This window comes from Rutilus rutilus, assembly GCF_951802725.1.
Source record: "Rutilus rutilus genome assembly, chromosome: 10".
NCBI lineage: Eukaryota > Metazoa > Chordata > Actinopteri > Cypriniformes > Leuciscidae > Rutilus > Rutilus rutilus.
In genome coordinates this window covers 39,163,348-39,235,436 of record NC_140215.1, presented here as the reverse complement: position 1 = coordinate 39,235,436, position 72,089 = coordinate 39,163,348, and positions in this window count along the sequence as shown.

The following is a 72,089-nucleotide window of genomic DNA, read 5'->3' as shown; positions in this document are numbered from 1 at the left end:
AGATGGTACATAACTTCTCTTATCCATTGACTAAATGTAGGTGGCAAAGGGTCTTTCCATTTAATCAGTATCAATCTTCTAGCCAGAAGAGAACAGAAGGCCAATATTTTAATTTTACTTTTAGTAAAACTTGTATTTTCATGGGCCACACCAAACAATGCAATAAATGGGGATGGCTCTACTACCTCTCCAAATAGCCCAGAGAAGGTCTCGAAGATATTAGTCCAGAACATGTAAAGTTTTGGACATGTCCAAAACATATGCAGTAGTGTTGCGGGAGCCTGCCTGCATCTATCACATGTGGAATCTATGTTAGCTATAATCTTAGAAAGTCTGACTTTAGACCAATGCAAACGGTGCACAATTTTAAACTGTATTACAGCATGTCTTAGGCAAATGGATGATGTAAAGATTCCCTGTATTATTTTGTGCCAGACTTCCTCTGAGATTAGTTCATCCAAATCTTCCTCCCATTTATTTTTGAGTGAATTTAAAGGTGTTGAATCATAAATGCTGAGTAATTCATAGATCCTACTTATAGCCTGTTTTTGGACTGATTTACATTCAAAAATTGAGTCCAATAAAGAAATTGAAGGGCATGATGGGAAATAATCAGAATTCAATGCTACAAAATTTCGAAGTTGCAAATACCTATAGAAATGTGACTTGGGAATGTTAAATTTCTGTGCCAACTGTTCAAATGATGCAAAATTGCCATCAATATAAAGTTCAGACATTGAGACCACACCCTTTCTTGCCCAAACCTCGAAAGCATCGTCCATCATTGATGGAGCAAACATGAAATTTTTAACAATTGGTGCAGCCTGTGATAAATCTTTAAGGGAAAATGATCGCCTAAACTGATTCCAAATTTTAACTGAATGTATAACAACTGGATTAGAAGTTAAGCTAGAGATTGGCTGTGTGAATGGTATTTTAGAACATAATAAAGCTGTTAAAGACGTAGACCCAACTGAGGCCCCCTCCAGAGTCGTCCAGGCAAGGACAGTGATGTCATTCCTTAACCAGAACAGCAGAGCCCTTATGTTGGCTGCCCAATAATAATACATGAAATTTGGAAGTGCCATCCCTCCTTTTGTACGAGGTCTCTGCAATATACTTCTTTTAATTCTTGGTATTTTTTTGTTCCAAATAAAAGTCGATATCTGATTATTTAATTTGGAGAAGAAAGATTTTGTTAAAAAAAACGGGAGGCATTGAAAGATATATAAAAACTTGGGCAGTACATTCATCTTTACTGTATTAATTCTTCCACCCAATGAGAGAGGGAGGTGATCCCATCGCTCAAAATCTTGTTTTAGATTAGTTAAGAGAGGTGGGTAGTTGGCCCCATACAAGTCTTTATACTTGTGCGTAACCCAAACCCCAAGATACTTCAGTTTTTTAAGGCTAATTTTGAAGGGAACTGAGCGTAAAGATAATAGGCTGACCCCATCACCAACAGGCATTAGTTCACTTTTCTGGATATTAACTTTATAGCCAGATATTTTGCCGAATTCTGTAAGTAGAGTCAACAATTTGGGAAGACTTGACAGGGGTTGTGACAGGTATAATAACATATCATCCGCATAAAGCGAAACCTTATGTTCCAATCCTGCCCGCTGGATACCCTTGATATCAGCCCTTTGTCTCAAAGCTAAAGCAAGTGGTTCCATTGCGACTGCAAATAGAAGTGGGGACAAAGGGCATCCCTGTCTCGTGCCGCGTTGAAGCTCAAAATAAGCAGATAGATTATTATTAGTGCGCACAGCAGCCAATGGAGACGTGTATAAAAGTTTGATCCATGATATGAGCTTACGACCAAATCCAAACCTCTCCAGTGTGTTGAAAAGATAACCCCACTCCACCCGGTCAAACGCCTTTTCCGCATCCAGTGAAAGCACTACCTCTGGTGTACCGGGCGGAGAGGGGCCATAAAGAATGTTCAGAAGTCGTCTAATGTTAAAGAACGAATGACGATCCTTAATAAAACCTGTTTGGTCAGGTGATATGACGAAGGGAAGCGCTCCCTCTAAACGTCGTGCAAGGACCTTAGCGAGCACTTTAGCGTCAGTGTTTAGAAGGGAGATTGGACGAAATGAGCTGCACTCAAGAGGGTTTTTGTCTTTTTTGAGAATTAATGAAATAGTTGCCTGACGCATGGTTGGTGGTAGGATTTTTGATGAAAGCGACTCTTTAAAAACCGATAACAATAAAGGGGAAAGCTGTTCTGAGAATTTTTTTAAGAAATCTGTTGGAAAACCATCCGGTCCCGGTGATTTGCCACTCTGCATAGATCTAATTGCTAATGTTATCTCTTCCACCGTGAGATCTTCTTCCAATTCAGCAGCCCTCACTGGATCTATAGAGGGAATATGTATATTTTCAAAAAAAACTTCCGGTGAATGAGGGTCGACACATAAATCGGATGTATACAGTGACTGGTAAAAAATTTTGAAACAGGAATTAATTTTTAAGCTATCAGTATTTTTTAAGCCTTGCTCATCATTAATTACAGGAATGGACTGATTGGCAATCCGTTGCCTCAGCTGATGTGCAAGTATTCGCCCAGCCTTGTCCCCATGTTCATAACCCACGTACCGCGACTTAGAAATGAGACACTCAGCCTGCCTCGTTGACAGGAGATCAAATTCAGTTTGCAATAGTATACGCTTTTTCATTGTATCTGCAGAGGGCAGATGACTATATAGCCTATCTAATTGCAGTATTTCATCCGCCAACTCCTTAAGGCGTGCAGTGTTGTTTTTATTCTTATTTGCACAATATGAAATTATCTGGCCCCGTAAATATGCCTTAAGTGACTCCCATATAGTTGAAGAGGACATCCCTGGCGTTCGATTGATCTCAAGGAATGATGTAATCTCAGTGGAAATTAATTTAGTGAAAGTTTCTTCTGCTAGAAGCAGAGAATTGAATCTCCAGGGACGGTAGCTGGACTGTGTATTAGGGATACGCATTTTCATAACTAGGGGACCGTGATCAGATATAACTATAGCTTCGTAATCACACTTGGTAATGAGAGGAAGAAGTCTTTTATCCAGAAAAAAATTATCTATACGGGAATAGGTCTTATGGACAGAGGAAAAGAAAGAATATTCTCTGGAAGTAGGGTTGCGAAACCGCCAAACATCAGCTATGCCATATGATTTAAGAAAAAGTTTAATTGAACGTGCTGATTTGGACAGGGGAGCTTTTTTGAGCGAACTACGGTCTAAGACAGGGGAGAGTGTACAATTTGTGTCACCACCAAGAATAAGGTGGTGTGATGTCATATTTGGTAACTGAGAAAAAAGATTGGAAAAAAACGCTGGGTTATCCCAGTTTGGTGCGTAAATATTGACCAGGATGACTGGAAAAGAATAAAGCTGCCCCACCACAATTACATATCGCCCCAAAGAATCAGCCTCTACATTAGTCACAGTAAATGGCACATTTTTCTTGATGAGTATGGCAGCACCTCTAGCTTTTGAATGAAAATTAGAGTGATATATCTGTCCTTCCCAACTCCCTCTAAGTCTGAAATGATCCGTTGTACGTAGGTGGGTCTCCTGAAGGAATGCGATATCTACATCAAGTTGCTTTAAATGTGCAAATACTTTTTTACGTTTCACTGGATGATTAAGAGATTTAACGTTCCAACTCACCAAGTTGACTGAACAGCCATTAAACCCTTTGGAAATATTGATGACAGCCATGTTAAGGGGAAATAGTTATATATATATGAAAACTGTAGAAGCTTCGTGACAGCAAATGAAAATTAATATGGACATCTGACAGAATAAGTCTGGTAGGTAAACAAAACTGGTAAACGAATCAGTGGTATTAACATAAAGAGCAGAGTTATTCAAATAAATATTATCCTGTCAAATTGTCCTTGGAATGCATAAGTCTCTTACTCATGACTGAGTAGCACAATCCTACTCTCATGGGTGGAACTAAAAATAATGAAAACGAACAAGTTCTTAATACTCCAATGGGGTAGGATTTAAGTTAGGACAACGCATAAATGGGTAGAAGATAGTCTCTGCATTATTTTCAAGCCTCTGTGGGGATAATGTTCTTCTTGACATACCTCATAGCTTCTTCTGCATCTGTGAATTCTTTTTCTTTACCGTTATGCGAAATACGTAGACGGGCTGGGAATAAGATGCCAAACCGGACGCCCTGACGAGTACGCAGTAATTTCCGAACCTCCGTGAACGCAGCCCTGGCCTTGGCGACGCTTGCAGTATAGTCCGGAAAGATGGCAATTGACTCTCCGTTGAATTTCAGCGGGGCTTGAGTGCGCGCACGGCTCAACACCTCAACACAATCTTGGTAGTAGTGAAGTTTAGCCACGATGGCGCGTGGTTTTCCATCCGATCTTCTAGGAGCCAAACTTCTATGCGAACGGTCCACAAGTACGTCCTTTTCCAGTTGTAGCGTTTCTCTCAGCAGCCTCGAAACCGACACAGTGGAGCTTGATCCATCCGTCTCAGCTACCCCCAGTATCCTGATATTGCACCTTCTCATCCTTCCCTCCATGTCTTCGCATTTTCCTCTTAGCACGGTCATCTCTGCTTTCAAGTCAGTTACCACAGACTGTAAAGTTGTCACCTCGTCAGACCACGTTGATAGCCCGCCTTCCACCTCTCTTATCGTAGCCTTCATTTGGTCTATCTCTGAGTGAATCGCCGCCGTATTATTTATTATTTCCTTTTTAACTGCTTGCAATTCGTTTTTAAGGAAATTGAAATCATCGGAAAGCGCACTTTTCAGTTCAGATTTGATCACTGCTGAGATGTCCGCTTTTAACGAGCGAAGGATCTCTGATTTCAAGGCCACCGTGTCCATTTTCTCTGGGCTGTCCAGCGGGGTTGGGGTCGTTCGGGATCGCGTGATGGTAGAGCACGAAGTCGAGGCGGCGTTGGGCCTAGTGTTGGATGATGCGTCGTATTTATACTTGCGTAGCTTTTCCGCCATTGACCCGCACATCAACTATTTCCTCATTTCAGAACCAGAATCAGAGCAGATTTTATACAATGTTTTGTAATGTAAGGCGTTTATTTATTTTATAAAACAGGGATTCGGCGAGAGCCCGAGCTAGACACGTCTTACTCCATTGGCATACCTATAAAAACAAACTTGACGGGAAAATTTGCGCACCTGCACGCAAACTCTGACCCATGCGTACGAACGTTTTGGAAATGGAGCAGTTTGGCGACACCGATGGTGAGCTGGAGTATGTCTTTTTGGTCACTTTTAGACAGAAAATCTAAAGAAAATTAAACATATACAGAAAGATAATACAAATATAATTTCACTCACCAAGCCTGTCACTTGAAGCAAATATCCATCCCTTCTTAAATGTCCACGCCATCGAGCGCGCTGGGCCATTTAATGAAACTGACGCAAATAACAGTTTAAATAAATAAAATAATGATTTAAACTATGTTTTACTTCTGATATAAACATTTAGATTAAATATGCCATTCAAATTAATGGAGTTCAACACTTAAACATGAAATCATTACTGAAAAGTAAAAAAAAAAAAAAAATTATATTCAATCAATAAAAATATTTGTTGTGGATGCGATGTTTTTGAACACTTTTCCTGTGGCGTGCTGTTTTAATGTTTTAACCACAGAGATAATTGCTTATCATGATAGCCTACCAGATTGTCTGAGAAAATAGTTTTGTGCAAATAATGCCCAAGGCCTATCTGTTTCCATTAAAAATATAAATCAATTAAAAATACAATTCAGCCAGTGGAAAAGATTGAGAAAAACTTTCTCTGAAATGTATTTTACACTATTTGATATTGTATTCAAAAACAAGGCAAGGATAACTGCATGATTTTTATTAATGTAATGTGTCTTGTACCGTTAAACGTTATCACGTGGATGAATAATCATATGCAAATGATATGCAGATGAGGATCTGCATAGTAAAACTAGGCGTTGTAAGCTCCATATATGGTTATTTCGGGGTGGAGACGCATGTACGCACAATCTTCCGCTGACTGGGATTTATAAAGTGAATTCTGCGCAGGTTCTGGCGTACGAACGGTTTTATAAGTCTGAATATTTTTTTGCGTACGCCATTTTTGGCTTTCGGGCGCACGTACACTTTTAGTAAGGATCCTACGCACAGTTTTATAAATGAGACCCCAGGTGAATACAACAAAGCGTTTTAGCTCAGATATGTGACAGCTTTTCTTCAAGTAAGAACAGAGCATGTTTATAAGTAAAGCAATCTTAGCAGAGGTTGGTTTCAATCCATCGACCTCTGGGTTATGGGCCCAGCACGCTTCCACTATGCCACTCTGCTCCTGCTAACACACCTGCCATACCCTAATGTTTTCAAAAGGACTTGCGTTTAGGCACACTTGAAGAGCTCTTCTGTCATCAATTAGAACATGTGACAAATACAGAGGGTTTTAGCACACAGCTGAGGCAACTTTTCTTCAAAGTTTGAGGCCTCTAGTGAGTCACCAGGAAGTGTGTGATTGTAGTAGGAAGAGAGAGGCTCTTCCAGTTTTGTTTTTGTTTTGTTTGATTTTGTTTGATTTTGAATTAATTAAGAAAAGTTGAAAATAACACTATCTTTACGGCTCACTTTACTGAAACCCCAAACAGTGATTACTGTTTGGGGTTTGAGACTTTCGGAATGACGATTTCATGGTAAATAGACACGGACAAGCCAAACGGAATGAAATGGAGGACAATGACGATGATGAAACGATTACAAACATGCCTGAAAGGAACACAAAAGAGGATTATGGGGAAACATCATGAGCAACATCGGTTTCAAGAGGAAAGCAGCAAAGGAACACCAGTAGATCTGATGAAAATAGATCTACGTTATCACAATGACAAGAAATGATAAACAGACTAAAAAAACAAACAAGATGTCAAAGAGAATATAGGAAAGAAGCGACACTGACCCTGAATGTAAAAGAAATTGAAAATAAAACAATAGCCATGATAATCAAAGCAGTAGAACCAATCTGGAATTGGTCATTTCATTGGACTGCGGAGAAAATTAAATAATGAATTTGAAATTACTATGGAAGAGGAGAGTGACTGTGAAGGATTGCTGGATGGAATAATGATTAATAAACAAAAATGTGAAGTAAGGAAGCTATGTGCAATGGAAAGAATGGTGTATTTTTTGCATCTGCCAAGTTACATAGAAGATGAAGACATTGTTAAAAAACGGATCAATTGGGGTGTAACTCCCATCCTTCCTATAAGTAGGAGATACTATCCTGGGACTACGGTAGCAGACGGAACATGCTTCTTGAAGGTTAAGTTTCCAAAGGAGGTGACATCTTTACCGTACAATACAAAATTCATGACTGAGGAAGGAGCGTAGTTCTTTAGAGTGATACATGATCATCAAGAAAAGACATGCAGGATTTTGTGCAAATGAAGAACATGAGAAGAAGGACTGTCCTCTTTTCACGTGCAGAGTGTCTTGAGCAGGGGCATTATGCGCGGGACTGCAAAGAACCGCGGTGCCAAGGCTGCAAAAAGGCTATGAAGAGATGCACATGTGAGAAGGATGAAGAGGAATATGAAGAAGAAGGAATGGAGAAACAGGAGGAGATGGGAGACAATACAATTGAAAGGTTTAATGAATCATTGAGGCAGAATATAATAGTTGAAGATGAACAAAATGATGGAGGAAAGGAGGATGAAAACCCTGAGGAGGATGCAGACACAGAGGACAATTACTTAACCAAGGAGGATCTACTTGAAAATCGAGAGCAAGCAGAGAACAATGAACAAGATGATAAAAAAGAACAAGGAGAAGAAAGAACTGAAGGTAAAGAAATCAAGATATCGAGTGAGGTAAGAGAAGTGGAAATGGGTGAAAAGAGCTATGGAGTAAAAAGTAATGGAAAAGCTAACTTGAACAGAGGTAATAGATCAAGACTAAAAGATACAAGTATAAACAGTGAACGGGTACTTAAAAAACAAAAAATAAGAAGAGAAGAATTAAAGGAAAAGATGAAAGAGGAGAAGAGAGAATCCAGACTTGCATTTCTGGAAGAAGCTAAAATAGATTGATGGCTGGTTTTTGGTTATTTTTTATTAATTAAAAACAATTTTTTTTTTTTTTACTAATGAGTTCTTTATGTTTTGTATCGTTGAATGCGAGAGGATTATCAAAATACCAGAAAATGGAGAAATGTATGTATTAATTAAAAGAGGGATTTTTGAGGAAAACAAAATAGAATATGAAGACACAAGGAGTAGAATAATAATGGTTAAATTATTATACAAAGGTAGAGAAATATAAGTATGTAACATGCATGCACCAAATGAGGAAAGAGAAAATTTTGAATTTTATAAAAGCCTAAATATTTTAATGGAAAACCAAGAAAATATTTTTTTTTGTGAGTTGATTTTAATACAGTGTTGTAGAGAATTGATATAGATGATTCAACGTTTTTTAGAGCTGATAGAGGGCGGAATGAATTATATACAGTTTTTTACAATCACTTTGTTACTATTTTCAGAACCTTGATGTCATTTTTCACAACTCTAGACACAAATCTCACAACCAATAATCAAAATGCAAATTTTTCAAAACTCTAACCCTTTTCTCAATTGCTTGGATACAATACACATAAAACTTAGATCATTTGTTCATTCAACAAAAATCACCTGTTGTGTCAATAGCCGCTTTCCGACCGGAGGAACCTTTTCACAGTTCCTAGAACTATTGGCTAAAGTACCCGGATGTCGGCGTGTTCGCACCGCAGGAACTAGGAACGATTTTAGTTCTAGGAACTCCATTTGGAGGAACTAATTTAGGTCCTACTTCAGAGTAGGGTCTAAACCAGTGCTATAGGAACTACCCGTGACGTTAGTGTACGCTGATTGACCGGACGCACGCGGAACACCTGCACCCGCCATTTTTAAAACAGCTAGAATGTAAACACACAGATTATATCCTATATATTTACTCCATAAACTAACTATATAAACATGGAAAACAGTGATCGATGGGTCTCTAAACCTTTATGCTGAAGAGAAAAACCAACACAACTTTGAGGGGACCAAGCCAAACATGATTATGTATTTCTGCTCAGCTAGCAACACTGGACATCAACCACACGGCATAGGCTAATAAACTTTTTTTCATATACTGTCTACTTTCTATAACAGTTCTATCTAATAACATATTAAACAGTACTGTTAGACAGATCGCTAACTAATGAACACAGAGAATGCAAGCATTGTTTGCTCTGGCGTTCTCAGCGCCGCCAAAATAAAGGTCCATCGCGCCGTCAAAATAAAAGTCTCCGTGCTTGCGTCACTCCCTTACCCCTCCTACCAGTTCCTATGGCCACTTGGCCAGTGCGAACGCAAACAGCAAAACCAAGTTTGGGGGAGAGTAGTTCTTAGAACTGTTTAGAAGTGGACAGTTCCTAGAACTAAGTTCCTGTAACTACTTGGTCGGAAAGTGGCTAATATGACACAACTTAACATCAAAGTACTACTATTTCAAAAGGCAATTCACACATTACATTTCAAATGAGTGTCTATTCATTTCCTTACAATGATCTAACTATCAACTGATACAACTGCTCAAAATGATAAGTAATTGTTGCATCACTCTTAATGCCCAAAGGTTTTTTCCAAGATGTTTGGCTAATGAACACATCCATTGTGATGTAGATGAGAACCTGTGGCCAAATCCACAACACAGAGTTGATGACAATGTAGAAGTACAGTAATCACTCCTGTTTTGTTTCTTACACTTCCTGCTTAGCTACTGTTCGGACGCTCTTGCTTACTGCTCCGCGCTTTGCTCTATCGCTTTTATATTTTATCCTATATTTTTATATTTTATCTCCTTTTATCACCTAATTTTAACTTCAGCAAATCAGCACAGTGCTCAAACGACAAAGTTTGGATTACTACTAAAACGCAGAATTCTTCTACCCGACCAGCTTACATTCCGGGGAAAGGAAAACACAACTGCCTACATTCATAAGGATAAGAGAGAAAATGCCTCTTCTGGTTCAAGAATCTACTTGCTGCACTAACTGCCACAGACTTTTACAAAGGATTGCAGTTCTTGAAACAAAGTTACTTATGGGACCACCAAACCAGGCGGAACACACAACAGAGCTTTGTCATGGACAACCTCAGCATACAGCCGGTGAGTCCCATGAAACTAGTGCTCCTCGACAGATAGAGAAACAAGCCGATCGACTTACTAATCGATGGCACAAACAGGGAGCGAGACCCAAAGGCACTCAAGACATCAGATTATCACGAGCTTCACATATTGCTGCAGTAGCATCTTCTACCCCAGATACAGCTCTGACAAGGATTGCAAACACTGGTCTCCTACCACCGCCTATACATCTTGAGAACAGATTTGAAGTACTAATGAATGTAAATGAGGAATCCCCAAACGTGATGAATGTGATCGAACACAGACTGAATCAACCTGTAGCTAACACTAATGCTAACTGGCGCTCAAGGTCGAGCAGACAGCGGCACTCAGCTCAGAGCGCAGCCGAGCCCAGGACTCTGATAGTGGGGGACTCCATGATCAGAAACATTAGCAACAGGGATACAACTACGTGCTGCCTTCCACAAGCAACAACTTCTGATATAAACAGGGAACTTCAGAACATTCTGTTGAAACGTAAGACTGCAAATCGACTCATCCTTCATGTGGGGAAGAATGATATTCATAAAGAGCAGTCAGAACTCCTTATGAAGGATTTCAATGAACTTTTTAAAACACTTAAAAGACTGAAAGTTCAAACATTCATCAGTGGACCACTCCCAGCAAGAGGAACAAACAGGTTTTCACGGCTGCTTGGGCTTAATACATGGCTGCAAAAAACCTGCAATATAAAAGGAGTAAACTTCATTGACAACTTCAATCTTTTCTGGAGTCAGAGACAACTGTTTCATCAAATTGGCCACCACCCAGACAAACTTGGTTCAAGAGTGCTAAAGGACAATATCTACTTCTCCCTCAGTCATCCTTCTGCAGTGTGTGCCAATCCACTCAATCTGAACGGCACACATACACCTGGACACAGTATGAATGACCACAGGACTTCGCTTCAGCAAAATGGACATGCGGTTGACATATCACACAAGGACAATGATAACACCACTCCGCCACAACAACCTCTGCTCACGGACACAATCTCAGCTGAGCCCTGCTCACAGAGCTCACCACAGACAGACATATCAGAACTGCTCCAAGTTTCAGCACCCAAGGACGACTTCCTGGAAAACAGCCAGGGAAGCCAGGACAGCATATTACAGCCTCCGATAACACCAGAGCAACAGCCCCTTTCACCAGACACGTTATCCCTCTCTCCAGCATCTCCACTTCTGTGCTTCTCACAGAAAATGGAAGAACTGGTGTATTCTGGAAACAAACTATCCCACTCTTTTGCTGCAAGCCCCCAGATATCAATAAAAAAACAGCAGGCACCGCAACCACCAAAGCCCAGCTCACCCTCCCCCTCCTTCTGTGAGAGCTCTTCGGCCTCTGCCACAACGCCAGGGCCCACACCCTCCTCCATCTGCTCGAGGTGAACCAAAAACAACTGATACCAGCTCTCAGTGATATGTGTTGGGTCCCCGCTATGATAACAGTAACTTTCTCAAATGTTTACAGAACAAGCGGGAACCCAGTGTGCCTGTATCTTTCTCTATTGCTGTTCTATTACAAGATAGAAAGTCTAAGGCCTTAAATAACCGTACAGCAAACCCAACTAATCTGGTGCCTATTACACGTCAAACTAAGATTGCTGTGGGGACAAAAAGTGTGTCTAGTATGAGTGCGTGTAAGACTGTTAAGTTAGCACTTTTAAACATTCGCTCACTTAAAAATAAATCACTTCTAGTCAACGACTTAATAACCACAAACAACCTGGATTTTATGCTTCTAAATGAAACCTGGCTAGAAGACAGCTACAGTGCAACAATCCTCAATGAAGCATCCCCTCCTTACTTTACTTTCATGAGTGTCTGCAGAGCTGTTAAGAGAGGTGGGGGTCTAGCTTCTCTTTTTAAAGACATCTATCAATGTAAGCAAATATCATTTGGGAATTACCCGTCTTTTGAATATCTGGGTATTGTGTTAAAAGGTGCTCCATGCATTTTACTTATCATTATTTACAGGCCTCCAAAAGACTCTCCATCCTTTGCTGAGGACTTTACAGAACTGTTATCAACACTTTCTTCAGAGTTTGACTGTTTTGCCATTGCTGGAGATTTTAACATTCATATAGATAATGCAGAAACCAATATGGCAAAAGAAATCAAAACTGTTTTAAAAACTTTTGATCTGACTCAGCATGTACATGGACCCACACACAATCGCGGACACACTCTAGATTTACTTATCAGTAAGGGTCTAAACATTTCATCGATTGTTATTAAGGATGTAGCACTGTCTGATCATTTCTGTATTTTCTTTGATATATTGATCTCTCCTGCCATTGAAGCTAGATCTGTGTCTGTCAAGAAGAGATGCTTAAATGAGAACACTAGTGTACTATTTATGAATGCTATATCTTTAACACCAAGCATATCTGCTGACTCTGTTGATTTTCTCCTTGATTCTTTTAACTCAAAAGTTAAAAGTGTAATTGATGATATTGCTCCTGTGAAAGTCAGGAAGAAGAGTGGCACCTTGGAGAAACTCAGCAGCAGTGCAAAATATGAAAAGACAATGCAGAAAAGCAGAGCGCATGTGGCGGAAGACAAAACTTGTAGTCCATTATAACATCTACAAAGACAGCCTTCATGCTTTCAATATGGAACTAGGCAAAGCTAGACAGACTTTCTTCTCAAATATTATAAACTGCAATTTAAACAACATACGCACTCTTTTTGCTACAGTAGAGAGACTGACAAACCCCCCAAGCCAGATTCCCAGTGAAATGCTCTCAGACAGCAAGTGCAGTGAGTTTGCTTCTTTCTTCTCTGAGAAAATCAATAATATCAGAAAGGTGATCAGCACATCCTTGAGATGCGCTGGGGTCAGACAGATCAGACCACCTGCGAAAGTAGTTACTATGTCTGATTTCAAAGAAATTGATGGCAAAATTTTGGAAGAAACCGTACAGCACCTTAAAACATCAACATGCGCCCTTGACACACTTCCTACATCTTTTTTCAAAAGTGTGTTAAACAGTTTAGAAGCAGATCTTCTATAAGTAATAAATGCCTCACTTCTCTCTGGGAGTTTTCCAAACTCCCTGAAAACTGCAGTTGTCAAGCCCCTCCTGAAAAAGAACAATCTGGATAAGACCATATTAAGCAACTATAGACCAATCTCAAATCTTCCTTTCATAGGCAAGATCATTGAAAAAGTTGTCTTCAATCAGCTGAACAAATTCTTGAGCTTGAATGGATCCTTTGACAATTTTCAATCTGGTTTCCGACCGCACCACAGCACAGAGACAGCGCTCATAAAGATAATAAACGATATTCGCTTAAATACTGATTCAGGCAAATCATCAGTGCTGGTACTACTCGACCTCAGTGCTGCATTTGACACTGTCGATCACAACATACTTCTTGACAGGCTGGAAAACTGGGTGGGGCTTTCTGGGATAGTCCTAAAATGGTTTAGGTCATACTTAGATGGGAGAGGTTATTATGTGAGTATAGGAGACATTTTCATTTTGCAGACACTTTTATCCAAAGCGACTTAAGATAAGATAAGATAAGATAAACTTTATTTATCCCGAGGGAAATTCTTTTGTCACAAGCATGCTCAATGCAACCAAGGAACAAGGAAAAAAATATATACAGTAAATAATAATAATAATAAAATGAAAAACAGTATACTCGTACTCGTTACTCGTTACATCATGAGAAGAATGGCATCTACGCTAATTTTAGTGTCTGTGTTTATCCCGAGGTTTTCCTGCAGCCTGCCGGATCCGGGCCGTATCCAGATCTGACGAAGGACCTTCGCCTGGACCGATGACAACGCAGTGCTGAAGTGCCAACTAGTCTCTCCCTATGGAGGATCCCACTACCACTATACAGATAAGGCGTTGTCGGGAAAATCCGTTTCGCGTTCCTACCCCAAAGCAACAAAATAAAATTCTTTATCAAAATTTATAAGGAAAGACAAGTACTTTGTTTAGGCTTGGCTTGTAGGGAATTCCAAACCTGCGTATATTCAAACGCACATAACTATAGAACCCATTCTAAATGCGCATGTGAACGCCATCAGCGTTTCTCACAGGTTCGCGTTTAAAGTCTGTGTAGAGGGAATGGTGTCGTCTTAGCGGCCCCTAATTTAATAACAAATGATCGTTGCGACGGAAGCAAATCAATCAAAACTAACTTTAGATGGAAATAACTTAACTCTGCTATAAAGCCAAAACAATCTCTGTTACCTTAAATTATACGCTTATCTCTGTAAAGCTGCTTTGAAGCAATCTACATTGTTAAAAGCGCTATATAAATGAAGATGACTTGACTTGACTATACATAAGTACAGTAAATAATAATAACAACAATGAAATAGTGCAAATAAAATAAAAATAAAATACAATAAAATAAAATATAATAATATAACGATTAGTGCAAATGGTTCTGAAAACTGACAGTGCAAAATAAATAAAGAGAATATAAGTATATAATAGTGGAATGAAACAAACATTTAATGACATACATTTGTGTAATATTGCACGATTTGACTACGGACAAAGTAGCATTAGTATTAATATTATTATTAATCCTGAGAAATCACCTACAGGGCAGTGAAGAGTTATACAGTCTTATTGCCACAGGTAGAAAGGATTTCCTGTGACGGTCAGTTCTGCATTTAGAGGCGATGAGTCTATTGCTGCGTGTGCTCCGATGGCCCATCAAGGAGGCATGCATGGGGTGAGAGGGGTTGTCCATGATACCGAGAAGCTTTTTTAGCATTCTTCTCTCAGTTACCTCTGTCAGGTTCTCCAGACTGACACCCAGGACAGCACCAGCCTTTTTAATCAACTTGTTCAGCCTGTTTGCATCAGCTGTCTTCACCCCACTGCCCCAGCACACAGCAGCAAAGAACACGACACTCTCTACCACGGAGTGATAGAACATGGTCAGCATTTTCCTACATACGTTGAAAGACCTAAGCCACCTCAGTAGGAAAAGCAGACTCTGCCCTTTCTTGAAAACAGCATTGATGTTGTTAGACCAGTCCAGTATACAGTCAATGTGTACCCCCAGGTACCTGTAGTCCTCAACTACCTCCACATCAGTCCCTCTAATGATGACAGGGGTGGGAGGAGGAGCCTGCCTCCTAAAGTCCACAATCAATTCCCTTGTCTTTGTGATGTTTAGCTGTAAATGGTTTAGCTCACACCACTCAACAAAGTCGTCCACCACACTCCTATATTCCTCCTCCTGTCCATCCCTGATACAGCCCACAATGGCAGAATCATCAGAGAATTTCTGCAGATGACATGATTGAGACTTGTACCTGAAATCAGACGTGTAGAGGGTGAAGAGGAAGGGTGATAGAACGGTCCCCTGTGGCGCACCCGTACTCCTCAGGATGTTATCAGAGCAGCAGCTCTTCAGCCGTACATACTGTGGTCGATTTGTTAAATAGTCCGTAATCCAAGCTACCATTGAGTCATCCACCTGCATTTCCGTGAGCCTATTCTTCAGCAGTGATGGTCTGATCGTGTTAAAAGCACTCAAGAAGTCGAAAAACATGACCCTCACCGTGTTCCCAACAATGTCTAAATGAGAATATGCCTGGTCCAGCAGGTAGATGATTGCGTTCTCCACACCGATATGGGGTCGATATGCAAACTGTAGTGGATCCAGCCAAGGCTCAACCAACAGACGCAGGTGTTTCAGGATGAGTCTCTCTTCATGATGTATGAAGTCAGAGCCACTGGCCTGTAGTCATTGGGGGTCGACGGATTGATTTTTTTGGGGACAGGAACCAGGCAGGATGTCTTCCACAGTGACGGGACCCTCTGCAATTTCAGACTCATGTTAAATATCTGATGTAGAACTCCTGACAGCTGGGCAGCACAGCACTTGAGGGCCCTGGGACTGACACCATCAGGGCCAGCAGCTTTACTGGAATTGAGTCTGCACAGTTCCCTTCTGATGTTATCTGCTGAGAGGGACAGAGAGAGACAGGCTGAGGGAGCAGGAGAGGGGGGAGGAGAATGGAGAAGGTGGTAAGAGCTGAGAGTGGGGACAGGAGACGCAGGGCAGTCAAATCTATTGAAGTGCAGATTTAGATTGTTTGCACATTCAGCATCTCCATCTATCCCAACACCTCTCTTCTGTCTCAGGCCAGTAATGGCCCGCAATCCATTCCACACCTCCCTGGTATTGTTCTCCTGAAGTTTGCTTTCCAGCTTCCTTTTGTAGGACTCTTTTCCCTCTGCAATCTTGACTTTGAGCTCCTTCTGCACCAATCTCAGCTGTTCTTTGTCACCGCTTCTAAAAGCTCTCTTTTTCTTGTTTAGTGTAGCTTTGATGTCTTTGGTTACCCAAGGTTTATTGTTGGGGAAGCAGTGAATGGTTTTTTTTGGGAACCACTGTGTCCACACAGAAGTTGATATAATCTGTAACACAGCCTGTCAGATTGTCAATATTGTCTCAATGAGAATTACAGATAACGTCCCAGTTAGTTGCCTCAAAGCATCCCTGCAAAGTCTCCTCTGTCTCCCTTGACCATCTTGTAACAGTCTTTGTAACTGCAGGCAGTCTCTGGACGGCAGGTTTATAAAGGGGCTGAAGATGGACAAGGTTGTGATCAGCCTTGCCCAGGGGAGGGAGAGGGATGGAGGTATATGCCTCCGTAGCATTGGCATAGAACAGGTCCAATGTTTTATTGTCTCTTGTTTTGCAGTCCACATATTGCTTGAACGTGGGTAAAACAGTGGTAAGATATGTGTGGTTGAAGTCGCCCGTTAAGGCTACAAACGCGGATGGGCATCGATTCAGGAGGTCCGCTGTCGCAGAGCTGATGACGTCATACGCCCGCGCCGCGTTCGCGTCCGGGGCAATGTAAACAATGATGATTATGGCTAAGGAAAACTCTCTAGGCAAATAATATGGTCTAAGACCGACTGCTAACAGTTCAATGTGTTTGTTACACACAGCCATCCTCACCTTAACATGACTTGGGGAACACCATCGGTTGTTTACATAAAGAGCGAGTCCTCCTCCGCTCTTCTTCTCGCTACTGCCAGGGTCCCTGTCCGCTCTCACACACGTAAATCCGTCTAGATCAACCACCGGATCCAGAATGTTTTTATGCAGCCATGTCTCCGTGAAACACATGACACTGCATTCTCGGAAAATTTTCTCTTTCCTTGTTAGCATCGCAAGCTCGTCCATCTTATTTGCCAGCGATCTAACGTTACCCATCACTACTGACGGGAGAGCAGGACGAAATCTTTTCTTCTTCAGTCGTCGTGCCTTCCCGGCTCTGCAGCCACGGTATCTCCTCTTGATCTCCGCGGGGATGTCGTGCTGAACACCAGCGCTGCTGTGCTGTCGGACTCCCAGCAGCTGGTCCCGGCTGTAATCAAAGGGGCAGCGTGGCGTCGCGGTCATCGCAGAGGAGTTTTTATTTTTGAAATTTACTTAACAGTGCAAAAATTATAAACTAAAAAACTTAAGTAAATAAAAAGCAATAAATATACAAAAGGAAAAACAAAAAGAGAAAGAAACGGAACTTAAAAACTTAAAAAGCAGAGAGCATGCAAGACAGGCTGCTATCCGAGACAGCGCCGGAAGCTAATGAGACTTACATTGCATTCAAGGTACACATTTTACATTTTGTCAGTTCTTGCTTTCCCTGGGAATCGAAACCATGACTTTGGTGTTGCTAGCGCCAACGCTCTACTGTTTGAGCTACAGGAAAGCTACAGGAGCTACTGGAAAGACCATAAGTCTGAGTGGACATCCATGACATGCGGAGTCCCTCAAGGCTCAATTCTTGCACCACTCCTGTTCAACCTGTATATGGTCCCAATGAGCCAAATAATGAGAAAGAACCAAATTGCTTACCACAGCTATGCAGATGACAAACAGATCTACTTCGCCCTATCGCCTAACGATTACAGCCCCATTGACTCCCTGTGCAAATGCATTGATGAAATCAACAGTTGGATGTGCCAAAACTTTCTTCAGTTAAACAAAGACAAAACTGAAGTCATTGCGTTTGGAAACAAAGATGAAGTTCTCAAGGTGAACGCATACCTTCACTCTAGGGGTCAAACAACTAAACATCAATTAGTTTCAGTAGTCATGTCAAAGCAATAACTAAATCAGCATACTTTCATCTGAAAAATATTGCAAGAATTAGATGCTTTGTTTCCAGACAAGACTTAGAGAAACTTGCATGCTTTCATCACCAGCAGGGTGGATTATTGTGATGGACTCCTCACTGGCCTTCCCAAAAAGACCATAAGACAGTTCCAGCTCATACAGAATGCTGCCGCCAGGATTCTGAGCAGAACCAGAAAATATGAACATATCACACCAGTCCTCAGGTCTTTACACTGGCTCCCAGTTAGATTTAGGATTGATTTTAAAGTATTATTACTGGTATATAAATCACTCAATGGCCTAGGACCTCAATACATTGCAGATATGCTCAATGAATATAAACTCAACAGATCACTCAGATCATTAGGATCATATCAGCTAGAAATACCAAGGGTTCACTCTAAGCATGGCGAGTCAGCTTTTAGCTATTATGCCAGCCACAACTGGAACCAGCTTCCAGAAGAGATCAGACGTGCTCCTACAGTAGTCACATTCAAATCCAGACTCAAAACACTTCTGTTTAGCTATGCATTTACTGAATGAGCACTGTACTGTACTGTACTGTATTTTTCTAAACTGTTTTAATTATTCTTATTTATTTTTATTATTTTTATTTCTTCTATGTAAAGCACTTTGAATTGCCATTGTGTATGAAATGTGCTATATAAATAAACTTGCCTTGCCTTGCCTTACAGTACAAGCAAGCAAGTTGAGGAACACTGCATTTGATGTTTTACAGTACTGTCTTTTCTTTTCTATTTCATAGCTAATTATTTTTGCTTTGATTCAAATAAACCTATGTTGTGATTGTACTGTAGTGTTTTTCATCAATATATTATAAACTTTGTTCAATGTTTCATCACTGTGTCTGTAGTATTCTCTCTACTACTGCAGTACTTTTACAGACATGTATTTACTGTACATGTAGTACCATAATGAAAACTGTATCACCTATTTTGTTCTAGAATATTTAATGATTGTACGAACAATGACACAGTGAAACTATCGGTTGCTTGTGTGTGGGTGATCTATAGTTATGTTTCAATGGTATTTCACAGTAAATTTGTTTTTTTGAACCAATGATTGTGCAAGTGCAAGATTTCTTTAAAGATGTGAATGCACAATGCAGTGTTTTGAACATTAGATAGCCTGTGTTACAAGTGATAACCGTTTTGAGTTTTGTGTCTAGAGTAAAAAAAAAAAAAAAATGACATCAAGGTCCTGAAAATAGTAGCAAAGTGATTGTAAAAAACTGTAGTATAATGAGGAAATATGATATGGTTGATGTGTGGAGAGAGAGAAATGGTTTTAAAAGAGATTATTCACGAAGACAAATCGTTGAGAGAGACTTAAAGCAAAGCAGAATAGATTTATTATTATGTAAGAGAAAAGACCTATATTATGTCTCAAAAGCAGTTTATAAAAATTATAGTGAAAGTGATCATGATTTTTTATGGATAACGATGGATTTTAATGAGATTATCAAAGGACAAGGAATGTGGATGTTAAATACAGAACTTTTAAAAATGGAAATTTACAGTATAGAAATAGAAAGTATAATAATTAATAGTATTAATGATGAGATGTATGAAAAAAAAGATTTTGGTGGGATTGTCTGAAAAATAGAATAAAGATATTTTCGATACATTTTCTAAAAAAGTACAGAGAGCTAAAAGATTGACAGAAAATAAAGTTAAAAAAGAATAGAATGAAAAAATGAGGAAAATATCTGAGGGAGAGAAAAAACATTGATAAGATAATAGAACTACAAGAAAAAATAAGGAACATAAAGGGAGAAAAGTGTAAGGGAGCAATAATAAGTAGATTATTTGCTCTAAATGAATGGCTAATGTCATGGTGTAATGAACAGAGACTGCTCTTTGTAAATAATTGGAATCTGTTCTTGGAGCGACCTAGGCTCTTCCGTGCTGATGGCCTTCACCCCAGCAGAATCGGTGCGGCTCTTCTGTCGGACAACATCTCCAAGACGTTACACACCATATGACTAGTAAGTCAAAGTCCAAATCACAGTCGTTGCTGTCCCAACTTAATTGATATAAGTACCAATGTAGAACATTATATAGAAACTGTGTCTATTCCTCATTTAGTGAGGTCAAACATTAAGTCTACTGTAGGATCTAGGAAAAATCTAATCGTGATTAAACCAGAAAATCTCAATATTAGTGAACAAAAACAATTTCTAGAAGCTAGGTCTTCTAAACATTAGATCGCTCACACCTAAGGTGGTTATTGTAAATGAAATGGTCACAGATAATAGTTTAGATGTACTTTGCCTTACTGAAACCTGGCTTAAACCAAATGATTATTTCGGTCTTAATGAGTCTACTCCACCAGGATACTGTTATAAGCATGAGCCCCGTCTGATTGGTCGTGGCGGCGGTGTTGCAACAATCTATAGAGATATTCTTAATGTTACTCAGAAAACAGGTCACAGGTTTAATTAGTTTGAAGTACTTGTGCTAAATATTACGCTCTTAGATGTAAGAAAGAAATCCCTATTATCTCTAGCTTTGGCTACTGTATATAGACCTCCAGGGCCCTATGCTGATTTCCTAAAAGAGTTTGCAGACTTTCTCTCAGATCTATTGGTCAATGTCGATAAAGCATTAATTGTTGGAGATTTTAACATACACGTAGATAACACAAATGATGCGTTAGGGGCTGCGTTTACAGATTTATTAAACTCCTTTGGGGTCAAGCAAAACGTCACTGGTCCCACTCATCGTCTTAATCATACACTAGATTTAATTATATCACATGGAACCAATCCAACCGATATAGATATTATACCGCAAAGTGATGATGTCACTGACCATTACATGGTAACTTGCATACTACGTACTGCTGCAATTTGTCATGTTGCGCCACGCTATCGACCAGGCAGAACAATCCTTCCAACCACTATAGATAGATTCTCAAATAGCTTACCTGATCTATCTCAGCTGCTCAGTGAACCCAAACAAACAGATGACCTAGAGGAAATGACTAGCACTATGAGCACCATTTTCTCTAGTACATTAGACATTGTTGCACCAATTAGATTAAAAAAGGTTAGAGAGAAAACTAAAGCACCATGGTATAACAGTGCTACACATGTTATCAAGAGAGAAACCCGTAATTTAGAGCGTAAATGGAAACAAACTAATTTAGAGGTCTTTAGAATCGCGTGGAAAGACAGTATGTCACATTATAAAAAGCCCCTAAAAGCAGCCAGGGCTGAACATCTCCGCAAACTAATAGAAAATAACCAAAATAATCCAAGGTTTTTATTTAACACCGTGGCTAGACTAACAAATAAACAGACATCACCTGAGCAAAATATTCCGTTACAGTGTAGTAGTAATGATTTTATGAATTTCTTCACTGAGAAAATAGAAAGCATCAGAAACACAATTATAAATGTACAATCTTTACTGATGTCTTATGATTCAGCCTCAATTATCGCCCCTCAAGAACAACTACACCGCTTTACTACTATAGGACAGGAAGATAGTTTTTATTATAAACTTATAATTGCATCTAAACCAACAACATGTTTATTCGATCCAATACCCACTAAACTATGAAAGAAGTGTTACCTGTAGTGGAAGAGCCTCTTCTCAATATTATTAACTCGTCGTTCACTTTAGGTCATGTTCCAAGAATATTCAAGTTGGCAGTTATAAAACCTCTCATTAAGAAACCACAATTAGATCATAATAACCTAGCAAATTACAGACCCATTTCAAATCTTCCATTTATGTCTAAAATACTAGAAAAAGTTGTGTCCGCTCAATTGTGCTCTTTCTTGCAAGAAAATGATATCTATGAAAAACTTCAGTCAGGATTCAGGCCGCATCATAGCACAGAAACTGCGCTTGTTAAAATTACAAATGATTTACTTTTAGCTTCTGACCAAGGCTGTATCTCAATACTAGTTTTACTCGATCTTAGCGCTGCGTTCGACACTATAGAGCACAAAATACTCTTAGATCGACTACAAAATTACACTGGTGTTCAGGGACAGGCATTAAACTGGTTTAGATCGTACCTATCAGACCGCTACCATTTTGTCTGTTTAAATGGGGAAAAATCGAAGATAACGTCAGTAAACTATGGAGTGCTGCAAGGATCCGTGTTAGGCCCTCTGCTATTCTCAATATATATGCTGCCACTTGGTAATATTATAAGAAAACATGGAATTAGTTTCCACTGTTATGCTGATGACACTCAGTTATATATTTCATCACGACCAGATGAAAACACTAAATTATCTAAATTGACAGAGTGTGTCAAAGATATAAAATACTGGATGACGTGTAATTTTCTGCTATTAAATTCAGATAAAACAGAGGTATTACTTATTGGTCCAAAAAACTGCCCACAAAACCTCTTGCAATACAACTTTAATTTAGAAGGATGTCCTGTTACTTTATCCACTACAGTAAAAGACCTGGGTGTTATACTAGACCGCAACTTGTCTTTCGAAAATCATATTTCATATGTTACAAGAACAGCCTTTTTCTACCTTAGAAACATTGCTAAGCTACGTAACATGCTATCTGTTTCTGATGCAGAAAAGTTAGTTCATGCATTCATGACCTCGAGACAAGATTACTGTAATGCTTTATTAGCTGGTTGTCCTGCATCCTCAATAAACAAGCTACAGTTAGTCCAAAATGCAGCTGCTAGAGTTCTTACTAGGTCAAGAAAATATGATCATATAACACCAATTCTATCATCTCTACATTGGTTACCTATTAAGTTCCGTATCAGTTACAAAGTATTGCTATTGACCTATAAAGCCCTAAATGGTTTAGCTCCAGTGTATTTAACGGATCTTCTAATCGCCCTACAATCCATCGCGCTCTTTAAGATCACTAAATTCAAGGCTTCTGGTCATTCCTAGGATATCTAAGTCCACTAAAGGAGGGAGGGCGTTTTCACATTTAGCTCCTAAACTCTGGAATAGTCTTCCTGATATTGTTCGAGGCGTCAAACACAGCAGGCGTCAAACACAGCAGACAGGGCAAAGCAGGCTAGGCAGAGACAAACCAGGTGAACAGGCAAGGGTCGAGGCAGGCAGCAAGAATCAGGAATCAATAGACAATCCAGGTAAGGGCAGGCAGCAGAGAATCAGAAACGATAAACAGTCCAAGGTCAATAACAGAAATCAAACACAGGAATAAATGCTCAGAAATGATGGCCGGGGCAGAATCAAGACTTCGCATTGAATGTGTGTGTGGAAGTGGTTTATATGAGTGTGTGTAAATGAGGTGCAGGTGTGTAACACAATCAGTCCCAGGTAAGCGGTATTATGGGAAATGGAGTTCAATGGGTAAAGTTAATATTCCGGGGAAGGTTCCCTCCGGTGGTGAAGAGGAGGCGGTGCGGGAGCCTGCTCTGTAACAGAGCCCCCCCCCCCCCGTGAGCAGCTCCTGAGGCGAGAAGGCAAACGACGCCGGGGTCTTCCACGAGAAGACTTGAAGACTTGATGCACTTGAAAGGAGTGATGCCTGTAGCGGGTTTGACCAAAGAGTTCTGAGCGTATTCAGCCCAGAACAGATACCTGCTCCACTCGGTTTGGTGTTGTTGGCAATAGGAGCGCAGGAAGCGAATTACATCTTGATTAAGACGTTCTGTTTGTCCGTTGGACTGGGGATGATAACCAGAGGTAAGGCTGATATTGACATTGAGGTGTTTGAAAAAGGATGTCCATACCCGGGAAGTGAATTGGGGTCCTCGGTCAGAGACTATGTTGTCAGGAAGGCCGTAGAAGCGGAAAACCTGGTTGCAGAGTAATTCAGCAGTCTCTAGTGCAGTGGGGAGTTTGGGAAGAGGGATTAACTGGCAGGCTTTGGAGAATCGATCTACTATGGTGAGTATGGTGGTATGGCCTTGTGAAGGTGGTAAGTCTGTGATGAAGTCGATGGCTATTTGAGACCAGGGGCGTTGAGGTGTAGGCAGAGGAGTTAAGAGACCTGCTGGGAGTCGTCTGGAAGACTTGGAGGTATTACAAGTTATGCAGTTCTTGATGTGAGTTATGGTATCTGATTGTAAAGTTGACCACCAGAAGCGGTTCTGAAGTAGATGGATAGTAGCCGTGATTCCGGGATGTCCTGAGCTGGGTGCAGAATGTACTTGGTCGAGTAGTCTTGAGCGCAAAGGTTCTGGAACGTACAGAAGGTTTTCGGGGGATTCGGATGGAAGTTCTTCTTGGTTGTTGAACTGTTCAATTTCTGTGATTATGTCCCACTGTACCGGGGCTACCAGGAGACTCTCGGGAATGATGTTGGGGAGAAGTTGAGTGGGTTCTTCTGCTTGGCAGGAGAGAGTGTCTGCTTTTACGTTCTTTGATCCTGGTCGATAGGAGACAGTGAATTGAAATCTGGTGAAGAAAAGAGCCCATCTAGCCTGACGAGGATTCAGACGTTTAGCTGATTGAAGGTATTCAAGGTTCTTATGATCAGTGAGGACAATGAAGGGTTGAGCAGCACCTTCCAGCCAGTGTCGCCACTCCTTGAGGGCAAGTTTCATGGCCAACAATTTGCGGTTTCCCACGTCATAGTTTCTTTCTGCTGAGGATAGTTTTCGGGAGAAGGGTTACCTTGGCGTTGAGACAGAATGGCTCCGACCCCGGTATTGGAGGCATCCACCTCCACGATGAATTGACGTGTGGGATCTGGGTGTCGAAGAATGGGAGCGGAGGTAAATTGGGTCTCTAGTTTTTCAAAGGCTTGTTGAGCTTCAGGGGACCAGGTCAGACGAGACGTGTGGCGTTTGGTCATGGTAGTTAGAGGAGTGGCTATGATGCTGAAATTTCTGACGAAACGTCTGTAGAAGTTGGCAAACCCTAGGAAGCGTTGCAGTTCTTTGACGGTTTGGGGTAATGGCCATTCCAGTACCACCTTGACCTTCTTATCGTCCATGGCCACCCCTTCTTGGCTGATTATATACCCCAGAAATGAAGTGCTGGTTCGATGAAATTCACACTTCTCTGCTTTCGCGTAGAGTTGGTATTGTAGCAGACGTTTTAGGACCGTTCTGACATGGTGAATGTGTTATTCTAAGGAGTTTGAGTACACCAGGATGTCGTCGATGTAGACAATCACCCATCTGTCCAACATGTCCCAGAACACGTCGTTCATGAACGATTGGAACACTGAAGGACTGTTAGCCAGGCCGAATATTCGTAGTGCCCGCTACTGGTGGAGAATGCTGTCTTCCATTCGTCACCCTCACGAATCCGAATTAAATTGTATGCATTGCGAAGATCCAACTTGGTATAATACTTGGCTTGTCTAAGTTGTTCGAGAGCGGCTGGAACCAAAGGTAAAGGATAACGAAATTTGACGGTGATGTCGTTCAGTCCACGATAGTCAATGCAGGGTCTCAAACCTCCATCTTTTTTCTTCACAAAGAAAAACCCGGCGGATGCTGGAGAAGTTGATGGTCTAATGAAACCCTTGGCTAGTTCCTCTTGGATGTAAAGTTTCATGGCATTAGATTCGGGTTGAGACAGGGGAAAAAAAATTCTACCTTTGGGTGGTGTGGAACCTGGAGTGAGTTCGATGGCACAGTCAACAGAGCGATGTTCAGGAAGTTGAGAGGCTTTTTTGCTGAATACTTCAGTGAGGTCTGCATATTCGGAGGGTAGTTTTACTTCTTGGTTATCAGGAGGGGACACGATGGAAACAGGTTGAGAAATAAATTTAATTTTAGTTGATGTAATGACGTGAATTCATGAGAAATTAAGTTCCCTGTGGCTCCTGAGTCGAGCATGGCAGTAGTGACAATAGCTCTGTTTTTGATGTGCAGGCGAATGGGTAACAGGATACTGGATGTGAATAAATTCTCTTTGGTGTGAGAACTCACCGATTGAGGTTTGCTGACAGTTGACAGTCCCGCGTGGCAGGCGAGAATTCTACCACTGAACCACCAATGCTCGGCCTCCTCAAAAAGACACGCCCCTGTGTGATCGATACGAACAGGGAGTGAAGGTATGCTTCCTGGTAAGAGATGGAAGATGAGGAACATTTATTGATCTTGAGTAAAATCCCTTTTGACGAGGGGAACATAATATGGGGCTGCACAATGATGAGAAGATTCATAATGACAGAATGACAGGGGATTTGCCTTGAGCTTACAATTGCCATCAGTAATGTGGATTAGCAGGAGTGACATTACAAGGGATTAAAGAACCAGACCTCTGGCACACCAGAAGTCAATTTCTGCATTGGCCGGGAATCGGACCCGGGTCTCCCGCGTGGCAGGCGAGAATTCTACCACTGAACCACCAATGCTCGGCCTCCTCAAAAAGACACGCCCCTGTGTGATCGATAGGAACAGGGAGTGAAGGTATGCTTCCTGGTAAGAGATGGAAGATGAGGAACATTTATTGATCTTGAGTAAAATCCCTTTTGACGAGGGGCACATAATATGGGGCTGCACAATGATGAGAAGATTCATAATGACAGAATGACAGGGGATTTGCCTTGAGCTCACAATTGCCATCAGTAATGTGGATTAGCAGGAGTGACATTACAAGGGATTAAAGAACCAGACCTCTGGCACACCAGAAGTCAATTTCTGCATTGGCCGGGAATTGGACCCGGGTCTCCCGCGTGGCAGGTGAGAATTCTACCACTGAACCACCAATGCTCGGCCTCCTCAAAAAGACACGCCCCTGTGGGATCGATACGAACAGGGAGTGAAGGTATGCTTCCTGGTAAGAGATGGAAGATGAGGAACATTTATTGATCTTGAGTAAAATCCCTTTTGACGAGGGGCACATAATATGGGGCTGCACAATGATGAGAAGATTCATAATGACAGGGGATTTGCCTTGAGCTTACAATTGCCATCAGTAATGTGGATTAGCAGAAGTGACATGATAAAATTTTAAAGAACCAGACCACTGGAACACCAGGAGGCAATTTCTGCATTGGCCGGGAATCGGACCCGGGTCTCCCGTGTGGGAAGCGAGAATTCTACCACTGAACCACCAATGCTCGGCCTCCTCAAAAAGACACGCCCCTGTGTGATCGATACGAACAGGGAGTGAAGGTATGCTTCCTGGTAAGAGATGGAAGATGAGGAAGATTTATTGATCTTGAGTAAAATCCCTTTTGACGAGGGGCACATAATATGGGGCTGCACAATGATGAGAAGATTCATAATGACAGGGGATTTGCCTTGAGCTTACAATTGCCAACAGTAATGTGGATTAGCAGAAGTGACATGATAAAACTTTAAAGAACCAGACCACTGGAACACCAGGAGGCAATTTCTGCATTGGCCGGGAATCGGACCCGGGTCTCCCGCGTGGCAGACGAGAATTCTACCACTGAACCACCAATGCTCGGCCTCCTCAGAAAGACACGCCCCTGTGTGATCGATACGAACAGGGAGTGAAGGTATGCTTCCTGGCAAGTGATGGAAGATGAGGAACATTTATTGATCTTGAGTAAAATCCCTTTTGACGAGGGGCACATAATATGGGGCTGCACAATGATGAGAAGATTCATAATGACAGAATGACAGGGGACTTGCCTTGAGCTTACAATTGCCATCAGTAATGTGGATTAGCAGGAGTGACATTACAAGGGATTAAAGAACCAGACCTCTGGCACACCAGAAGTCAATTTCTGCATTGGCCGGGAATCGGACCCGGGTCTCCCGCACTGCAGGCGAGAATTCTACCACTGAACCACCAATGCTATCAATGCTCGGCCTCCTCAAAAAGACACGCCCCTGTGGGATCGATACGAACAGGGAGTGAAGGTATGCTTCCTGGTAAGAGATGGAAGATGAGGAACATTTATTGATCTTGAGTAAAATCCCTTTTGACGAGGGGCACATAATATGGGGCTGCACAATGATGAGAAGATTCATAATGACAGGGGATTTGCCTTGAGCTTACAATTGCCATCAGTAATGTGGATTAGCAGAAGTGACATGATAAAACTTTAAAGAACCAGACCACTGGAACACCAGAAGTCAATTTCTGCATTGGCCGGGAATCGGACCCGGGTCTCCCGCGTGGCAGGCGAGAATTCTACCACTGAACCACCAATGCTCGGCCTCCTCAAAAAGACACGCCCCTGTGGGATCGATACGAACAGGGAGTGAAGGTATGCTTCCTGGTAAGAGATGGAAGATGAGGAACATTTATTGATCTTGAGTAAAATCCCTTTTGACGAGGGGCACATAATATGGGGCTGCACAATGATGAGAAGATTCATAATGACAGAATGACAGGGGACTTGCCTTGAGCTTACAATTGCCATCAGTAATGTGGATTAGCAGGAGTGGCATTACAAGGGATTAAAGAACCAGACCTCTGGCACACCAGAAGTCAATTTCTGCATCGGCCGGGAATCGGACCCGGGTCTCCCGCGTGGCAGGCGAGAATTCTACCACTGAACCACCAATGCTCGGCCTCCTCAAAAAGACACGCCCCTGTGGGATCGATCGAACAGGGAGTGAAGGTATGCTTCCTGGTAAGAGATGGAAGATGAGGAACATTTATTGATCTTGAGTAAAATCCCTTTTGACGAGGGGCACATAATATGGGGCTGCACAATGATGAGAAGATTCATAATGACAGGGGATTTGCCTTGAGCTTACAATTGCCATCAGTAATGTGGATTAGCAGAAGTGACATGATAAAACTTTAAAGAACCAGACCACTGGAACACCAGGAGGCAATTTCTGCATTGGCCGGGAATCAGACCCAGGTCTCCCGCGTGGCAAGCGAGAATTCTACCACTGAACCATCAATGCTCGGCCTCCTCAAAAAGACACGCCCCTGTGGGATCGATACGAACAGGGAGTGAAGGTATGCTTCCTGGTAAGAGATGGAAGATGAGGAACATTTATTGATCTTGAGTAAAATCCCTTTTGACGAGGGGCACATAATATGGGGCTGCACAATGATGAGAAGATTCATAATGACAGAATGACAGGGGATTTGCCTTGAGCTTACAATTGCCATCAGTAATGTGGATTAGCAGGAGTGACATTACAAGGGATTAAAGAACCAGACCTCTGGCACACCAGAAGTCAATTTCTGCATTGGCCGGGAATCGGACCCGGGTCTCCCGCGTGGCAGGCGAGAATTCTACCACTGAACCACCAATGCTCGGCCTCCTCAAAAAGACACGCCCCTGTGGGATCGATACGAACAGGGAGTGAAGGTATGCTTCCTGATAAGAGATGGAAGATGAGGAACATTTATTGATCTTGAGTAAAATCCCTTTTGACGAGGGGCACATAATATGGGGCTGCACAATGATGAGAAGATTCATAATGACAGAATGACAGGGGACTTGCCTTGAGCTTACAATTGCCATCAGTAATGTGGATTAGCAGGAGTGACATTACAAGGGATTAAAGAACCAGACCTCTGGCACACCAGAAGTCAACTTCTGCATTGGCCGGGAATCGGACCCGGGTCTCCCGCGTGGCAGGCGAGAATTCTACCACTGAAACACCAATGCTCGGCCTCCTCAAAAAGACACGCCCCTGTGGGATCGATACGAACAGGGAGTGAAGGTATGCTTCCTGGTAAGAGATGGAAGATGAGGAACATTTATTGATCTTGAGTAAAATCCCTTTTGACGAGGGGCACATAATATGGGGCTGCACAATGATGAGAAGATTCATAATGACAGAATGACAGGGGACTTGCCTTGAGCTTACAATTGCCATCAGTAATGTGGATTAGCAGGAGTGACATTACAAGGGATTAAAGAACCAGACCTCTGGCACACCAGAAGTCAACTTCTGCATTGGCCGGGAATCGGACCCGGGTCTCCCGCGTGGCAGGCGAGAATTCTACCACTGAAACACCAATGCTCGGCCTCCTCAAAAAGACACGCCCCTGTGGGATCGATACGAACAGGGAGTGAAGGTATGCTTCCTGGTAAGAGATGGAAGATGAGGAACATTTATTGATCTTGAGTAAAATCCCTTTTGACGAGGGGCACATAATATGGGGCTGCACAATGATGAGAAGATTCATAATGACAGGGGATTTGCCTTGAGCTTACAATTGCCATCAGTAATGTGGATTAGCAGAAGTGACATGATAAAACTTTAAAGAACCAGACCACTGGAACACCAGGAGGCAATTTCTGCATTGGCCGGGAATCGGACCCGGGTCTCCCGCGTGGGAAGCGAGAATTCTACCACTGAACCACCAATGTTCGGCCTCCTCAAAAAGACACGCCCCTGTGTGATCGATACGAACAGGGAGTGAAGGTATGCTTCCTGGTAAGAGATGGAAGATGAGGAACATTTATTGATCTTGAGTAAAATCCCTTTTGACGAGGGGCACATAATATGGGGCTGCACAATGATGAGAAGATTCATAATGACAGGGGATTTGCCTTGAGCTTACAATTGCCATCAGTAATGTGGATTAGCAGAAGTGACATGATAAAACTTTAAAGAATCAGACCACTGGAACACCAGGAGGCAATTTCTGCATTGGCCGGGAATCGGACCCGGGTCTCCCGCGTGGCAGGCGAGAATTCTACCACTGAACCACCAATGCTCGGCCTCCTCAAAAAGACACGCCCCTGTGGGATCGATACGAACAGGGAGTGAAGGTATGCTTCCTGGTAAGAGATGGAAGATGAGGAACATTTATTGATCTTGAGTAAAATCCCTTTTGACGAGGGGCACATAATATGGGGCTGCACAATGATGAGAAGATTCATAATGACAGAATGACAGGGGATTTGCCTTGAGCTTACAATTGCCATCAGTAATGTGGATTAGCAGGAGTGACATTACAAGGGATTAAAGAACCAGACCTCTGGCACACCAGAAGTCAATTTCTGCATTGGCCGGGAATCGGACCCGGGTCTCCCGCGTGGCAGGCGAGAATTCTACCACTGAACCACCAATGCTCGGCCTCCTCAAAAAGACACGCCCCTGTGAGATCGATACGAACAGGGAGTGAAGGTATGCTTCCTGGTAAGAGATGGAAGATGAGGAACATTTATTGATCTTGAGTAAAATCCCTTTTGACGAGGGGCACATAATATGGGGCTGCAAAATGATGAGAAGATTCATAATGACAGAATGACAGGGGACTTGCCTTGAGCTTACAATTGCCATCAGTAATGTGGATTAGCAGGAGTGACATTACAAGGGATTAAAGAACCAGACCTCTGGCACACCAGAAGTCAATTTCTGCATTGGCCGGGAATCGGACCCGGGTCTCCCGCGTGGCAGGCGAGAATTCTACCACTGAACCACCAATGCTCGGCCTCCTCAAAAAGACACGCCCCTGTCGGATCGATACGAACAGGGAGTGAAGGTATGCTTCCTGGTAAGAGATGGAAGATGAGGAACATTTATTGATCTTGAGTAAAATCCCTTTTGACGAGGGGCACATAATATGGGGCTGCACAATGATGAGAAGATTCATAATGACAGAATGACAGGGGACTTGCCTTGAGCTTACAATTGCCATCAGTAATGTGGATTAGCAGAAGTGACATGATAAAACTTTAAAGAACCAGACCACTGGAACACCAGAAGTCAATTTCTGCATTGGCCGGGAATTGGACCCGGGTCTCCCGCGTGGCAGGCGAGAATTCTACCACTGAACCACCAATGCTCGGCCTCCTCAAAAAGACACGCCCCTGTGGGATCGATACGAACAGGGAGTGAAGGTATGCTTCCTGGTAAGAGATGGAAGATGAGGAACATTTATTGATCTTGAGTAAAATCCCTTTTGACGAGGGGCACATAATATGGGGCTGCACAATGATGAGAAGATTCATAATGACAGGGGATTTGCCTTGAGCTTACAATTGCCATCAGTAATGTGGATTAGCAGAAGTGACATGATAAAACTTTAAAGAACCAGACCACTGGAACACCAGGAGGCAATTTCTGCATTGGCCGGGAATCGGACCCGGGTCTCCCGCGTGGGAAGCGAGAATTCTACCACTGAACCACCAATGCTCGGCCTCCTCAAGAAGACACGCCCCTGTGTGATCGATACGAACAGGGAGTGAAGGTATGCTTCCTGGTAAGAGATGGAAGATGAGGAACATTTATTGATCTTGAGTAAAATCCCTTTTGACGAGGGGCACATAATATGGGGCTGCACAATGATGAGAAGATTCATAATGACAGAATGACAGGGGATTTGCCTTGAGCTTACAATTGCCATCAGTAATGTGGATTAGCAGGAGTGACATTACAAGGCATTAAAGAACCAGACCTCTGGCACACCAGAAGTCAATTTCTGCATTGGCCGGGAATCGGACCCGGGTCTCCCGCGTGGCAGGCGAGAATTCTACCACTGAACCACCAATGCTCGGCCTCCTCAAAAAGACACGCCCCTGTGGGATCGATACGAACAGGGAGTGAAGGTATGCTTCCTGGTAAGAGATGGAAGATGAGGAACATTTATTGATCTTGAGTAAAATCCCTTTTGACGAGGGGCACATAATATGGGGCTGCACAATGATGAGAAGATTCATAATGACAGGGGATTTGCCTTGAGCTTACAATTGCCATCAGTAATGTGGATTAGCAGAAGTGACATGATAAAACTTTAAAGAACCAGACCACTGGAACACCAGGAGGCAATTTCTGCATTGGCCGGGAATCGGACCCGGGTCTCCCGCGTGGCAGGCGAGAATTCTACCACTGAACCACCAATGCTCTGCCTCCTCAAAAAGACACGCCCCTGTGGGATCGATACGAACAGGGAGTGAAGGTATGCTTCCTGGTAAGAGATGGAAGATGAGGAACATTTATTGATCTTGAGTAAAATCCCTTTTGACGAGGGGCACATAATATGGGGCTGCACAATGATGAGAAGATTCATAATGACAGAATGACAGGGGATTTGCCTTGAGCTTACAATTGCCATCAGTAATGTGGATTAGCAGGAGTGACATTACAAGGGATTAAAGAACCAGACCTCTGGCACACCAGAAGTCAATTTCTGCATTGGCCGGGAATCGGACCCGGGTCTCCCGCGTGGCAGGCGAGAATTCTACCACTGAACCACCAATGCTCGGCCTCCTCAAAAAGACACGCCCCTGTGGGATCGATCGAACAGGGAGTGAAGGTATGCTTCCTGGTAAGAGATGGAAGATGAGGAACATTTATTGATCTTGAGTAAAATCCCTTTTGACGAGGGGCACATAATATGGGGCTGCACAATGATGAGAAGATTCATAATGACAGGGGATTTGCCTTGAGCTTACAATTGCCATCAGTAATGTGGATTAGCAGAAGTGACATGATAAAACTTTAAAGAACCAGACCACTGGAACACCAGAAGTCAATTTCTGCATTGGCCGGGAATTGGACCCGGGTCTCCCGCGTGGCAGGCGAGAATTCTACCACTGAACCACCAATGCTCGGCCTCCTCAAAAAGACACGCCCCTGTGGGATCGATACGAACAGGGAGTGAAGGTATGCTTCCTGGTAAGAGATGGAAGATGAGGAACATTTATTGATCTTGAGTAAAATCCCTTTTGACGAGGGGCACATAATATGGGGCTGCACAATGATGAGAAGATTCATAATGACAGGGGATTTGCCTTGAGCTTACAATTGCCATCAGTAATGTGGATTAGCAGAAGTGACATGATAAAACTTTAAAGAACCAGACCACTGGAACACCAGAAGTCAATTTCTGCATTGGCCGGGAATCGGACCCGGGTCTCCCGCGTGGCAGGCGAGAATTCTACCACTGAACCACCAATGCTCGGCCTCCTCAAAAAGACACGCCCCTGTGGGATCGATACGAACAGGGAGTGAAGGTATGCTTCCTGGTAAGAGATGGAAGATGAGGAACATTTATTGATCTTGAGTAAAATCCCTTTTGACGAGGGGCACATAATATGGGGCTGCACAATGATGAGAAGATTCATAATGACAGAATGACAGGGGACTTGCCTTGAGCTTACAATTGCCATCAGTAATGTGGATTAGCAGGAGTGGCATTACAAGGGATTAAAGAACCAGACCTCTGGCACACCAGAAGTCAATTTCTGCATCGGCCGGGAATCGGACCCGGGTCTCCCGCGTGGCAGGCGAGAATTCTACCACTGAACCACCAATGCTCGGCCTCCTCAAAAAGACACGCCCCTGTGGGATCGATCGAACAGGGAGTGAAGGTATGCTTCCTGGTAAGAGATGGAAGATGAGGAACATTTATTGATCTTGAGTAAAATCCCTTTTGACGAGGGGCACATAATATGGGGCTGCACAATGATGAGAAGATTCATAATGACAGGGGATTTGCCTTGAGCTTACAATTGCCATCAGTAATGTGGATTAGCAGAAGTGACATGATAAAACTTTAAAGAACCAGACCACTGGAACACCAGGAGGCAATTTCTGCATTGGCCGGGAATCAGACCCAGGTCTCCCGCGTGGCAAGCGAGAATTCTACCACTGAACCATCAATGCTCGGCCTCCTCAAAAAGACACGCCCCTGTGGGATCGATACGAACAGGGAGTGAAGGTATGCTTCCTGGTAAGAGATGGAAGATGAGGAACATTTATTGATCTTGAGTAAAATCCCTTTTGACGAGGGGCACATAATATGGGGCTGCACAATGATGAGAAGATTCATAATGACAGAATGACAGGGGATTTGCCTTGAGCTTACAATTGCCATCAGTAATGTGGATTAGCAGGAGTGACATTACAAGGGATTAAAGAACCAGACCTCTGGCACACCAGAAGTCAATTTCTGCATTGGCCGGGAATCGGACCCGGGTCTCCCGCGTGGCAGGCGAGAATTCTACCACTGAACCACCAATGCTCGGCCTCCTCAAAAAGACACGCCCCTGTGGGATCGATCGAACAGGGAGTGAAGGTATGCTTCCTGGTAAGAGATGGAAGATGAGGAACATTTATTGATCTTGAGTAAAATCCCTTTTGACGAGGGGCACATAATATGGGGCTGCACAATGATGAGAAGATTCATAATGACAGGGGATTTGCCTTGAGCTTACAATTGCCATCAGTAATGTGGATTAGCAGAAGTGACATGATAAAACTTTAAAGAACCAGACCACTGGAACACCAGAAGTCAATTTCTGCATTGGCCGGGAATTGGACCCGGGTCTCCCGCGTGGCAGGCGAGAATTCTACCACTGAACCACCAATGCTCGGCCTCCTCAAAAAGACACGCCCCTGTGGGATCGATACGAACAGGGAGTGAAGGTATGCTTCCTGGTAAGAGATGGAAGATGAGGAACATTTATTGATCTTGAGTAAAATCCCTTTTGACGAGGGGCACATAATATGGGGCTGCACAATGATGAGAAGATTCATAATGACAGGGGATTTGCCTTGAGCTTACAATTGCCATCAGTAATGTGGATTAGCAGAAGTGACATGATAAAACTTTAAAGAACCAGACCACTGGAACACCAGAAGTCAATTTCTGCATTGGCCGGGAATCGGACCCGGGTCTCCCGCGTGGCAGGCGAGAATTCTACCACTGAACCACCAATGCTCGGCCTCCTCAAAAAGACACGCCCCTGTGGGATCGATACGAACAGGGAGTGAAGGTATGCTTCCTGGTAAGAGATGGAAGATGAGGAACATTTATTGATCTTGAGTAAAATCCCTTTTGACGAGGGGCACATAATATGGGGCTGCACAATGATGAGAAGATTCATAATGACAGAATGACAGGGGACTTGCCTTGAGCTTACAATTGCCATCAGTAATGTGGATTAGCAGGAGTGGCATTACAAGGGATTAAAGAACCAGACCTCTGGCACACCAGAAGTCAATTTCTGCATCGGCCGGGAATCGGACCCGGGTCTCCCGCGTGGCAGGCGAGAATTCTACCACTGAACCACCAATGCTCGGCCTCCTCAAAAAGACACGCCCCTGTGGGATCGATCGAACAGGGAGTGAAGGTATGCTTCCTGGTAAGAGATGGAAGATGAGGAACATTTATTGATCTTGAGTAAAATCCCTTTTGACGAGGGGCACATAATATGGGGCTGCACAATGATGAGAAGATTCATAATGACAGGGGATTTGCCTTGAGCTTACAATTGCCATCAGTAATGTGGATTAGCAGAAGTGACATGATAAAACTTTAAAGAACCAGACCACTGGAACACCAGGAGGCAATTTCTGCATTGGCCGGGAATCAGACCCAGGTCTCCCGCGTGGCAAGCGAGAATTCTACCACTGAACCATCAATGCTCGGCCTCCTCAAAAAGACACGCCCCTGTGGGATCGATACGAACAGGGAGTGAAGGTATGCTTCCTGGTAAGAGATGGAAGATGAGGAACATTTATTGATCTTGAGTAAAATCCCTTTTGACGAGGGGCACATAATATGGGGCTGCACAATGATGAGAAGATTCATAATGACAGAATGACAGGGGATTTGCCTTGAGCTTACAATTGCCATCAGTAATGTGGATTAGCAGGAGTGACATTACAAGGGATTAAAGAACCAGACCTCTGGCACACCAGAAGTCAATTTCTGCATTGGCCGGGAATCGGACCCGGGTCTCCCGCGTGGCAGGCGAGAATTCTACCACTGAACCACCAATGCTCGGCCTCCTCAAAAAGACACGCCCCTGTGGGATCGATACGAACAGGGAGTGAAGGTATGCTTCCTGATAAGAGATGGAAGATGAGGAACATTTATTGATCTTGAGTAAAATCCCTTTTGACGAGGGGCACATAATATGGGGCTGCACAATGATGAGAAGATTCATAATGACAGAATGACAGGGGACTTGCCTTGAGCTTACAATTGCCATCAGTAATGTGGATTAGCAGGAGTGACATTACAAGGGATTAAAGAACCAGACCTCTGGCACACCAGAAGTCAACTTCTGCATTGGCCGGGAATCGGACCCGGGTCTCCCGCGTGGCAGGCGAGAATTCTACCACTGAAACACCAATGCTCGGCCTCCTCAAAAAGACACGCCCCTGTGGGATCGATACGAACAGGGAGTGAAGGTATGCTTCCTGGTAAGAGATGGAAGATGAGGAACATTTATTGATCTTGAGTAAAATCCCTTTTGACGAGGGGCACATAATATGGGGCTGCACAATGATGAGAAGATTCATAATGACAGAATGACAGGGGACTTGCCTTGAGCTTACAATTGCCATCAGTAATGTGGATTAGCAGGAGTGACATTACAAGGGATTAAAGAACCAGACCTCTGGCACACCAGAAGTCAACTTCTGCATTGGCCGGGAATCGGACCCGGGTCTCCCGCGTGGCAGGCGAGAATTCTACCACTGAAACACCAATGCTCGGCCTCCTCAAAAAGACACGCCCCTGTGGGATCGATACGAACAGGGAGTGAAGGTATGCTTCCTGGTAAGAGATGGAAGATGAGGAACATTTATTGATCTTGAGTAAAATCCCTTTTGACGAGGGGCACATAATATGGGGCTGCACAATGATGAGAAGATTCATAATGACAGGGGATTTGCCTTGAGCTTACAATTGCCATCAGTAATGTGGATTAGCAGAAGTGACATGATAAAACTTTAAAGAACCAGACCACTGGAACACCAGGAGGCAATTTCTGCATTGGCCGGGAATCGGACCCGGGTCTCCCGCGTGGGAAGCGAGAATTCTACCACTGAACCACCAATGTTCGGCCTCCTCAAAAAGACACGCCCCTGTGTGATCGATACGAACAGGGAGTGAAGGTATGCTTCCTGGTAAGAGATGGAAGATGAGGAACATTTATTGATCTTGAGTAAAATCCCTTTTGACGAGGGGCACATAATATGGGGCTGCACAATGATGAGAAGATTCATAATGACAGGGGATTTGCCTTGAGCTTACAATTGCCATCAGTAATGTGGATTAGCAGAAGTGACATGATAAAACTTTAAAGAATCAGACCACTGGAACACCAGGAGGCAATTTCTGCATTGGCCGGGAATCGGACCCGGGTCTCCCGCGTGGCAGGCGAGAATTCTACCACTGAACCACCAATGCTCGGCCTCCTCAAAAAGACACGCCCCTGTGGGATCGATACGAACAGGGAGTGAAGGTATGCTTCCTGGTAAGAGATGGAAGATGAGGAACATTTATTGATCTTGAGTAAAATCCCTTTTGACGAGGGGCACATAATATGGGGCTGCACAATGATGAGAAGATTCATAATGACAGAATGACAGGGGATTTGCCTTGAGCTTACAATTGCCATCAGTAATGTGGATTAGCAGGAGTGACATTACAAGGGATTAAAGAACCAGACCTCTGGCACACCAGAAGTCAATTTCTGCATTGGCCGGGAATCGGACCCGGGTCTCCCGCGTGGCAGGCGAGAATTCTACCACTGAACCACCAATGCTCGGCCTCCTCAAAAAGACACGCCCCTGTGAGATCGATACGAACAGGGAGTGAAGGTATGCTTCCTGGTAAGAGATGGAAGATGAGGAACATTTATTGATCTTGAGTAAAATCCCTTTTGACGAGGGGCACATAATATGGGGCTGCACAATGATGAGAAGATTCATAATGACAGAATGACAGGGGACTTGCCTTGAGCTTACAATTGCCATCAGTAATGTGGATTAGCAGGAGTGACATTACAAGGCATTAAAGAACCAGACCTCTGGCACACCAGAAGTCAATTTCTGCATTGGCCGGGAATCGGACCCGGGTCTCCCGCGTGGCAGGCGAGAATTCTACCACTGAACCACCAATGCTCGGCCTCCTCAAAAAGACACGCCCCTGTGGGATCGATACGAACAGGGAGTGAAGGTATGCTTCCTGGTAAGAGATGGAAGATGAGGAACATTTATTGATCTTGAGTAAAATCCCTTTTGACGAGGGGCACATAATATGGGGCTGCACAATGATGAGAAGATTCATAATGACAGGGGATTTGCCTTGAGCTTACAATTGCCATCAGTAATGTGGATTAGCAGAAGTGACATGATAAAACTTTAAAGAACCAGACCACTGGAACACCAGGAGGCAATTTCTGCATTGGCCGGGAATCGGACCCGGGTCTCCCGCGTGGCAGGCGAGAATTCTACCACTGAACCACCAATGCTCTGCCTCCTCAAAAAGACACGCCCCTGTGGGATCGATACGAACAGGGAGTGAAGGTATGCTTCCTGGTAAGAGATGGAAGATGAGGAACATTTATTGATCTTGAGTAAAATCCCTTTTGACGAGGGGCACATAATATGGGGCTGCACAATGATGAGAAGATTCATAATGACAGAATGACAGGGGATTTGCCTTGAGCTTACAATTGCCATCAGTAATGTGGATTAGCAGGAGTGACATTACAAGGGATTAAAGAACCAGACCTCTGGCACACCAGAAGTCAATTTCTGCATTGGCCGGGAATCGGACCCGGGTCTCCCGCGTGGCAGGCGAGAATTCTACCACTGAACCACCAATGCTCGGCCTCCTCAAAAAGACACGCCCCTGTGGGATCGATCGAACAGGGAGTGAAGGTATGCTTCCTGGTAAGAGATGGAAGATGAGGAACATTTATTGATCTTGAGTAAAATCCCTTTTGACGAGGGGCACATAATATGGGGCTGCACAATGATGAGAAGATTCATAATGACAGGGGATTTGCCTTGAGCTTACAATTGCCATCAGTAATGTGGATTAGCAGAAGTGACATGATAAAACTTTAAAGAACCAGACCACTGGAACACCAGAAGTCAATTTCTGCATTGGCCGGGAATTGGACCCGGGTCTCCCGCGTGGCAGGCGAGAATTCTACCACTGAACCACCAATGCTCGGCCTCCTCAAAAAGACACGCCCCTGTGGGATCGATACGAACAGGGAGTGAAGGTATGCTTCCTGGTAAGAGATGGAAGATGAGGAACATTTATTGATCTTGAGTAAAATCCCTTTTGACGAGGGGCACATAATATGGGGCTGCACAATGATGAGAAGATTCATAATGACAGAATGACAGGGGATTTGCCTTGAGCTTACAATTGCCATCAGTAATGTAGATTAGCAGGAGTGACATTACAAGGGATTAAAGAACCAGACCTCTGGCACACCAGAAGTCAATTTCTGCATTGGCCGGGAATCGGACCCGGGTCTCCCGCGTGGCAGGCGAGAATTCTACCACTGAACCACCAATGCTCGGCCTCCTCAAAAAGACACGCCCCTGTGGGATCGATACGAACAGGGAGTGAAGGTATGCTTCCTGATAAGAGATGGAAGATGAGGAACATTTATTGATCTTGAGTAAAATCCCTTTTGACGAGGGGCACATAATATGGGGCTGCACAATGATGAGAAGATTCATAATGACAGAATGACAGGGGATTTGCCTTGAGCTTACAATTGCCATCAGTAATGTGGATTAGCAGGAGTGACATTACAAGGGATTAAAGAACCAGACCTCTGGCACACCAGAAGTCAATTTCTGCATTGGCCGGGAATCGGACCCGGGTCTCCCGCGTGGCAGGCGAGAATTCTACCACTGAACCACCAATGCTCGGCCTCCTCAAAAAGACACGCCCCTGTGGGATCGATACGAACAGGGAGTGAAGGTATGCTTCCTGGTAAGAGATGGAAGATGAGGAACATTTATTGATCTTGAGTAAAATCCCTTTTGACGAGGGGCACATAATATGGGGCTGCAAAATGATGAGAAGATTCATAATGACAGAATGACAGGGGACTTGCCTTGAGCTTACAATTGCCATCAGTAATGTGGATTAGCAGGAGTGACATTACAAGGGATTAAAGAACCAGACCTCTGGCACACCAGAAGTCAATTTCTGCATTGGCCGGGAATCGGACCCGGGTCTCCCGCGTGGCAGGCGAGAATTCTACCACTGAACCACCAATGCTCGGCCTCCTCAAAAAGACACGCCCCTGTCGGATCGATACGAACAGGGAGTGAAGGTATGCTTCCTGGTAAGAGATGGAAGATGAGGAACATTTATTGATCTTGAGTAAAATCCCTTTTGACGAGGGGCACATAATATGGGGCTGCACAATGATGAGAAGATTCATAATGACAGGGGATTTGCCTTGAGCTTACAATTGCCATCAGTAATGTGGATTAGCAGAAGTGACATGATAAAACTTTAAAGAACCAGACCACTGGAACACCAGAAGTCAATTTCTGCATTGGCCGGGAATTGGACCCGGGTCTCCCGCGTGGCAGGCGAGAATTCTACCACTGAACCACCAATGCTCGGCCTCCTCAAAAAGACACGCCCCTGTGGGATCGATACGAACAGGGAGTGAAGGTATGCTTCCTGGTAAGAGATGGAAGATGAGGAACATTTATTGATCTTGAGTAAAATCCCTTTTGACGAGGGGCACATAATATGGGGCTGCACAATGATGAGAAGATTCATAATGACAGGGGATTTGCCTTGAGCTTACAATTGCCATCAGTAATGTGGATTAGCAGAAGTGACATGATAAAACTTTAAAGAACCAGACCACTGGAACACCAGGAGGCAATTTCTGCATTGGCCGGGAATCGGACCCGGGTCTCCCGCGTGGGAAGCGAGAATTCTACCACTGAACCACCAATGCTCGGCCTCCTCAAGAAGACACGCCCCTGTGTGATCGATACGAACAGGGAGTGAAGGTATGCTTCCTGGTAAGAGATGGAAGATGAGGAACATTTATTGATCTTGAGTAAAATCCCTTTTGACGAGGGGCACATAATATGGGGCTGCACAATGATGAGAAGATTCATAATGACAGAATGACAGGGGATTTGCCTTGAGCTTACAATTGCCATCAGTAATGTGGATTAGCAGGAGTGACATTACAAGGCATTAAAGAACCAGACCTCTGGCGCAACAGAAGTCAATTTCTGCATTGGCCGGGAATCGGACCCGGGTCTCCCGCGTGGCAGGCGAGAATTCTACCACTGAACCACCAATGCTCGGCCTCCTCAAAAAGACACGCCCCTGTGGGATCGATACGAACAGGGAGTGAAGGTATGCTTCCTGGTAAGAGATGGAAGATGAGGAACATTTATTGATCTTGAGTAAAATCCCTTTTGACGAGGGGCACATAATATGGGGCTGCACAATGATGAGAAGATTCATAATGACAGAATGACAGGGGATTTGCCTTGAGCTTACAATTGCCATCAGTAATGTGGATTAGCAGGAGTGACATTACAAGGGATTAAAGAACCAGACCTCTGGCACACCAGAAGTCAATTTCTGCATTGGCCGGGAATCGGACCTGGGTCTCCCGCGTGGCAGGCGAGAATTCTACCACTGAACCACCAATGCTCGGCCTCCTCAAAAAGACACGCCCCTGTGGGATCGATACGAACAGGGAGTGAAGGTATGCTTCCTGGTAAGAGATGGAAGATGAGGAACATTTATTGATCTTGAGTAAAATCCCTTTTGACGAGGGGCACATAATATGGGGCTGCACAATGATGAGAAGATTCATAATGAGAGGGGATTTGCCTTGAGCTTACAATTGCCATCAGTAATGTGGATTAGCAGAAGTGACATGATAAAACTTTAAAGAACCAGACCACTGGAACACCAGAAGTCAATTTCTGCATTGGCCGGGAATCGGACCCGGGTCTCCCGCGTGGCAGGCGAGAATTCTACCACTGAACCACCAATGCTCGGCCTCCTCAAAAAGACACGCCCCTGTGGGATCGATACGAACAGGGAGTGAAGGTATGCTTCCTGGTAAGAGATGGAAGATGAGGAACATTTATTGATCTTGAGTAAAATCCCTTTTGACGAGGGGCACATAATATGGGGCTGCACAATGATGAGAAGATTCATAATGACAGGGGATTTGCCTTGAGCTTACAATTGCCATCAGTAATGTGGATTAGCAGAAGTGACATGATAAAACTTTAAAGAACCAGACCACTGGAACACCAGGAGGCAATTTCTGCATTGGCCGGGAATCGGACCCGGGTCTCCCGCGTGGGAAGCGAGAATTCTACCACTGAACCACCAATGCTCGGCCTCCTCAAAAAGACACGCCCCTGTGTGATCGATACGAACAGGGAGTGAAGGTATGCTTCCTGGTAAGAGATGGAAGATGAGGAACATTTATTGATCTTGAGTAAAATCCCTTTTGACGAGGGGCACATAATATGGGGCTGCACAATGATGAGAAGATTCATAATGACAGGGGATTTGCCTTGAGCTTACAATTGCCATCAGTAATGTGGATTAGCAGAAGTGACATGATAAAACTTTAAAGAATCAGACCACTGGAACACCAGGAGGCAATTTCTGCATTGGCCGGGAATCGGACCCGGGTCTCCCGCGTGGGAAGCGAGAATTCTACCACTGAACCACCAATGCTCGGCCTCCTCAAGAAGACACGCCCCTGTGTGATCGATACGAACAGGGAGTGAAGGTATGCTTCCTGGTAAGAGATGGAAGATGAGGAACATTTATTGATCTTGAGTAAAATCCCTTTTGACGAGGGGCACATAATATGGGGCTGCACAATGATGAGAAGATTCATAATGACAGAATGACAGGGGATTTGCCTTGAGCTTACAATTGCCATCAGTAATGTGGATTAGCAGGAGTGACATTACAAGGCATTAAAGAACCAGACCTCTGGCACACCAGAAGTCAATTTCTGCATTGGCCGGGAATCGGACCCGGGTCTCCCGCGTGGCAGGCGAGAATTCTACCACTGAACCACCAATGCTCTGCCTCCTCAAAAAGACACGCCCCTGTGGGATCGATACGAACAGGGAGTGAAGGTATGCTTCCTGGTAAGAGATGGAAGATGAGGAACATTTATTGATCTTGAGTAAAATCCCTTTTGACGAGGGGCACATAATATGGGGCTGCACAATGATGAGAAGATTCATAATGAGAGGGGATTTGCCTTGAGCTTACAATTGCCATCAGTAATGTGGATTAGCAGAAGTGACATGATAAAACTTTAAAGAACCAGACCACTGGAACACCAGAAGTCAATTTCTGCATTGGCCGGGAATCGGACCCGGGTCTCCCGCGTGGCAGGCGAGAATTCTACCACTGAACCACCAATGCTCGGCCTCCTCAAAAAGACACGCCCCTGTGGGATCGATACGAACAGGGAGTGAAGGTATGCTTCCTGGTAAGAGATGGAAGATGAGGAACATTTATTGATCTTGAGTAAAATCCCTTTTGACGAGGGGCACATAATATGGGGCTGCACAATGATGAGAAGATTCATAATGACAGGGGATTTGCCTTGAGCTTACAATTGCCATCAGTAATGTGGATTAGCAGAAGTGACATGATAAAACTTTAAAGAACCAGACCACTGGAACACCAGGAGGCAATTTCTGCATTGGCCGGGAATCGGACCCGGGTCTCCCGCGTGGGAAGCGAGAATTCTACCACTGAACCACCAATGCTCGGCCTCCTCAAAAAGACACGCCCCTGTGTGATCGATACGAACAGGGAGTGAAGGTATGCTTCCTGGTAAGAGATGGAAGATGAGGAACATTTATTGATCTTGAGTAAAATCCCTTTTGACGAGGGGCACATAATATGGGGCTGCACAATGATGAGAAGATTCATAATGACAGGGGATTTGCCTTGAGCTTACAATTGCCATCAGTAATGTGGATTAGCAGAAGTGACATGATAAAACTTTAAAGAATCAGACCACTGGAACACCAGGAGGCAATTTCTGCATTGGCCGGGAATCGGACCCGGGTCTCCCGCGTGGGAAGCGAGAATTCTACCACTGAACCACCAATGCTCGGCCTCCTCAAGAAGACACGCCCCTGTGTGATCGATACGAACAGGGAGTGAAGGTATGCTTCCTGGTATGAGATGGAAGATGAGGAACATTTATTGATCTTGAGTAAAATCCCTTTTGACGAGGGGCACATAATATGGGGCTGCACAATGATGAGAAGATTCATAATGACAGAATGACAGGGGATTTGCCTTGAGCTTACAATTGCCATCAGTAATGTGGATTAGCAGGAGTGACATTACAAGGCATTAAAGAACCAGACCTCTGGCACACCAGAAGTCAATTTCTGCATTGGCCGGGAATCGGACCCGGGTCTCCCGCGTGGCAGGCGAGAATTCTACCACTGAACCACCAATGCTCTGCCTCCTCAAAAAGACACGCCCCTGTGGGATCGATACGAACAGGGAGTGAAGGTATGCTTCCTGGTAAGAGATGGAAGATGAGGAACATTTATTGATCTTGAGTAAAATCCCTTTTGACGAGGGGCACATAATATGGGGCTGCACAATGATGAGAAGATTCATAATGACAGAATGACAGGGGATTTGCCTTGAGCTTACAATTGCAGAAGTCAATTTCTGCATTGGCCGGGAATCGGACCCGGGTCTCCCGCGTGGCAGGCGAGAATTCTACCACTGAACCACCAATGCTCGGCCTCCTCAAAAAGACACGCCCCTGTGGGATCGATACGAACAGGGAGTGAAGGTATGCTTCCTGGTAAGAGATGGAAGATGAGGAACATTTATTGATCTTGAGTAAAATCCCTTTTGACGAGGGGCACATAATATGGGGCTGCACAATGATGAGAAGATTCATAATGACAGAATGACAGGGGACTTGCCTTGAGCTTACAATTGCCATCAGTAATGTGGATTAGCAGGAGTGACATTACAAGGGATTAAAGAACCAGACCTCTGGCACACCAGAAGTCAATTTCTGCATCGGCCGGGAATCGGACCCGGGTCTCCCGCGTGGCAGGCGAGAATTCTACCACTGAACCACCAATGCTCGGCCTCCTCAAAAAGACACGCCCCTGTGGGATCGATCGAACAGGGAGTGAAGGTATGCTTCCTGGTAAGAGATGGAAGATGAGGAACATTTATTGATCTTGAGTAAAATCCCTTTTGACGAGGGGCACATAATATGGGGCTGCACAATGATGAGAAGATTCATAATGACTGGGGATTTGCCTTGAGCTTACAATTGCCATCAGTAATGTGGATTAGCAGAAGTGACATGATAAAACTTTAAAGAACCAGACCACTGGAACACCAGGAGGCAATTTCTGCATTGGCCGGGAATCAGACCCAGGTCTCCCGCGTGGCAAGCGAGAATTCTACCACTGAACCACCAATGCTCGGCCTCCTCAAAAAGACACGCCCCTGTGGGATCGATACGAACAGGGAGTGAAGGTATGCTTCCTGGTAAGAGATGGAAGATGAGGAACATTTATTGATCTTGAGTAAAATCCCTTTTGACGAGGGGCACATAATATGGGGCTGCACAATGATGAGAAGATTCATAATGACAGAATGACAGGGGATTTGCCTTGAGCTTACAATTGCCATCAGTAATGTGGATTAGCAGGAGTGACATTACAAGGGATTAAAGAACCAGACCTCTGGCACACCAGAAGTCAATTTCTGCATTGGCCGGGAATCGGACCCGGGTCTCCCGCGTGGCAGGCGAGAATTCTACCACTGAACCACCAATGCTCGGCCTCCTCAAAAAGACACGCCCCTGTGGGATCGATACGAACAGGGAGTGAAGGTATGCTTCCTGATAAGAGATGGAAGATGAGGAACATTTATTGATCTTGAGTAAAATCCCTTTTGACGAGGGGCACATAATATGGGGCTGCACAATGATGAGAAGATTCATAATGACAGAATGACAGGGGACTTGCCTTGAGCTTACAATTGCCATCAGTAATGTGGATTAGCAGGAGTGACATTACAAGGGATTAAAGAACCAGACCTCTGGCACACCAGAAGTCAACTTCTGCATTGGCCGGGAATCGGACCCGGGTCTCCCGCGTGGCAGGCGAGAATTCTACCACTGAACCACCAATGCTCGGCCTCCTCAAAAAGACACGCCCCTGTGGGATCGATACGAACAGGGAGTGAAGGTATGCTTCCTGGTAAGAGATGGAAGATGAGGAACATTTATTGATCTTGAGTAAAATCCCTTTTGACGAGGGGCACATAATATGGGGCTGCACAATGATGAGAAGATTCATAATGACAGGGGATTTGCCTTGAGCTTACAATTGCCATCAGTAATGTGGATTAGCAGAAGTGACATGATAAAACTTTAAAGAACCAGACCACTGGAACACCAGGAGGCAATTTCTGCATTGGCCGGGAATCGGACCCGGGTCTCCCGCGTGGGAAGCGAGAATTCTACCACTGAACCACCAATGTTCGGCCTCCTCAAAAAGACACGCCCCTGTGTGATCGATACGAACAGGGAGTGAAGGTATGCTTCCTGGTAAGAGATGGAAGATGAGGAACATTTATTGATCTTGAGTAAAATCCCTTTTGACGAGGGGCACATAATATGGGGCTGCACAATGATGAGAAGATTCATAATGACAGGGGATTTGCCTTGAGCTTACAATTGCCATCAGTAATGTGGATTAGCAGAAGTGACATGATAAAACTTTAAAGAACCAGACCACTGGAACACCAGGAGGCAATTTCTGCATTGGCCGGGAATCGGACCCGGGTCTCCCGCGTGGCAGGCGAGAATTCTACCACTGAACCACCAATGCTCGGCCTCCTCAAAAAGACACGCCCCTGTGGGATCGATACGAACAGGGAGTGAAGGTATGCTTCCTGGTAAGAGATGGAAGATGAGGAACATTTATTGATCTTGAGTAAAATCCCTTTTGACGAGGGGCACATAATATGGGGCTGCACAATGATGAGAAGATTCATAATGACAGAATGACAGGGGACTTGCCTTGAGCTTACAATTGCCATCAGTAATGTGGATTAGCAGAAGTGACATTACAAGGGATTAAAGAACCAGACCTCTGGCACACCAGAAGTCAATTTCTGCATCGGCCGGGAATCGGACCCGGGTCTCCCGCGTGGCAGGCGAGAATTCTACCACTGAACCACCAATGCTCGGCCTCCTCAAAAAGACACGCCCCTGTGGGATCGATCGAACAGGGAGTGAAGGTATGCTTCCTGGTAAGAGATGGAAGATGAGGAACATTTATTGATCTTGAGTAAAATCCCTTTTGACGAGGGGCACATAATATGGGGCTGCACAATGATGAGAAGATTCATAATGACTGGGGATTTGCCTTGAGCTTACAATTGCCATCAGTAATGTGGATTAGCAGAAGTGACATGATAAAACTTTAAAGAACCAGACCACTGGAACACCAGGAGGCAATTTCTGCATTGGCCGGGAATCAGACCCAGGTCTCCCGCGTGGCAAGCGAGAATTCTACCACTGAACCACCAATGCTCGGCCTCCTCAAAAAGACACGCCCCTGTGGGATCGATACGAACAGGGAGTGAAGGTATGCTTCCTGGTAAGAGATGGAAGATGAGGAACATTTATTGATCTTGAGTAAAATCCCTTTTGACGAGGGGCACATAATATGGGGCTGCACAATGATGAGAAGATTCATAATGACAGAATGACAGGGGATTTGCCTTGAGCTTACAATTGCCATCAGTAATGTGGATTAGCAGGAGTGACATTACAAGGGATTAAAGAACCAGACCTCTGGCACACCAGAAGTCAATTTCTGCATTGGCCGGGAATCGGACCCGGGTCTCCCGCGTGGCAGGCGAGAATTCTACCACTGAACCACCAATGCTCGGCCTCCTCAAAAAGACACGCCCCTGTGGGATCGATACGAACAGGGAGTGAAGGTATGCTTCCTGATAAGAGATGGAAGATGAGGAACATTTATTGATCTTGAGTAAAATCCCTTTTGACGAGGGGCACATAATATGGGGCTGCACAATGATGAGAAGATTCATAATGACAGAATGACAGGGGACTTGCCTTGAGCTTACAATTGCCATCAGTAATGTGGATTAGCAGGAGTGACATTACAAGGGATTAAAGAACCAGACCTCTGGCACACCAGAAGTCAACTTCTGCATTGGCCGGGAATCGGACCCGGGTCTCCCGCGTGGCAGGCGAGAATTCTACCACTGAACCACCAATGCTCGGCCTCCTCAAAAAGACACGCCCCTGTGGGATCGATACGAACAGGGAGTGAAGGTATGCTTCCTGGTAAGAGATGGAAGATGAGGAACATTTATTGATCTTGAGTAAAATCCCTTTTGACGAGGGGCACATAATATGGGGCTGCACAATGATGAGAAGATTCATAATGACAGGGGATTTGCCTTGAGCTTACAATTGCCATCAGTAATGTGGATTAGCAGAAGTGACATGATAAAACTTTAAAGAACCAGACCACTGGAACACCAGGAGGCAATTTCTGCATTGGCCGGGAATCGGACCCGGGTCTCCCGCGTGGGAAGCGAGAATTCTACCACTGAACCACCAATGTTCGGCCTCCTCAAAAAGACACGCCCCTGTGTGATCGATACGAACAGGGAGTGAAGGTATGCTTCCTGGTAAGAGATGGAAGATGAGGAACATTTATTGATCTTGAGTAAAATCCCTTTTGACGAGGGGCACATAATATGGGGCTGCACAATGATGAGAAGATTCATAATGACAGGGGATTTGCCTTGAGCTTACAATTGCCATCAGTAATGTGGATTAGCAGAAGTGACATGATAAAACTTTAAAGAACCAGACCACTGGAACACCAGGAGGCAATTTCTGCATTGGCCGGGAATCGGACCCGGGTCTCCCGCGTGGCAGGCGAGAATTCTACCACTGAACCACCAATGCTCGGCCTCCTCAAAAAGACACGCCCCTGTGGGATCGATACGAACAGGGAGTGAAGGTATGCTTCCTGGTAAGAGATGGAAGATGAGGAACATTTATTGATCTTGAGTAAAATCCCTTTTGACGAGGGGCACATAATATGGGGCTGCACAATGATGAGAAGATTCATAATGACAGAATGACAGGGGACTTGCCTTGAGCTTACAATTGCCATCAGTAATGTGGATTAGCAGGAGTGACATTACAAGGGATTAAAGAACCAGACCTCTGGCACACCAGAAGTCAATTTCTGCATCGGCCGGGAATCGGACCCGGGTCTCCCGCGTGGCAGGCGAGAATTCTACCACTGAACCACCAATGCTCGGCCTCCTCAAAAAGACACGCCCCTGTGGGATCGATCGAACAGGGAGTGAAGGTATGCTTCCTGGTAAGAGATGGAAGATGAGGAACATTTATTGATCTTGAGTAAAATCCCTTTTGACGAGGGGCACATAATATGGGGCTGCACAATGATGAGAAGATTCATAATGACTGGGGATTTGCCTTGAGCTTACAATTGCCATCAGTAATGTGGATTAGCAGAAGTGACATGATAAAACTTTAAAGAACCAGACCACTGGAACACCAGGAGGCAATTTCTGCATTGGCCGGGAATCAGACCCAGGTCTCCCGCGTGGCAAGCGAGAATTCTACCACTGAACCACCAATGCTCGGCCTCCTCAAAAAGACACGCCCCTGTGGGATCGATACGAACAGGGAGTGAAGGTATGCTTCCTGGTAAGAGATGGAAGATGAGGAACATTTATTGATCTTGAGTAAAATCCCTTTTGACGAGGGGCACATAATATGGGGCTGCACAATGATGAGAAGATTCATAATGACAGAATGACAGGGGATTTGCCTTGAGCTTACAATTGCCATCAGTAATGTGGATTAGCAGGAGTGACATTACAAGGGATTAAAGAACCAGACCTCTGGCACACCAGAAGTCAATTTCTGCATTGGCCGGGAATCGGACCCGGGTCTCCCGCGTGGCAGGCGAGAATTCTACCACTGAACCACCAATGCTCGGCCTCCTCAAAAAGACACGCCCCTGTGGGATCGATACGAACAGGGAGTGAAGGTATGCTTCCTGATAAGAGATGGAAGATGAGGAACATTTATTGATCTTGAGTAAAATCCCTTTTGACGAGGGGCACATAATATGGGGCTGCACAATGATGAGAAGATTCATAATGACAGAATGACAGGGGACTTGCCTTGAGCTTACAATTGCCATCAGTAATGTGGATTAGCAGGAGTGACATTACAAGGGATTAAAGAACCAGACCTCTGGCACACCAGAAGTCAACTTCTGCATTGGCCGGGAATCGGACCCGGGTCTCCCGCGTGGCAGGCGAGAATTCTACCACTGAACCACCAATGCTCGGCCTCCTCAAAAAGACACGCCCCTGTGGGATCGATACGAACAGGGAGTGAAGGTATGCTTCCTGGTAAGAGATGGAAGATGAGGAACATTTATTGATCTTGAGTAAAATCCCTTTTGACGAGGGGCACATAATATGGGGCTGCACAATGATGAGAAGATTCATAATGACAGGGGATTTGCCTTGAGCTTACAATTGCCATCAGTAATGTGGATTAGCAGAAGTGACATGATAAAACTTTAAAGAACCAGACCACTGGAACACCAGGAGGCAATTTCTGCATTGGCCGGGAATCGGACCCGGGTCTCCCGCGTGGGAAGCGAGAATTCTACCACTGAACCACCAATGTTCGGCCTCCTCAAAAAGACACGCCCCTGTGTGATCGATACGAACAGGGAGTGAAGGTATGCTTCCTGGTAAGAGATGGAAGATGAGGAACATTTATTGATCTTGAGTAAAATCCCTTTTGACGAGGGGCACATAATATGGGGCTGCACAATGATGAGAAGATTCATAATGACAGGGGATTTGCCTTGAGCTTACAATTGCCATCAGTAATGTGGATTAGCAGAAGTGACATGATAAAACTTTAAAGAATCAGACCACTGGAACACCAGGAGGCAATTTCTGCATTGGCCGGGAATCGGACCCGGGTCTCCCGCGTGGCAGGCGAGAATTCTACCACTGAACCACCAATGCTCGGCCTCCTCAAAAAGACACGCCCCTGTGGGATCGATACGAACAGGGAGTGAAGGTATGCTTCCTGGTAAGAGATGGAAGATGAGGAACATTTATTGATCTTGAGTAAAATCCCTTTTGACGAGGGGCACATAATATGGGGCTGCACAATGATGAGAAGATTCATAATGACAGAATGACAGGGGATTTGCCTTGAGCTTACAATTGCCATCAGTAATGTGGATTAGCAGGAGTGACATTACAAGGGATTAAAGAACCAGACCTCTGGCACACCAGAAGTCAATTTCTGCATTGGCCGGGAATCGGACCCGGGTCTCCCGCGTGGCAGGCGAGAATTCTACCACTGAACCACCAATGCTCGGCCTCCTCAAAAAGACACGCCCCTGTGGGATCGATACGAACAGGGAGTGAAGGTATGCTTCCTGGTAAGAGATGGAAGATGAGGAACATTTATTGATCTTGAGTAAAATCCCTTTTGACGAGGGGCACATAATATGGGGCTGCAAAATGATGAGAAGATTCATAATGACAGAATGACAGGGGACTTGCCTTGAGCTTACAATTACCATCAGTAATGTGGATTAGCAGGAGTGACATTACAAGGGATTAAAGAACCAGACCTCTGGCACACCAGAAGTCAATTTCTGCATTGGCCGGGAATCGGACCCGGGTCTCCCGCGTGGCAGGCGAGAATTCTACCACTGAACCACCAATGCTCGGCCTCCTCAAAAAGACACGCCCCTGTCGGATCGATACGAACAGGGAGTGAAGGTATGCTTCCTGGTAAGAGATGGAAGATGAGGAACATTTATTGATCTTGAGTAAAATCCCTTTTGACGAGGGGCACATAATATGGGGCTGCACAATGATGAGAAGATTCATAATGACAGGGGATTTGCCTTGAGCTTACAATTGCCATCAGTAATGTGGATTAGCAGAAGTGACATGATAAAACTTTAAAGAACCAGACCACTGGAACACCAGAAGTCAATTTCTGCATTGGCCGGGAATTGGACCCGGGTCTCCCGCGTGGCAGGCGAGAATTCTACCACTGAACCACCAATGCTCGTCCTCCTCAAAAAGACACGCCCCTGTGGGATCGATACGAACAGGGAGTGAAGGTATGCTTCCTGGTAAGAGATGGAAGATGAGGAACATTTATTGATCTTGAGTAAAATCCCTTTTGACGAGGGGCACATAATATGGGGCTGCACAATGATGAGAAGATTCATAATGACAGGGGATTTGCCTTGAGCTTACAATTGCCATCAGTAATGTGGATTAGCAGAAGTGACATGATAAAACTTTAAAGAACCAGACCACTGGAACACCAGGAGGCAATTTCTGCATTGGCCGGGAATCGGACCCGGGTCTCCCGCGTGGGAAGCGAGAATTCTACCACTGAACCACCAATGCTCGGCCTCCTCAAGAAGACACGCCCCTGTGTGATCGATACGAACAGGGAGTGAAGGTATGCTTCCTGGTAAGAGATGGAAGATGAGGAACATTTATTGATCTTGAGTAAAATCCCTTTTGACGAGGGGCACATAATATGGGGCTGCACAATGATGAGAAGATTCATAATGACAGAATGACAGGGGATTTGCCTTGAGCTTACAATTGCCATCAGTAATGTGGATTAGCAGGAGTGACATTACAAGGCATTAAAGAACCAGACCTCTGGCACACCAGAAGTCAATTTCTGCATTGGCCGGGAATCGGACCCGGGTCTCCCGCGTGGCAGGCGAGAATTCTACCACTGAACCACCAATGCTCGGCCTCCTCAAAAAGACACGCCCCTGTGGGATCGATACGAACAGGGAGTGAAGGTATGCTTCCTGGTAAGAGATGGAAGATGAGGAACATTTATTGATCTTGAGTAAAATCCCTTTTGACGAGGGGCACATAATATGGGGCTGCACAATGATGAGAAGATTCATAATGACAGAATGACAGGGGATTTGCCTTGAGCTTACAATTGCCATCAGTAATGTGGATTAGCAGGAGTGACATTACAAGGGATTAAAGAACCAGACCTCTGGCACACCAGAAGTCAATTTCTGCATTGGCCGGGAATCGGACCCGGGTCTCCCGCGTGGCAGGCGAGAATTCTACCACTGAACCACCAATGCTCGGCCTCCTCAAAAAGACACGCCCCTGTGGGATCGATACGAACAGGGAGTGAAGGTATGCTTCCTGGTAAGAGATGGAAGATGAGGAACATTTATTGATCTTGAGTAAAATCCCTTTTGACGAGGGGCACATAATATGGGGCTGCAAAATGATGAGAAGATTCATAATGACAGAATGACAGGGGACTTGCCTTGAGCTTACAATTGCCATCAGTAATGTGGATTAGCAGGAGTGACATTACAAGGGATTAAAGAACCAGACCTCTGGCACACCAGAAGTCAATTTCTGCATTGGCCGGGAATCGGACCCGGGTCTCCCGCGTGGCAGGCGAGAATTCTACCACTGAACCACCAATGCTCGGCCTCCTCAAAAAGACACGCCCCTGTGGGATCGATACGAACAGGGAGTGAAGGTATGCTTCCTGGTAAGAGATGGAAGATGAGGAACATTTATTGATCTTGAGTAAAATCCCTTTTGACGAGGGGCACATAATATGGGGCTGCACAATGATGAGAAGATTCATAATGACAGAATGACAGGGGACTTGCCTTGAGCTTACAATTGCCATCAGTAATGTGGATTAGCAGGAGTGACATTACAAGGGATTAAAGAACCAGACCTCTGGCACACCAGAAGTCAATTTCTGCATTGGCCGGGAATCGGACCCGGGTCTCCCGCGTGGCAGGCGAGAATTCTACCACTGAACCACCAATGCTCGGCCTCCTCAAAAAGACACGCCCCTGTCGGATCGATACGAACAGGGAGTGAAGGTATGCTTCCTGGTAAGAGATGGAAGATGAGGAACATTTATTGATCTTGAGTAAAATCCCTTTTGACGAGGGGCACATAATATGGGGCTGCACAATGATGAGAAGATTCATAATGACAGGGGATTTGCCTTGAGCTTACAATTGCCATCAGTAATGTGGATTAGCAGAAGTGACATGATAAAACTTTAAAGAACCAGACCACTGGAACACCAGAAGTCAATTTCTGCATTGGCCGGGAATCGGACCCGGGTCTCCCGCGTGGCAGGCGAGAATTCTACCACTGAACCACCAATGCTCGGCCTCCTCAAAAAGACACGCCCCTGTGGGATCGATACGAACAGGGAGTGAAGGTATGCTTCCTGGTAAGAGATGGAAGATGAGGAACATTTATTGATCTTGAGTAAAATCCCTTTTGACGAGGGGCACATAATATGGGGCTGCACAATGATGAGAAGATTCATAATGACAGGGGATTTGCCTTGAGCTTACAATTGCCATCAGTAATGTGGATTAGCAGAAGTGACATGATAAAACTTTAAAGAACCAGACCACTGGAACACCAGGAGGCAATTTCTGCATTGGCCGGGAATCGGACCCGGGTCTCCCGCGTGGGAAGCGAGAATTCTACCACTGAACCACCAATGCTCGGCCTCCTCAAAAAGACACGCCCCTGTGTGATCGATACGAACAGGGAGTGAAGGTATGCTTCCTGGTAAGAGATGGAAGATGAGGAACATTTATTGATCTTGAGTAAAATCCCTTTTGACGAGGGGCACATAATATGGGGCTGCACAATGATGAGAAGATTCATAATGACAGGGGATTTGCCTTGAGCTTACAATTGCCATCAGTAATGTGGATTAGCAGAAGTGACATGATAAAACTTTAAAGAATCAGACCACTGGAACACCAGGAGGCAATTTCTGCATTGGCCGGGAATCGGACCCGGGTCTCCCGCGTGGGAAGCGAGAATTCTACCACTGAACCACCAATGCTCGGCCTCCTCAAGAAGACACGCCCCTGTGTGATCGATACGAACAGGGAGTGAAGGTATGCTTCCTGGTAAGAGATGGAAGATGAGGAACATTTATTGATCTTGAGTAAAATCCCTTTTGACGAGGGGCACATAATATGGGGCTGCACAATGATGAGAAGATTCATAATGACAGAATGACAGGGGATTTGCCTTGAGCTTACAATTGCCATCAGTAATGTGGATTAGCAGGAGTGACATTACAAGGCATTAAAGAACCAGACCTCTGGCACACCAGAAGTCAATTTCTGCATTGGCCGGGAATCGGACCCGGGTCTCCCGCGTGGCAGGCGAGAATTCTACCACTGAACCACCAATGCTCGGCCTCCTCAAAAAGACACGCCCCTGTGGGATCGATACGAACAGGGAGTGAAGGTATGCTTCCTGGTAAGAGATGGAAGATGAGGAACATTTATTGATCTTGAGTAAAATCCCTTTTGACGAGGGGCACATAATATGGGGCTGCACAATGATGAGAAGATTCATAATGACAGGGGATTTGCCTTGAGCTTACAATTGCCATCAGTAATGTGGATTAGCAGAAGTGACATGATAAAACTTTAAAGAACCAGACCACTGGAACACCAGGAGGCAATTTCTGCATTGGCCGGGAATCGGACCCGGGTCTCCTGCGTGGGAAGCGAGAATTCTACCACTGAACCACCAATGCTCGGCCTCCTCAAAAAGACACGCCCCTGTGTGATCGATACGAACAGGGAGTGAAGGTATGCTTCCTGGTAAGAGATGGAAGATGAGGAACATTTATTGATCTTGAGTAAAATCCCTTTTGACGAGGGGCACATAATATGGGGCTGCACAATGATGAGAAGATTCATAATGACAGGGGATTTGCCTTGAGCTTACAATTGCCATCAGTAATGTGGATTAGCAGAAGTGACATGATAAAACTTTAAAGAATCAGACCACTGGAACACCAGGAGGCAATTTCTGCATTGGCCGGGAATCGGACCCGGGTCTCCCGCGTGGGAAGCGAGAATTCTACCACTGAACCACCAATGCTCGGCCTCCTCAAGAAGACACGCCCCTGTGTGATCGATACGAACAGGGAGTGAAGGTATGCTTCCTGGTAAGAGATGGAAGATGAGGAACATTTATTGATCTTGAGTAAAATCCCTTTTGACGAGGGGCACATAATATGGGGCTGCACAATGATGAGAAGATTCATAATGACAGAATGACAGGGGATTTGCCTTGAGCTTACAATTGCCATCAGTAATGTGGATTAGCAGGAGTGACATTACAAGGCATTAAAGAACCAGACCTCTGGCACACCAGAAGTCAATTTCTGCATTGGCCGGGAATCGGACCCGGGTCTCCCGCGTGGCAGGCGAGAATTCTACCACTGAACCACCAATGCTCTGCCTCCTCAAAAAGACACGCCCCTGTGGGATCGATACGAACAGGGAGTGAAGGTATGCTTCCTGGTAAGAGATGGAAGATGAGGAACATTTATTGATCTTGAGTAAAATCCCTTTTGACGAGGGGCACATAATATGGGGCTGCACAATGATGAGAAGATTCATAATGACAGAATGACAGGGGATTTGCCTTGAGCTTACAATTGCAGAAGTCAATTTCTGCATTGGCCGGGAATCGGACCCGGGTCTCCCGCGTGGCAGGCGAGAATTCTACCACTGAACCACCAATGCTCGGCCTCCTCAAAAAGACACGCCCCTGTGGGATCGATACGAACAGGGAGTGAAGGTATGCTTCCTGGTAAGAGATGGAAGATGAGGAACATTTATTGATCTTGAGTAAAATCCCTTTTGACGAGGGGCACATAATATGGGGCTGCACAATGATGAGAAGATTCATAATGACAGAATGACAGGGGACTTGCCTTGAGCTTACAATTGCCATCAGTAATGTGGATTAGCAGGAGTGACATTACAAGGGATTAAAGAACCAGACCTCTGGCACACCAGAAGTCAATTTCTGCATCGGCCGGGAATCGGACCCGGGTCTCCCGCGTGGCAGGCGAGAATTCTACCACTGAACCACCAATGCTCGGCCTCCTCAAAAAGACACGCCCCTGTGGGATCGATCGAACAGGGAGTGAAGGTATGCTTCCTGGTAAGAGATGGAAGATGAGGAACATTTATTGATCTTGAGTAAAATCCCTTTTGACGAGGGGCACATAATATGGGGCTGCACAATGATGAGAAGATTCATAATGAGAGGGGATTTGCCTTGAGCTTACAATTGCCATCAGTAATGTGGATTAGCAGAAGTGACATGATAAAACTTTAAAGAACCAGACCACTGGAACACCAGAAGTCAATTTCTGCATTGGCCGGGAATCGGACCCGGGTCTCCCGCGTGGCAGGCGAGAATTCTACCACTGAACCACCAATGCTCGGCCTCCTCAAAAAGACACGCCCCTGTGGGATCGATACGAACAGGGAGTGAAGGTATGCTTCCTGGTAAGAGATGGAAGATGAGGAACATTTATTGATCTTGAGTAAAATCCCTTTTGACGAGGGGCACATAATATGGGGCTGCACAATGATGAGAAGATTCATAATGACAGAATGACAGGGGATTTGCCTTGAGCTTACAATTGCCATCAGTAATGTGGATTAGCAGGAGTGACATTACAAGGGATTAAAGAACCAGACCTCTGGCACACCAGAAGTCAATTTCTGCATTGGCCGGGAATCGGACCCGGGTCTCCCGCGTGGCAGGCGAGAATTCTACCACTGAACCACCAATGCTCGGCCTCCTCAAAAAGACACGCCCCTGTGGGATCGATACGAACAGGGAGTGAAGGTATGCTTCCTGGTAAGAGATGGAAGATGAGGAACATTTATTGATCTTGAGTAAAATCCCTTTTGACGAGGGGCACATAATATGGGGCTGCACAATGATGAGAAGATTCATAATGAGAGGGGATTTGCCTTGAGCTTACAATTGCCATCAGTAATGTGGATTAGCAGAAGTGACATGATAAAACTTTAAAGAACCAGACCACTGGAACACCAGAAGTCAATTTCTGCATTGGCCGGGAATCGGACCCGGGTCTCCCGCGTGGCAGGCGAGAATTCTACCACTGAACCACCAATGCTCGGCCTCCTCAAAAAGACACGCCCCTGTGGGATCGATACGAACAGGGAGTGAAGGTATGCTTCCTGGTAAGAGATGGAAGATGAGGAACATTTATTGATCTTGAGTAAAATCCCTTTTGACGAGGGGCACATAATATGGGGCTGCACAATGATGAGAAGATTCATAATGAGAGGGGATTTGCCTTGAGCTTACAATTGCCATCAGTAATGTGGATTAGCAGAAGTGACATGATAAAACTTTAAAGAACCAGACCACTGGAACACCAGAAGTCAATTTCTGCATTGGCCGGGAATCGGACCCGGGTCTCCCGCGTGGCAGGCGAGAATTCTACCACTGAACCACCAATGCTCGGCCTCCTCAAAAAGACACGCCCCTGTGGGATCGATACGAACAGGGAGTGAAGGTATGCTTCCTGGTAAGAGATGGAAGATGAGGAACATTTATTGATCTTGAGTAAAATCCCTTTTGACGAGGGGCACATAATATGGGGCTGCACAATGATGAGAAGATTCATAATGACAGGGGATTTGCCTTGAGCTTACAATTGCCATCAGTAATGTGGATTAGCAGAAGTGACATGATAAAACTTTAAAGAACCAGACCACTGGAACACCAGGAGGCAATTTCTGCATTGGCCGGGAATCGGACCCGGGTCTCCCGCGTGGGAAGCGAGAATTCTACCACTGAACCACCAATGCTCGGCCTCCTCAAAAAGACACGCCCCTGTGTGATCGATACGAACAGGGAGTGAAGGTATGCTTCCTGGTAAGAGATGGAAGATGAGGAACATTTATTGATCTTGAGTAAAATCCCTTTTGACGAGGGGCACATAATATGGGGCTGCACAATGATGAGAAGATTCATAATGACAGGGGATTTGCCTTGAGCTTACAATTGCCATCAGTAATGTGGATTAGCAGAAGTGACATGATAAAACTTTAAAGAATCAGACCACTGGAACACCAGGAGGCAATTTCTGCATTGGCCGGGAATCGGACCCGGGTCTCCCGCGTGGGAAGCGAGAATTCTACCACTGAACCACCAATGCTCGGCCTCCTCAAGAAGACACGCCCCTGTGTGATCGATACGAACAGGGAGTGAAGGTATGCTTCCTGGTAAGAGATGGAAGATGAGGAACATTTATTGATCTTGAGTAAAATCCCTTTTGACGAGGGGCACATAATATGGGGCTGCACAATGATGAGAAGATTCATAATGACAGAATGACAGGGGATTTGCCTTGAGCTTACAATTGCCATCAGTAATGTGGATTAGCAGGAGTGACATTACAAGGCATTAAAGAACCAGACCTCTGGCACACCAGAAGTCAATTTCTGCATTGGCCGGGAATCGGACCCGGGTCTCCCGCGTGGCAGGCGAGAATTCTACCACTGAACCACCAATGCTCTGCCTCCTCAAAAAGACACGCCCCTGTGGGATCGATACGAACAGGGAGTGAAGGTATGCTTCCTGGTAAGAGATGGAAGATGAGGAACATTTATTGATCTTGAGTAAAATCCCTTTTGACGAGGGGCACATAATATGGGGCTGCACAATGATGAGAAGATTCATAATGACAGAATGACAGGGGATTTGCCTTGAGCTTACAATTGCAGAAGTCAATTTCTGCATTGGCCGGGAATCGGACCCGGGTCTCCCGCGTGGCAGGCGAGAATTCTACCACTGAACCACCAATGCTCGGCCTCCTCAAAAAGACACGCCCCTGTGGGATCGATACGAACAGGGAGTGAAGGTATGCTTCCTGGTAAGAGATGGAAGATGAGGAACATTTATTGATCTTGAGTAAAATCCCTTTTGACGAGGGGCACATAATATGGGGCTGCACAATGATGAGAAGATTCATAATGACAGAATGACAGGGGACTTGCCTTGAGCTTACAATTGCCATCAGTAATGTGGATTAGCAGGAGTGACATTACAAGGGATTAAAGAACCAGATCTCTGGCACACCAGAAGTCAATTTCTGCATCGGCCGGGAATCGGACCCGGGTCTCCCGCGTGGCAGGCGAGAATTCTACCACTGAACCACCAATGCTCGGCCTCCTCAAAAAGACACGCCCCTGTGGGATCGATCGAACAGGGAGTGAAGGTATGCTTCCTGGTAAGAGATGGAAGATGAGGAACATTTATTGATCTTGAGTAAAATCCCTTTTGACGAGGGGCACATAATATGGGGCTGCACAATGATGAGAAGATTCATAATGACTGGGGATTTGCCTTGAGCTTACAATTGCCATCAGTAATGTGGATTAGCAGAAGTGACATGATAAAACTTTAAAGAACCAGACCACTGGAACACCAGAAGTCAATTTCTGCATTGGCCGGGAATTGGACCCGGGTCTCCCGCGTGGCAGGCGAGAATTCTACCACTGAACCACCAATGCTCGGCCTCCTCAAAAAGACACGCCCCTGTGGGATCGATACGAACAGGGAGTGAAGGTATGCTTCCTGGTAAGAGATGGAAGATGAGGAACATTTATTGATCTTGAGTAAAATCCCTTTTGACGAGGGGCACATAATATGGGGCTGCACAATGATGAGAAGATTCATAATGACAGAATGACAGGGGATTTGCCTTGAGCTTACAATTGCCATCAGTAATGTGGATTAGCAGGAGTGACATTACAAGGGATTAAAGAACCAGACCTCTGGCACACCAGAAGTCAATTTCTGCATTGGCCGGGAATCGGACCCGGGTCTCCCGCGTGGCAGGCGAGAATTCTACCACTGAACCACCAATGCTCTGCCTCCTCAAAAAGACACGCCCCTGTGGGATCGATACGAACAGGGAGTGAAGGTATGCTTCCTGGTAAGAGATGGAAGATGAGGAACATTTATTGATCTTGAGTAAAATCCCTTTTGACGAGGGGCACATAATATGGGGCTGCACAATGATGAGAAGATTCATAATGACAGAATGACAGGGGACTTGCCTTGAGCTTACAATTGCCATCAGTAATGTGGATTAGCAGGAGTGACATTACAAGGGATTAAAGAACCAGACCTCTGGCACACCAGAAGTCAATTTCTGCATTGGCCGGGAATCGGACCCGGGTCTCCCGCGTGGCAGGCGAGAATTCTACCACTGAACCACCAATGCTCGGCCTCCTCAAAAAGACACGCCCCTGTCGGATCGATACGAACAGGGAGTGAAGGTATGCTTCCTGGTAAGAGATGGAAGATGAGGAACATTTATTGATCTTGAGTAAAATCCCTTTTGACGAGGGGCACATAATATGGGGCTGCACAATGATGAGAAGATTCATAATGAGAGGGGATTTGCTTTGAGCTTACAATTGCCATCAGTAATGTGGATTAGCAGAAGTGACATGATAAAACTTTAAAGAACCAGACCACTGGAACACCAGAAGTCAATTTCTGCATTGGCCGGGAATTGGACCCGGGTCTCCCGCGTGGCAGGCGAGAATTCTACCACTGAACCACCAATGCTCGGCCTCCTCAAAAAGACACGCCCCTGTGGGATCGATACGAACAGGGAGTGAAGGTATGCTTCCTGGTAAGAGATGGAAGATGAGGAACATTTATTGATCTTGAGTAAAATCCCTTTTGACGAGGGGCACATAATATGGGGCTGCACAATGATGAGAAGATTCATAATGACAGAATGACAGGGGATTTGCCTTGAGCTTACAATTGCCATCAGTAATGTGGATTAGCAGGAGTGACATTACAAGGGATTAAAGAACCAGACCTCTGGCACACCAGAAGTCAATTTCTGCATTGGCCGGGAATCGGACCCGGGTCTCCCGCGTGGCAGGCGAGAATTCTACCACTGAACCACCAATGCTCGGCCTCCTCAAAAAGACACGCCCCTGTGGGATCGATACGAACAGGGAGTGAAGGTATGCTTCCTGGTAAGAGATGGAAGATGAGGAACATTTATTGATCTTGAGTAAAATCCCTTTTGACGAGGGGCACATAATATGGGGCTGCAAAATGATGAGAAGATTCATAATGACAGAATGACAGGGGACTTGCCTTGAGCTTACAATTGCCATCAGTAATGTGGATTAGCAGGAGTGACATTACAAGGGATTAAAGAACCAGACCTCTGGCACACCAGAAGTCAATTTCTGCATTGGCCGGGAATCGGACCCGGGTCTCCCGCGTGGCAGGCGAGAATTCTACCACTGAACCACCAATGCTCGGCCTCCTCAAAAAGACACGCCCCTGTAGGATCGATACGAACAGGGAGTGAAGGTATGCTTCCTGGTAAGAGATGGAAGATGAGGAACATTTATTGATCTTGAGTAAAATCCCTTTTGACGAGGGGCACATAATATGGGGCTGCACAATGATGAGAAGATTCATAATGACAGAATGACAGGGGACTTGCCTTGAGCTTACAATTGCCATCAGTAATGTGGATTAGCAGGAGTGACATTACAAGGGATTAAAGAACCAGACCTCTGGCACACCAGAAGTCAATTTCTGCATTGGCCGGGAATCGGACCCGGGTCTCCCGCGTGGCAGGCGAGAATTCTACCACTGAACCACCAATGCTCGGCCTCCTCAAAAAGACACGCCCCTGTGGGATCGATACGAACAGGGAGTGAAGGTATGCTTCCTGGTAAGAGATGGAAGATGAGGAACATTTATTGATCTTGAGTAAAATCCCTTTTGACGAGGGGCACATAATATGGGGCTGCACAATGATGAGAAGATTCATAATGAGAGGGGATTTGCTTTGAGCTTACAATTGCCATCAGTAATGTGGATTAGCAGAAGTGACATGATAAAACTTTAAAGAACCAGACCACTGGAACACCAGAAGTCAATTTCTGCATTGGCCGGGAATCGGACCCGGGTCTCCCGCGTGGCAGGCGAGAATTCTACCACTGAACCACCAATGCTCGGCCTCCTCAAAAAGACACGCCCCTGTGGGATCGATACGAACAGGGAGTGAAGGTATGCTTCCTGGTAAGAGATGGAAGATGAGGAACATTTATTGATCTTGAGTAAAATCCCTTTTGACGAGGGGCACATAATATGGGGCTGCACAATGATGAGAAGATTCATAATGACAGGGGATTTGCCTTGAGCTTACAATTGCCATCAGTAATGTGGATTAGCAGAAGTGACATGATAAAACTTTAAAGAACCAGACCACTGGAACACCAGGAGGCAATTTCTGCATTGGCCGGGAATCGGACCCGGGTCTCCCGCGTGGCAGGCGAGAATTCTACCACTGAACCACCAATGCTCGGCCTCCTCAAAAAGACACGCCCCTGTGGGATCGATACGAACAGGGAGTGAAGGTATGCTTCCTGGTAAGAGATGGAAGATGAGGAACATTTATTGATCTTGAGTAAAATCCCTTTTGACGAGGGGCACATAATATGGGGCTGCACAATGATGAGAAGATTCATAATGACAGGGGATTTGCCTTGAGCTTACAATTGCCATCAGTAATGTGGATTAGCAGAAGTGACATGATAAAACTTTAAAGAACCAGACCACTGGAACACCAGAAGTCAATTTCTGCATTGGCCGGGAATCGGACCCGGGTCTCCCGCGTGGCAGGCGAGAATTCTACCACTGAACCACCAATGCTCGGCCTCCTCAAAAAGACACGCCCCTGTGGGATCGATACGAACAGGGAGTGAAGGTATGCTTCCTGGTAAGAGATGGAAGATGAGGAACATTTATTGATCTTGAGTAAAATCCCTTTTGACGAGGGGCACATAATATGGGGCTGCACAATGATGAGAAGATTCATAATGACAGAATGACAGGGGACTTGCCTTGAGCTTACAATTGCCATCAGTAATGTGGATTAGCAGGAGTGACATTACAAGGGATTAAAGAACCAGACCTCTGGCACACCAGAAGTCAATTTCTGCATTGGCCGGGAATCGGACCCGGGTCTCCCGCGTGGCAGGCGAGAATTCTACCACTGAACCACCAATGCTCGGCCTCCTCAAAAAGACACGCCCCGGTGGGATCGATACGAACAGGGAGTGAAGGTATGCTTCCTGGTAAGAGATGGAAGATGAGGAACATTTATTGATCTTGAGTAAAATCCCTTTTGACGAGGGGCACATAATATGGGGCTGCACAATGATGAGAAGATTCATAATGACAGAATGACAGGGGACTTGCCTTGAGCTTACAATTGCCATCAGTAATGTGGATTAGCAGGAGTGACATTACAAGGGATTAAAGAACCAGACCTCTGGCACACCAGAAGTCAATTTCTGCATTGGCCGGGAATCGGACCCGGGTCTCCCGCGTGGCAGGCGAGAATTCTACCACTGAACCACCAATGCTCGGCCTCCTCAAAAAGACACGCCCCTGTGGGATCGATACGAACAGGGAGTGAAGGTATGCGTCCTGGTAAGAGATGGAAGATGAGGAACATTTATTGATCTTGAGTAAAATCCCTTTTGACGAGGGGCACATAATATGGGGCTGCACAATGATGAGAAGATTCATAATGACAGGGGATTTGCCTTGAGCTTACAATTGCCATCAGTAATGTGGATTAGCAGAAGTGACATGATAAAACTTTAAAGAACCAGACCACTGGAACACCAGAAGTCAATTTCTGCATTGGCCGGGAATCGGACCCGGGTCTCCCGCGTGGCAGGCGAGAATTCTACCACTGAACCACCAATGCTCGGCCTCCTCAAAAAGACACGCCCCTGTGGGATCGATACGAACAGGGAGTGAAGGTATGCTTCCTGGTAAGAGATGGAAGATGAGGAACATTTATTGATCTTGAGTAAAATCCCTTTTGACGAGGGGCACATAATATGGGGCTGCACAATGATGAGAAGATTCATAATGACAGAATGACAGGGGATTTGCCTTGAGCTTAAAATTGCCATCAGTAATGTGGATTAGCAGGAGTGACATTACAAGGGATTAAAGAACCAGACCTCTGGCACACCAGAAGTCAATTTCTGCATTGGCCGGGAATCGGACCCGGGTCTCCCGCGTGGCAGGCGAGAATTCTACCACTGAACCACCAATGCTCGGCCTCCTCAAAAAGACACGCCCCTTTGGGATCGATACGAACAGGGAGTGAAGGTATGCTTCCTGGTAAGAGATGGAAGATGAGGAACATTTATTGATCTTGAGTAAAATCCCTTTTGACGAGGGGCACATAATATGGGGCTGCACAATGATGAGAAGATTCATAATGACAGAATGACAGGGGACTTGCCTTGAGCTTACAATTGCCATCAGTAATGTGGATTAGCAGGAGTGACATTACAAGGGATTAAAGAACCAGACCTCTGGCACACCAGAAGTCAATTTCTGCATTGGCCGGGAATCGGACCCGGGTCTCCCGCGTGGCAGGCGAGAATTCTACCACTGAACCACCAATGCTCGGCCTCCTCAAAAAGACACGCCCCTGTGGGATCGATACGAACAGGGAGTGAAGGTATGCTTCCTGGTAAGAGATGGAAGATGAGGAACATTTATTGATCTTGAGTAAAATCCCTTTTGACGAGGGGCACATAATATGGGGCTGCAAAATGATGAGAAGATTCATAATGACAGAATGACAGGGGACTTGCCTTGAGCTTACAATTGCCATCAGTAATGTGGATTAGCAGGAGTGACATTACAAGGGATTAAAGAACCAGACCTCTGGCACACCAGAAGTCAATTTCTGCATTGGCCGGGAATCGGACCCGGGTCTCCCGCGTGGCAGGCGAGAATTCTACCACTGAACCACCAATGCTCGGCCTCCTCAAAAAGACACGCCCCTGTCGGATCGATACGAACAGGGAGTGAAGGTATGCTTCCTGGTAAGAGATGGAAGATGAGGAACATTTATTGATCTTGAGTAAAATCCCTTTTGACGAGGGGCACATAATATGGGGCTGCACAATGATGAGAAGATTCATAATGACAGGGGATTTGCCTTGAGCTTACAATTGCCATCAGTAATGTGGATTAGCAGAAGTGACATGATAAAACTTTAAAGAACCAGACCACTGGAACACCAGAAGTCAATTTCTGCATTGGCCGGGAATTGGACCCGGGTCTCCCGCGTGGCAGGCGAGAATTCTACCACTGAACCACCAATGCTCGGCCTCCTCAAAAAGACACGCCCCTGTGGGATCGATACGAACAGGGAGTGAAGGTATGCTTCCTGGTAAGAGATGGAAGATGAGGAACATTTATTGATCTTGAGTAAAATCCCTTTTGACGAGGGGCACATAATATGGGGCTGCACAATGATGAGAAGATTCATAATGACAGGGGATTTGCCTTGAGCTTACAATTGCCATCAGTAATGTGGATTAGCAGAAGTGACATGATACAACTTTAAAGAACCAGACCACTGGAACACCAGGAGGCAATTTCTGCATTGGCCGGGAATCGGACCCGGGTGTCCCGCGTGGGAAGCGAGAATTCTACCACTGAACCACCAATGCTCGGCCTCCTCAAAAAGACACGCCCCTGTGGGATCGATACGAACAGGGAGTGAAGGTATGCGTCCTGGTAAGAGATGGAAGATGAGGAACATTTATTGATCTTGAGTAAAATCCCTTTTGACGAGGGGCACATAATATGGGGCTGCACAATGATGAGAAGATTCATAATGACAGGGGATTTGCCTTGAGCTTACAATTGCCATCAGTAATGTGGATTAGCAGAAGTGACATGATAAAACTTTAAAGAACCAGACCACTGGAACACCAGAAGTCAATTTCTGCATTGGCCGGGAATCGGACCCGGGTCTCCCGCGTGGCAGGCGAGAATTCTACCACTGAACCACCAATGCTCGGCCTCCTCAAAAAGACACGCCCCTGTGGGATCGATACGAACAGGGAGTGAAGGTATGCTTCCTGGTAAGAGATGGAAGATGAGGAACATTTATTGATCTTGAGTAAAATCCCTTTTGACGAGGGGCACATAATATGGGGCTGCACAATGATGAGAAGATTCATAATGACAGAATGACAGGGGATTTGCCTTGAGCTTAAAATTGCCATCAGTAATGTGGATTAGCAGGAGTGACATTACAAGGGATTAAAGAACCAGACCTCTGGCACACCAGAAGTCAATTTCTGCATTGGCCGGGAATCGGACCCGGGTCTCCCGCGTGGCAGGCGAGAATTCTACCACTGAACCACCAATGCTCGGCCTCCTCAAAAAGACACGCCCCTTTGGGATCGATACGAACAGGGAGTGAAGGTATGCTTCCTGGTAAGAGATGGAAGATGAGGAACATTTATTGATCTTGAGTAAAATCCCTTTTGACGAGGGGCACATAATATGGGGCTGCACAATGATGAGAAGATTCATAATGACAGAATGACAGGGGACTTGCCTTGAGCTTACAATTGCCATCAGTAATGTGGATTAGCAGGAGTGACATTACAAGGGATTAAAGAACCAGACCTCTGGCACACCAGAAGTCAATTTCTGCATTGGCCGGGAATCGGACCCGGGTCTCCCGCGTGGCAGGCGAGAATTCTACCACTGAACCACCAATGCTCGGCCTCCTCAAAAAGACACGCCCCTGTGGGATCGATACGAACAGGGAGTGAAGGTATGCTTCCTGGTAAGAGATGGAAGATGAGGAACATTTATTGATCTTGAGTAAAATCCCTTTTGACGAGGGGCACATAATATGGGGCTGCAAAATGATGAGAAGATTCATAATGACAGAATGACAGGGGACTTGCCTTGAGCTTACAATTGCCATCAGTAATGTGGATTAGCAGGAGTGACATTACAAGGGATTAAAGAACCAGACCTCTGGCACACCAGAAGTCAATTTCTGCATTGGCCGGGAATCGGACCCGGGTCTCCCGCGTGGCAGGCGAGAATTCTACCACTGAACCACCAATGCTCGGCCTCCTCAAAAAGACACGCCCCTGTCGGATCGATACGAACAGGGAGTGAAGGTATGCTTCCTGGTAAGAGATGGAAGATGAGGAACATTTATTGATCTTGAGTAAAATCCCTTTTGACGAGGGGCACATAATATGGGGCTGCACAATGATGAGAAGATTCATAATGACAGGGGATTTGCCTTGAGCTTACAATTGCCATCAGTAATGTGGATTAGCAGAAGTGACATGATAAAACTTTAAAGAACCAGACCACTGGAACACCAGAAGTCAATTTCTGCATTGGCCGGGAATTGGACCCGGGTCTCCCGCGTGGCAGGCGAGAATTCTACCACTGAACCACCAATGCTCGGCCTCCTCAAAAAGACACGCCCCTGTGGGATCGATACGAACAGGGAGTGAAGGTATGCTTCCTGGTAAGAGATGGAAGATGAGGAACATTTATTGATCTTGAGTAAAATCCCTTTTGACGAGGGGCACATAATATGGGGCTGCACAATGATGAGAAGATTCATAATGACAGGGGATTTGCCTTGAGCTTACAATTGCCATCAGTAATGTGGATTAGCAGAAGTGACATGATACAACTTTAAAGAACCAGACCACTGGAACACCAGGAGGCAATTTCTGCATTGGCCGGGAATCGGACCCGGGTGTCCCGCGTGGGAAGCGAGAATTCTACCACTGAACCACCAATGCTCGGCCTCCTCAAGAAGACACGCCCCTGTGTGATCGATACGAACAGGGAGTGAAGGTATGCTTCCTGGTAAGAGATGGAAGATGAGGAACATTTATTGATCTTGAGTAAAATCCCTTTTGACGAGGGGCACATAATATGGGGCTGCACAATGATGAGAAGATTCATAATGACAGAATGACAGGGGACTTGCCTTGAGCTTACAATTGCCATCAGTAATGTGGATTAGCAGGAGTGACATTACAAGGGATTAAAGAACCAGACCTCTGGCACACCAGAAGTCAATTTCTGCATTGGCCGGGAATCGGACCCGGGTCTCCCGCGTGGCAGGCGAGAATTCTACCACTGAACCACCAATGCTCGGCCTCCTCAAAAAGACACGCCCCTGTGGGATCGATACGAACAGGGAGTGAAGGTATGCGTCCTGGTAAGAGATGGAAGATGAGGAACATTTATTGATCTTGAGTAAAATCCCTTTTGACGAGGGGCACATAATATGGGGCTGCACAATGATGAGAAGATTCATAATGACAGGGGATTTGCCTTGAGCTTACAATTGCCATCAGTAATGTGGATTAGCAGAAGTGACATGATAAAACTTTAAAGAACCAGACCACTGGAACACCAGAAGTCAATTTCTGCATTGGCCGGGAATCGGACCCGGGTCTCCCGCGTGGCAGGCGAGAATTCTACCACTGAACCACCAATGCTCGGCCTCCTCAAAAAGACACGCCCCTGTGGGATCGATACGAACAGGGAGTGAAGGTATGCTTCCTGGTAAGAGATGGAAGATGAGGAACATTTATTGATCTTGAGTAAAATCCCTTTTGACGAGGGGCACATAATATGGGGCTGCACAATGATGAGAAGATTCATAATGACAGGGGATTTGCCTTGAGCTTACAATTGCCATCAGTAATGTGGATTAGCAGAAGTGACATGATAAAACTTTAAAGAACCAGACCACTGGAACACCAGGAGGCAATTTCTGCATTGGCCGGGAATCGGACCCGGGTCTCCCGCGTGGCAGGCGAGAATTCTACCACTGAACCACCAATGCTCGGCCTCCTCAAAAAGACACGCCCCTGTGGGATCGATACGAACAGGGAGTGAAGGTAGGTAGGTAGGTAGGTAGGTAGGTAGGTAGTTTTATTTCATACCCGTAGGTAAATTTGTTATGCAGTAAAAAAGAATTCAGTTGTCCACACATAATAGACATAACAACATACAACTAATACACATACAAATTTATAAATAAGCATCATGACAAACTGCACCGCAACACATAAATCTTTGCTATCCATTTTAATTTACAAATCCTAAAACTTCTCTCGTACTAATATTATTTAAAACTTCAATTGCGGCTGGGACAAAAGTATTCCTATACCGTCTTGTTTTCCATCTTGAGGCTGCAAACCGGCGACCAGACGGAAGTAACTTAAAATCAATACGTAAGGGATGCGACAGATCACTCAAGACAGTACTTGCTTTCCGATACAGCTGTTTTTTATAAATACATCCTAAATTCCTTTGATTTACACCTATTATTCTACTCGCCCACCTTACAATTTGGTTTAAAGAGTTTTTGTTCTTTACTGACAGGCTTCCATACCACACCCCAATGGAGAATGACAGAACTGATTCAATAAAAGCAGAATAAAATAATGTCAACATGCGTCTATCAATGTGAAATTTTGCAAGTTTCCTAAGGCAACTCAAACGTTGGTGACCCTTTTTACATACCATTTCGCTATTCAGCTCGAATGACAATTTAGAATCTATAACTATACCAAGATATTTAAAATTCTCTACCTGATCCACAGCCTCCCCTTTAATAATCGTAGTGACATGATTAACAGGGCGTGTTCTAAAATCAATAATCATATCCTTCGTTTTAGTAATATTTAATTTTAGATAGGAATCATCGCACCAGGTTACAAAATCCTCTACAACTGGACCATGGCCAGACTCATCCCCCTGTAGCAGGCTCACTATCACTGTATCGTCAGCAAACTTGATAAATATCCTATTTTCGTGTGAGCTTTGACACATGTTGGTGTATAGAATGTATAATAAGGGCGAAAGAACACAGCCTTGTGGAGATCCTGTGGATAAACTTAGTACATCAGAAAAGCTACCATTTACTTTTACCCTCTGCGTTCTATTGGTTAAAAAGTCTAGTAACCATCCCACTAAATTGTGGTTCAACTTAAAATATTCCAACAGTCTCCTAGCTAATATGTGGGGTTGAATAGTGTTAAAAGCAGACGCGAAGTCAATGAACAACAATCTTGCGTGAGTATTTTTCCCCTCTAGATGCTTAGTCAGTAAATTTAATAACATAAGTGAAGCATCCTCAACACTTCTATTTGCTCTGTATGCAAATTGCAAAGGATCGAGGACTTGTCCAGTCTTACTTAAAAGCTCAGATTTTACTAATTTCTCGAATGATTTCA